This window comes from Palaemon carinicauda, chromosome 3 (genome assembly GCF_036898095.1).
Source record: "Palaemon carinicauda isolate YSFRI2023 chromosome 3, ASM3689809v2, whole genome shotgun sequence".
Classification (NCBI taxonomy): Eukaryota; Metazoa; Arthropoda; class Malacostraca; order Decapoda; family Palaemonidae; genus Palaemon; species Palaemon carinicauda.
The window spans coordinates 42922826-42985628 of NC_090727.1; the positions used below are offsets into that span (position 1 = coordinate 42922826).

The window sequence follows — 62803 nt, forward strand, 5'->3', positions numbered from 1 at the left end:
TTTTATATTACAGTATACTGATCAAGTCTTAACTATAGCAAATGTTACTGTCAGTGTTTTATTGGAAATTTTTAACAAAAAACTAGGCATAAAATTAAGTTCTACTTGAAATATCACTGAATCATTTGCTTTTTTATGTCATACTAAACTTACTAAAAGCCTCAATATTAAATCTTACTCTCGCTAATGCATTGTCCTCAATTGGAAATTTTAATTGTAATGTTTTGTTCACATTTATACAAGGCATAAGAATGTTGGAAATGCCTTGTTTTATCAGAACTATAGGTTTTATAATTTTCAGTTGTGTGCCACTTGATTCTAATTTCCTTCGACCACAATGCTTGCATATTTGCCATTCTTCTAAGCCCATGTGGGATAACATTTTTATGCTACCTGAATTTGTACTTCCGGATAATTAATAGCTATTATTTGTAAATAGCAATTGAAGGGACACAAACACAAACAATACTCTTATAAATTAGAAAATATAATCACCAAAACTTTTGTTACCAATATTAAATTACTAGTTTATTCGTAAGCAAGCATTGTGGTATACAATTATATGTTATAATGTATGTTTTGAAAATGTTGTTACCGTAAGTCAAAATAATTGATCTTAACTTTACTCAATATATTCTTGTGATCAAAAGTTGAACTGATGACCAGTTCATCAATCAGGTCAGATGATACTTGGTGGTGATCTATTTCATGCAGTTATTTCTATTCTTCATTGTTTTTCTATGATACACCGCTCTTGGTGGACTAATGCTGATTGATTGGAAAGCTACTCAACAAATCTGGGGTTTTCACTGTCTCTTTGCTCTTGTTTTTGTAAGGTTTTGTTTTTATCCTTACTTTCCATTAAGCCTTCCTATTCTGTAAATATTTGTTGGTCGTGTAATTATAACACATCATATGCACCTCGATGACATAAAGCCTACGTCAATTGTTATGCTTTTTCAGAGTTCTCTGCTTAGATGCTGCATGTCTGTGAATTAACTACGCTTCAATAGCAGTAATTTAGTTCCTCTTTGGGTGTCCTGTTTGATGTGATGCCTGCTTTTGTTGTTGAATAATCTGGAGAATTGCACATGATATCATTATTTGGTTAGATCATAATTCATACCGCATGTTAATGGACTGGTTGGAACGTATAATGGTAAACTTTGCTAAACTATCAAGCAACTGGTTATATGTGAAGGTTCTGTCCGGAAAGTTATTCTCTCAGAGGATATAAAGTCTGATACTTTAACAAAAAATTTTCTGTAGATCTTGCTGAAGGCTGACATTTTATCATTGGTATTGATGGTTTGATGAGTTGGAAATGCTAGCATTTTTAGTTATTTAAGGCTGTCTAGATTGGAAATTTATTCCTAGTCAAGTCCAGAAGCATGATGATTATAACTTTCTTAACATTTGTTTCTCTTTCCATGGTAGTTTATTGCATTTTATTTATATGGAATATATTTTTCATTCATAGATGTTATGATGATTTCATTGCTTAGTTTCCTTTAGGTTTCTGTTTTTCTGAAGGCTTCCTATTTGTCTCCTTTTTAATGAATAGTTAAAACTCTTTTGGTCTAATGGTTACTAGGAGAAATTATTGAAATGTAATTTGAATTTGAAATATTTAGAGATATCTGGAGAATTAAATGGTTTCATAAAATCAATATCAACCAATAACTAGTTCTTGAAAATGGTAATAATTTTTTGTTGCTTTCCTGGAATATATACCCTAAGGCTCCAGTATATCTATTCTTTCCTTCTGTGGATGTTTTATTAGCTGTAAAAAACTTTCAAGAAAAATTTGTAAAAGGTTATGATCTGCCCATATCAGTTCAAAATATTTTCCTTCATACTTAGGTTTTCAGGGTTTTAAAAGGCTTTTCAGGACTGTGCCTGACTTGAGAAAATTTTTAGGCCACTCTTTCTGATGGTTTTTAAAGGCCACTTGTGTTTCAAGATTTTTAGAATATTTCCTTGACTTGTTTTTTGTTAGTGGTTGATAAGGACTTGTTTAAGGAATCTCGTAGAGTTGATTCCGATATCCTGTTTGTTTGTTTCTTAGATCTGCTGAGTTACATTGGGCCATCCTTGCTTCTTTTGAGCAATTCTTGTTAACATATTTTCAGATACTTCTGTTTTAAGAATATATTTTTTGGTCCCTTTGGGGTATAAAGGGCTTTCTTTATTATTCAGGCTTTTGTGGTCCAGTTTATATTTAAAAACGTCTTGCAAAGTTTTATTTGTTTTATGAACTGTTTCTGGATAAAGATTGGTTATTGGGTAATGCCTTGATTTACCAAGCTTTTGTGATTATACTCCTTGGTCTTTTGTAGCACTCCTCAGCCATGAATTGTGGAGAAATTCAGGTTCTGTATGTATTTTTTAGCTTATTAGAAATTCTCATCAGTCTATGCAGTAATCTGGGAATCCTCTATCTATGATGTTATTTGGGGTGTTTCTTGATTCAATAAGCAATCTGGGCACTTGGTTGGATTTACCAGTTATTAGCATTCACTTGTTTACAGAATATTTTGTTGCATGCGGTTTTATTCAGGACACCACATTGTCTGTGGAGTTTTTCGGTCTTATTCCTTGGTTCTTTCAGTTATTCAGGACATTTTTTGGCCTTGGAAGTTATTCTTGATACTTTCATCTATATAGTTACTTAAGACACTTCTATAAGGTTGTTTTGTCACTCATTGGATAATGAAGTTATCTGTGACTTTCCTTGATCTATATGTTATTTGGGGCACTATATTACCTATGGAGTTATTTAAAGAAATTCTTTGTGCATGGAGTTATCTGCTACACACCATTCTCTAAGGAGCTATTTTGTCCAGTCATTGGATTGATTATTTCATGTTGCTCATTGTTTTCTTGTTTCTATTCAAGTAATTCATAGTTTCATTTTTTCAGTCACTCTTGTTTTCAAGAGTTTGAGTTTTCTTTCTAGTCTTTAGGCTCCAGAGTTATTTGGCACTGCTCTGTGAATTAAGATCTAATTAGCAAAATCTGTGAAATTGGTGAATTTCAGATTTATACACATTTTTTGTAATTTCACTTTTATATTTTGGGGGGATTTCACTTTTATATTTTGGGGGGAAATGTAAAAGAGAACTTCTGTATCAATAGTATTCAAGGTATGTTACATGCAGCACCTTAAGTTTTTCTATCTATTTTATCTACCAAACGATCACAAAACTGGCAAGTGATTTGCTTCATCTGCATTAATTTTTTAATCAGAAAATATTAAAAGCCTATTTTTCCATAAATTTCTTGTACACTATATTGCTAAGGGTAAAATGTGTACAAAAATCAATTTTTGCTTTTATGAAAAATAATGTATTCGGTTTACAATTTTTTGTTTTCTAAGGATGAAAGAAAATTAGAATCCTTTTTACGCTTCATATCTTTCCCACCATCATCCTTACATTAAGGGGTTGATTGCTGGATGCACCCACTCCAATGCATTCTATCAAAGGCATCCTTTCCCAGCAAACTTCTTTTCTTTATATCATTCTTCACCTTATCTTGCTATTTAAATCTCTCTCCCCTCAATCTTCCCCCCCTAACAGGTTCCTACCCAGTCTGCCTCACTCCCTCCACACCATCCATCCTCAACATCGCTCACACCATCTTGGTCTTGACACTCATCACTTCTGTAATCTTTGCTACGTTTGCCATTTTGATTCATAAGTTAAAGATAAAGAATAGTATGGTACAGTATCTTGTATTACTTATTCTTTGAGTTAATAATTCTTGAATATTAGTCAAATTTTGTCACAATACCCATCCTGCCTTTGACCTTTTGTATTGCTTTGCAACAGTAGCTCTCTCTCTCTCTCTCTCTCTCTCTCTCTCTCTCTCTCTCTCTCTCTCTCTCTCTCTCTCTCTCTCTCTCTCTCTCTCTCACATGAATATACCTTGAAGAATAACATGCTAAATGTTAAAGATAATGGGAGATTGTGTACACATTTTCCAAGAAGTTTGAATTACGAAGTTCTCTTTTATGTCAACCTGATCCTCACCTCCAATTTCAGATCTCACCCTCCCCATCCTTGATCCTTCCTTATCCCAAATTTGGAAATGTTATAAAAAAAAAACAGACTCTCTCCTCATATGGCTGATGAGTCTCCCACTGGCCCCCTCCTCTTTGAGCATCAGCATTTGCCATTTTATTCCTCACCATAAAATGGGCTAAACGGTCCATGAGATAGTCTATCTTAACTAGAGTAATCACTTGTTCTATTAGACTATTATTTTATTCCCCATGTAAAGAATCTGTTCATTCTTTTATTGGTGTCTTGAGAGCTGTAGCTCAATGTGTTTGCTTGAATATATTGTACTTGTCAAATGGTAACATCCTGTCTTGGTAAACATGTTGGATTTTAGTTTGCATATTGATTCAGCTGTCTTGTCAGCTCAGGTTTTATCCTGACAGCTAAAGTCATGAAAAATTATGGCTTTGCTATGCTATTATTCGCTTGCTCAAAAGCCTCAAATTCTTAAAGTTTGTAATGGTTTATTAGATTTCAGAATTTGGTATAAATGATCAATCTAAATCAAGTATTTCAGAATGTTAAAGTAGTTTCCATTGTAGGAGGCTATTATGTCAAATGTACAGGTTTTGGTACTATCATTTTCATTTCTAGAAAAGTTATATGCACTAGTATCAATGACAAAAAACATCAGATTTGGTATGAACTGTGTAATGTAAGTAGTGAAAGTATCTAATGTAAAAGGATTGTAATTCAATGTACTCCAGACATGTTTATGATCATCTTGAAGTTGATGTGTAATCAATAGTAACTCATTTCTATTTTTTCATAAAAACCACAAGTTCAGTTATAACTAAAATGTTAGCAATTAATGATAGTGTACATACTGTAAGTGTTTCAATGAATAAGGAATTTGGTAAGAGGGTCATTTTGAAGTCTTGCATTTCAGAGCTTTCTATTATGGCGAGATACCTGGGCTCTCTGAAAAGGTGCACAGCTCGGTTCATAAATTCCACTTTGTTTCTTGGCTCGTGTCATTTGTGCCCCTGACATAAAGAAGGGATAAATAACACTTTAAGCATTTTTAGATGAATTGTGTAATAAGTTTTCGAATATCTTGTTGCTGACGTGAAAGCTGTCCAGATGTGTGTGTGTATGTAAGCTGGTTTGGTATGAAGAATAGTTTTATAAATTGTTGAGAAAGAATCTTGTCAGGTTTGTGGGTTTCAAGTGCAAAATTTCCTGGATATATGGCAAAGATTTTTGTATATTCCCTTACATTCGAATATATGTAAACTGCTTTGTTTACATATATTCGAAACCAGTGTTTTAAAGATGTATTGATTTCTGGGTAGGTTTTTTGGGGAAATGCAATACTGATGTGCAGAAATATTCTTATCTTTAATCAGTATCCTTCATTGTGGAAAATTCTTAACATTGTAAGAGACCCAGTAGGTATATTACACCTGCAAAGTTGACAGTAATTTGAATATCGTATTCAGACATTTGTTAATGCACTATACATAGCAAATTCATAGTCCACTTTACTCCCTTTTAATCCCTTAATTATCTTTATGGTGTCTTCTTGGCAATGTATAGAAAATTGTAAGATATATTAATGCTGGATCGTTGACAGATTCATAACTGGCATTTTTTTTGTGTAGCCACTTTAACTTTAGTTTGTTTGCTAGATTGCCTGGCCTTTGGGGCAGTTTTTCTTTTAATTTATTAGATAACTGGTATCAATTTATATTTGAAACTAGCATAAACTTTGATGACTAGAATTTTGATGATTAAGATACCTCACACTTAAAACATGGGAAGCTATCAAAGTAATAACAAACCTTACTCATTATTTGTAATGAATATCTAATGAGAAAAGAAGGAAAATACTAATGGATGTCTAACAAAACTGATGAAATGAGAAATTTACAAATCATATTGAAAGAGGGTACAATTTAAAATGCTACAGTACAATATTAAAGGTGGATTTTTTTTTTTTGTCTTAAAGTAAAACTTTAATCTTGCCCAAAACAGTTACCACTACTGACCTTGTTAGTAATTATTTCTGTCACCACACCTTTTGAGAATAGCATTGGTTTAGTTATTTTCCCCTAAAGGATTATCAGAGCTCAGTAGGGTTAGAGTACTTTTAAGTATTAAATTGAGAATCATAAGATTAAATTAAAAATGATTGATGGAGCTACATAAGTAATGAAGATAAAATATGGGTAATTGGATACTGAATAACCTATATAAGTTAGTGTTATACATTTGTTCCACGATGCAGTGAATTAATATCTCTCTCTCTCTCTCTCTCTCTCTCTCTCTCTCTCTCTCTCTCTCTCTCTCTCTCTTTTATAACTTTAACTTTAAAGTGTACCTGCAAGGTTTTCTTCTGTTGCATGTAGTTGTTGAATTGCCTCACAGAGCCTGGTGCAGGGTTATATTCCTAAACTCAATCTAATTTTCCTTTTAAAAATGCTATTAACAAGATTCCCCGTTGCATATTTTTTTTATTCCCTACTGGTAACAAGCTCAATTGGTTTTTTTATGCCACTTTTACTCTCTCAGGATGATTATTCATTGCACATCAGTATAGCAAAAGGATGAAAAACCTGTGAGAATTTGCACATATTAAATGTTGGGACTTTGTTCTGTATTATGAAAGTGTCATGAATTCCACTTCAAGGAATGTAGGATTGCTGTGCTAGTATTGAGTGACTGGTGTGAGATTCTTATTTAAAGGTGAGGTGGTTGTTCTGCTCATTTCCCTTCAATGGATTGTGTCCAAATTTGGAAAAGGGAAGTTGATTTTTTGTCAGGGTTTCCGTAAAGAAGTCAGCCTTATTAGGATTTTAGTTATAGAGTTTTTGTATAGATTGGTACAAATTAGGATTGCATGTTTTTCATACAGAATTATGGTGGAATTTTCATAGTGAATTATGATAGGTTTTTCATACAGAATTAATGTAAGTTTTTCATATAGAATTATATAGGGTTTCTATTGTTTATGTAGCGTAGCCTCTGAACGTATTTTATTTAACTATGTGAGAAGGTGAAAAATGTCCTCTATCCATTTAGTAAGTACAACACCCAGTCCGTCAGCTCATTAGAAAGCTTCAAGCTCGAGTTTCTTCAAAATTGTTTTTATTTCCCAAGAGTGTAGAATCCTCAGGTTCAGTAAGCAAAGCATATAAAATATTTATCACATCAAGTTTTTGAAATAGCTCGTATTATAATTACAAAAATGTATTAGAGTAAAGAAACTACTTGAAATTTTAGTATATGCCTAAATATTGTCACTTTACTGAGATAACTGTTTTTAACATAAAAATTGTTTTTTTATATGAATTTGTTTACAGTATAAAAATCCTTTAAAGCGCAAGTTTTTTTCTTGATTTTAGAGCATTTATTTATTAATTTTGTGATTTGCTGAACTATCTAAGAAGGAAATTTGTCTTTCTAAGGTCCCCGAAGAATAAATGATAGATTATAATTTGTCTTATTGATCTAGAGATTTGTGTTTAATGCTTCTCTCTTTATTAGCATATATTTTCCAAACAGTAACTATTAAATTTTATAGAAGTAATAATAATAGCTGGTCCTGTTTTTTTATGAAAATTATTCTAGTTTTTCCTCTGAGATAATTTTTGTGAACTGCTGGGTGTTTCGTAATTAATATAGATAGTCATTTTTATAACTGCCTTACATAGAAAGTTATTTAGGCGCTTAGAGACTTTGGTGTTCCAAGCAATAATAAAATTATATCTATAATTTGATATTTGTTCATCTTGTGGTGGTTTCAGTAAAGAAATAACCTACTCTGCAAACGTTATTCAGGCGCTCAGACTTTCGTGTTCCATCCATTACTAAAATTATATCTCTAATTTTAATATTTGTTTTCTTGTGGTGGTTTTCAGTAAAGAATTATTGTACCCTGCAAACGTAATCCGAGTCTGTATGTTTTGTTTCTGAGCTCATTCTGGTAAATTTAAAAAGGCAATTTAAACTTAATTTCAGGCGGGGTTAATCCTAAGTCTGATGAAAAAAAAAATCCAGGAAGCATCATTATTTTAATCACCAAAAATTGCTTTACCATTACTATTTTGACCGTAACTTGTAGTTAGATATCAATTAAGACAGGACTTATATGTTTGTGATAGTATAGTGGGGATCATTAGGAGGGGATAGTGTAGTAAGAGATTGTAAGATGAGGATAGTATTGTTATTATTATCTCTATTGTATTGTTTAGAATAGTGTCAGCTTTTTACATAAGTTGATCTTGCCTTCCAATGCTGTTTTCCTTAGGTTTTGTATTTGAGAACTTTATTACACAGCTAAAGTGATTCAGGTGTCGATGTGTAAGATGAATGCGTACTTCGGTCCGATCTGACTGTCTGCTGGGGGAAGCAGCAAGGATGGTCAGGGCAGTAGTCTTGCACCTCTCTTCTCTTTTACCCGACTCAATCATGTGCATGGAATGGCCCGAGACTGGGAGGCAACTTGGCATTTGTGAATCTTGTCTGCTTTTGACCGAGCTTCAGGTGTCTGTAGTAATGGATCGTTCTGAAATTGCACAAAGGCCTGAAAACGACTCTGTTACTTCTTTTAGATTTTTTGTTTGCTTTCCATTCTAGAAGTATTAATGAATTATTTTTTGACCTAGTGTATAGTTTTGTTTCATTAAAGAATTCTTAACTTTATAATTGCTGGAATCTACTATATAGTATATAAATGTTTTGCCATTTCAACTTCCGGAGAGGTCCAAACTATTCCTGGAGTTATTGAATTACAATCCATAAATCATTCTATGTAAAATTATTAATAAAATATTGGAATAAAAGAAGGAAAAGGAAAGCATTCAAGGGCCTAGTAACATTGCTTCTTCAGGAGAAAACTGCATTTAAGTTACTGGTTACTAGGTGGGACAGGGGATGGCCTTGGTGGGCTTTCCTTTTCCCTCCTTTTTTATTAATAATTTTATCTGTGTATTAGAGAAAACACTGCTTACTTTCACAGTCATGAAAAATGTAACCTCAAATGCCGAGCTTCAAATACACCTGCAGTTTTCAAAAAAGAAAACGGGCATTGTCCAGATAACAGAAAACGGGAATTTTTGTCAGTCGGTGCATCATGTTAGATGAAGGATGACTCGACTAGAGCCATTCTTGGTCAAATCGTGAGAGTAATGCGTGACAAATGTAAGTTTTCTTTAAATGGAGAGCATTTAAAGCTTTCAGTAAATGGGGCACCATGAATTTGATGTAATGTCATTGACTGGAGTGTTTGTATTTAAATTATATAGTTAAACTGATTACACTGAAACCTGTCTCATGTTGGGCATCCAATCTTCTACAATAAAAGTCTTTAAAAAGATTTATTGTTCATATTCACATATACTGTACCTAAAATTTTATTTCGCTACCTTCAAGATTTAAGAAGAGGCTTTTGAAGTAACAACTAATAAAAATAGCAAGGCCATTATTATCATGACTAGTCAGGAAAAAAACCTAGATAGATATTTGAATCAAGAAGTAGACTTTGATCCAAAATGAATTACTGAGATATAGTTTGCTCATCTTGACTTTGTACTTCATATTCATAAAACACTAGCACTGCTCCTCTGCCTCCTCTCCCCCATGGGGGGTGGTGAACAAAATCTGTACGTGGGGAATCAATAACAGTCCACATGGACAAGTGGGCAGTCAAGAGTGGCAACTTCATGAACCTACTGGCCCATTTTTTGTGGGGAATAAGGCATTTGCTGATACTAGAAGGGGCAGGGGGCTATTTAGGGAGAATACTCTGCCTAATGAGCTTTAACATAAGAATTTTGTGTATTTTTGTCTCATTTTTATTTTTCTTCAGGTTTTTTTTATTATGTACCAGGTTAACTAAATTAAAAAGTGCAATACCTTTCATATGCATTTTATTTCAAAATCGATAAGTTACAAATGTTTAAATATGGTAAAAATATCTTGGTAAACTAAGGTAAAATATCTTTTCATGGTTATACAGTACTAGATATAAATAATTGAATCCGTTATATATTGAATATTCTCACATAAGAAAATAACTGCTTTTATCTCGCACATTGCCATATTAAACAGTGCAGAAAACTTTTCAAAATAAAATTACCTGCTACTTGCTAAGGTCCACAGCATAAGAATAACTAGTATAGACAAAAATGCTTGTTAGATACAGGAGCTAGGGTTTTGAATGAATATCTATGGCAAAAGTGACAGCACTGCTAATATCCAAGTCAATGTAGATGGCCCAACATTTAGACATCAGTCGTCAGTAATATGCACATTACAGTACTAACTTCAGTTATATCGTAGGTTCATTATAGTCAAGAGCTGTAAAGGATTTTTTTTTTCTGAAAAGTACAAGTTATTTGAATAGCTAATTAGTCACCTTTACCCATAACGGAAATGAAATGCCTAAGTTTAGCCAGGTGGTGGTTAGTTCTCAAGATACCCCCATCAGAAATGGTGAAGCCTAAGATTTTGCTAATCTCCATAATAGAATTAGATAGGTAAGACAAGGACATAAGATGTCAAAAAAGAAGAAAAGGCAGAGAATTTAAAGCAACTGTTTGTTATCAAGGATAGAGATTGATATATATTGCATTAGGATGACATTAAAAGAAATATTTTGAACTAATGAATACTGAAAATGAGAGGGGAGTTAGGAGAGGCACAAAGGGTGGAGGCACCCAGTGATGGAAATACGGAATAAAGAAGCAAAGCAGGCATTGAGTAAGATGTAAAATAGAAAAGCACTGGGCCCACCAGTTTCAAACTAAAATGGTCAAGATCCTTGATAAAGAAAAGGAACGAATGGATGGTAGATTAAGAGTAATATAAAAGAAGAAACAATGTAATTACTAAGTCTAATGGTATATATATCCATGAAGAAAGGTGATGGCATGGAATGTTAATAACTACAAGGGAATTAAACTACCAATATGGTTTAAATGTTTGAGAGAATACTAGATGTGATTGAAAGGACTGGGAAACAGCACTATGGACTCATGAGAGGGAAACAATAGGATCTTCTGTACTTTTGTAGATCTGTAGAAGGTGTATGATTGAATACAAAGAGAAGTGATGGTTTGGTGCTTGTGGTAGAGTGGAAGAGGAAAGTCCCAGACAAGTTGGTTAGAATGGTAAAGATGACATATTAAAGGACAAAATTGCTGTTGGGGAAACAAACCAAAGTTAGTGTTGGACTAAAGCAGGGGTCAACATTAAGCATATTTTTATTAGTAGTAGTTATGGATGTGTTAAGCCGTACGGAAAGTAGGGACAGGGTAGCTATGCATTAAAGCAGAGGTTCTGTTATAAAACAGGGGGAACAAGTCAGATACTGGGGATCTATTATGTCAGGAGGGAAGACTTGCAGGAGGTTGAGAATAGAATAAAAGCAGCTTGGGGAGTGGAGGGATGCATGACAAGAAAATGCCAATCAAACTAAAATTCAAGATCTATAACACATTAATATCACCAGTGTTAATATATGGATCAGAAATATTGGCTCTACGACAAAATGAGGAAGCAAAGCTTGAGAGAACAAAGATGAGTATGCTGAGGTGGATTATGGGTATATATCAGCTCAAAAGATTGGAAAACGATGAAATAAGACAAATGACGGGCATAAGATTACCAAGGTGTCAAGGGTCATGACAGATATGGTGTGGGCGCATGTTGAGGAGGGCTTTAGAGACACCGGTTAGGGGAAGAAGATTGAGAGGGGGTAATGCAGTGAATTAGATGGTGAGATAAGGTGAAGGATGATATGGAGAGAAGAGGATGCCTTTGATATTGAGCATTGGAGAGTACAACAGGCAACAAATCCCTGGATATAGGGATAATACTGGGAAGGAAGAAGGTAAGACAGTCTTACATATAAGAGGTCAGCTGAAAAATAAAACTGTAAACTATTCCTAGAAATGCCTCAGGCATGAAAAGTCTGAATTGCTACCATTAGTATCAATATTACTAGTAATGTAAGCCTGTGTAAAATTAAATCAAGCTTTTAAAGTTGATAGTTAACTAAACCAAGGCTATTCAAGAGTAAATCTCTCATAAGACTAGCCTTACCTTTGTTTTGAGAAGTTGATATCTTAAGCTTCACCATTTCTTAAGGAGGATATTGAGAAATTACCTCACCTGGCAAAAAACCTAAAGATTGCTCAAGTGAATAATATCATTTGTTATGGTTGTAGTGGTCTATTGTATTTAGCCATCAAAACATTAACTCTATATCATGGACAAATCTTTCACAACTCTGAATATAATGAACCTAATTATAATGTAAGTAGTTCATAGTGCCCATATTACTAACCACTGACATCCAAGTGCTGGGCCATCTACCTTTACTACTTAACTATATGTAGTTATACCATTAGCACTGGTATGGTGATTTTTACCATAAATCATCCTTCATGACCCTTGCTCTTGTATCTTCCAGTATTTTCGTCAACAAATTTTTCTCATGCAATTGACATTATGGCATAGCGGCTACTATTTACAAAATATTTGAAATAATTACTCTAACCAATGTACAGTTCAAGTTATACAAGCATAATATCTCAATTAAGATCAAATGATTAACATTTGTATCAAAAAATATTGTAAATGACAAAAATGTTTTATTGTATATAAAAAGTGACTGGTTTTAAGCATTTTATATGCTTTTCTGTCTGAACGGGAAAAAATCCTTAATTACCATTTTCAGTTTGCATTCTATTTATATGAAAATATTTTCTATTGGATTTGCAAAGCAATTTTACCTATGAAACCATTTTGATAGGTTCAAGATGCATTCTACTCTCTATTACAATTGAAAATTTCAACCACAAAACTACCTTCCTATATGTTAAAAAGTATTAAGGGATTTTGACGAAGGAAAAATCTATTTCTGGGGAGAGACCTGTGACGCCCGGCGAAAAAGTCCTTCTTTGTACTTTTTCTGATATAAATCTTCCAAATATACCAGAGAAAATTAAAAGCATGGAATGCAGAGGTTACAACCCTCGCGCGAGCACCTTGTTGGTGTCGTATATCTAAAAAGGGCGTTTGTAAAACATTATTCACAGGCTGTCTTCCATTTAGATAATCCCTTCATCAAAGGGGGAGGGCCGTGACAGGCCCTAGAGAATACAGTTGGGATACCCTACCGACACCTACCACTCGCGCTCACCAGGTCATCCTTCTGCAAGAACATATGGCTTGGCAAGGAAAAGGGTGGGTCCGCACAAAAATAATCGGGAAGGGTTTCGCCGGGCGTCACAGGTCTCTCCCCAGAAATAGATTTTTCCTTCGTCAAAATCCCTTTTCTGGGTCGACCTGTGACGTCCGGCGAAAAGGTACCAGAGAATGCCTTCCAAGCCCAATAAAATAATAACATAATGAGGAGAATACAATCACCATGTACGACAATACTATGATATAATAAAGTAATCGTCCCATTACCAACCAGCCAAATGACATAGGGAACGTAAGGTTAAATAATAATGACGACAAGGAACCAACTGAGTGTCGAATCGCAAAAGTCATCAAACCTTACATGTCTAAGTATATCTAAACATTAAAGGAACGGTAACTACAATAACAGTTAAACCATAGGAATTAAACATGGCAAATATCATAGGGCTAACGAACTACCAAGGAGAGCGGCGACGTGGTGTGAGTGGCGGGTAGGAGGGAGAAGAGAAGAGATGGAAGAAAGGAAGAAGAGGAGATTAATGGGGAGAGATAAGGCTCCCCTCTGCCATCGTCAGGTATTTAAGGGCCTGTAAGATCTTTAGATATTGGCGTTTGACAACCATAGGGGATTTCCAACCCGTATATTTTTTAAAATCATCAAAGTCCCTGTTCTGGAAGTCATTGTTGGAGGCATTTACTGTCCGTATATCATGAGCCTGGGGAAATGATTCCGGATTAGTATGTTTAATGAAGTAGAGGATTTGTTGCCTGATACTGTGAATGGAAATAGTACCTCCTTGTTCCCTAATAACCAAGGGGCCAGACGAGCGGGTGGCAGTTCTAGCTAAAAAGGGGCTTGAGAGTGTGACTGTACACGGAGAAAAATCCTGGGGATGAAGAATAATCTTCCGAGAGGAGCACCTATTTTGCGGATCCTCATTTTTTAGCTAGGGAAGCTTTGTCTGGAAAAGGAGTACTTCGGCTGAAGGGAGGAAATCTATGTTTTCCGGGTTTCGTGAGAGCTGCTAGTTCTGATGTTCCATCACCTGAGGCCATAGCCGTTAGAAATAAAGTCTTCCTAAGAAGAGTGATATAAGAGCAGGATTCATTGTCCGTGTCCATCGCAAGTTTGAGAACACCGTTCAGAGACCAAGAGTCCTTTTGTGGCCGAACCGAAGGTCGAAGCCTAGCACATGTTTTTGGGGTTGATGAGAAATAGGAATCAGCTAGGTTAATGTTGAACCCAACAAGGTAGATCTTCGTCAAAGCTGACTTGATGGTGGTTAAAGTGCTAACTGTTAGGCCTTTGTCAAATAGGAACCTCAAGAAAGAGATGGCTAAATGCGGGGACATACGAGTATGGTCTGCACTCTTAGGGGACCTACTAGTTGTTAACGGTCGAATCATATTGGCGAATTGTCGAGTCCCTTTTTTGTCCCATTCGATGAAGAGATCGTTTCCGGTTCAATGTTCGCATCTCTACGAGCTGCCAACTTCCTGTAGTCCACAAAGTTAGAGTTTTGGCTATCCTTGAGTAATCTGACACGGTGAGTTTGGATACTCGGGTCAGTTTGAGGAACGGGATCCGGATGGGACTGAGTTTCAACTCGAGGAGGAGAGGAAACCAACTGTTCTTGGCCAGTGAGGTGGTACTAAAGCCACTGCGCCCCGGAAGGAGCGTAGTTTGTGTAAAAGTTTTTAGAAGATTCCCTGGGGGAGATAGGGAAATCTTCTTCTAATGGTTCCAATCCCGGGGTAATGCGTCCATGGCATAAGCCCGAGGGTCCAGGGTTGGGGTCACATAACAAGGAAGTTAGTGATTCATCTGAGTTGCGAATAGATCTACCTGGAGGCCTGGAACGAGCCTGAGTATCCACCGGAATGAAATTATGTCTAGAGACCATTCTGACTCCAGTGGATCCGTCCTGGATAGTGAGTCCGCTCTCACATTCTGGCCTCCCGCTAGGTGAGGTGCTGACAGGAACCAGTTCTCTTCTGTTGCCCAGTCGAAGATAGTGACCAGGATCTGATTCAGGTTGGGTGACTTGGATCCTCCCCTGTTGACGTAGTGTACTGCGTCTGTGCTGTCTGACACTACTCTGATGTGGGTCGACCTCGGAGGAGAGTCTCTCTTCAGGGTCAAGAACACTGCCATGGCTTTGAGAACAATGATATGGGACTGTTTCATGGAGAGTGACCAAGAACCTGAAACATCTGATGTTCGGAGTAATCCCCCCCATCCACTTAGAGACGCGGCTGTATGGAATGTCACTTGTGGAGGTGGGAATTGTAGAGGAACCGATTTGGAGAGGTCCTTCGGTTCGGACCATGGGCGTAGTCTCATTTTCAAGACAGAGGGGACCTTCGAGACCATGTCTCTTATAGGTACTGTAGCTCTCTTTCTCCAAACTCGATTGATGTCTTTGAGTTTGGCTTTTATTAGATCTGTTACTGAAGTGAATTGGAAAAGTCCGAGGATACTTTCTAAGGCTCTTCAGACACCTGTTTGTGTTTGAGAAAATTTTTTTTTTTTTTTTTTTTTTTTTTTTTTTTGATCTTGGAAACTATTCCTCTTACCTTTTGGAAGGGAGAGACAACGTGTGCTTCGAAAGGTCCCACTGAATGGCTAACCATTCTAAGCGGACTGATGGTTGCAGGCGAGATTTTTTTGGAGATTGACCCGAAATCACAGGTTGTCGAGAAATTGAAATAATTCCTTCGTAGCTCTGTTGCCTTCTATGACCGGCCGGGCCCAAATGAGCCAACCGGCCAGATAAGCAATGATCTGTATCTCTTGGTTCCTGAGTTGTTCTAACACTCTCTCTCCCAGTTTCGTGAATATCCTGGGATCAATGTTGAGGCCAAAGGGCATGTCTTGAACACAAAGGCTTTCCTGCTTAGGCGGAAACCCAGATAAGAAGAGAAGTTTCGAGCTAAAGGCGCAAGATAATAGTCGTCGGTAAGATCGACAGAGGTGGTGACGGTCCTACGGGGAAGTAAGGTCCGTACCTGAGAGATAGTCAACATCCGGAACTTGTCGCAGAGAATGTAAGAGTTTAGCTTGACAAGTCCAGGTCCACTCTCAATGCCGCCAAGCCTTTTCGGAATTGTGAACAGGTGGCTTTGGAACTTCAGTGATCGATCCCGTTTGATTGCTTCTTCTTGAGTAACCCTGTGGTGTACTCTTCCAGGATGGGAGTGGATTTCTGGGAGAAGGTCACTGGTGGAGGAGGAGGACCTTGTGGCCATTTTCACCTCAAACCTTTAGAGATTATGCTATGAGCCCACAGACCGAAGGTCCAATGGTCTCAAAAGTGGTAAAGTCTACCCCCTACCGGGACCACCGCGTTGTGAGGGGGTGAATCTAGGTACTTTCCTTCTCCGAGCCCCCTTTTTTCTAGGTCCGTCTCGATGGCGAGACTGTCTTCTACTCCTGTAGCTTCCTCTCTGGTGTCCACGAGAGGAGCCTGAGGGTTCGGATCTAGGGCTGTATGCAGGTAAAACATCCCAACGGGGTTGGGCTGTGTACCTGGTGAATCAGTGAGGTAGACCACCTGATGAGGGGGATTTGGATGCATAGACGTCGAATCAGAGGGAGGCTGTGATGACGAGTGGGTAACCGACTATCGATTCCTGTCTGATAGAGGCCTCAGACAGAACGTATTTCCCACAACTAACCCGATCAGACCATCAAACGTGTAGGTCGAATTGGAAGGGCAGATCTTGGAATTATCGTACCCCCCAGACTGACAACATCCTGGTCCAGACAGATCGGGCCTGCCCTTTAGGAAATAATACTGTTATCTTCGGTACCTTGTCTAACCTAACCACCAAGGCAATCTCTTTCAATCGAACGAATCCGTTGAACGGGAATTCTAGTACCTGGGAGTAAATTCTAGGTCCCCCAGAGGGAGGACGTCTATGCCATCCAGATTTATGGTACCATCTATATATGGAACATGTAAGGCAAATCTCTATGCGTTTTTATCGAAGGAGGTTACTTCGATATGCCTGGGGCTGTAGGGGGAAACTTCTGAGTTCCTGAACGGATCCGACTCACTACCATACTTTTGAGCTCCGTCATAGCCCCTTGGTTTTCCCTAGAATGTGTTGCTTTTAGCAGTCACGGTTTATGCAGGGTAACATGAACATCAGGATCCATTAAGGGTCCTAGGTCGGTGACATAGGTAATTGCAAAGCTGAAGGCTCAAAATTCATCCCCACCTACCTGCCCGTCCATGGGGTCGTCGTCCAACCTTAGAGAGGACACTCTGAGGAGATAGGGACCTCTAGATGGAGCATTCCTTCCCAACCTTGATAACCAAGGGCGGAGAGCCTCTCTTGCAGGCCAGAGAGATTCATCATCATCCTGACGGGAACCATGTAGGCGAACCTTCTGTAAAAGAAAGGGGACATAAGTCTGGATGTTCCTTGAACTTTGGTTAGTGATCCTATTCACAGGCTGGGATCAGCTGTATAACTCATAAAAATCAATTTTAAAGAAAAATCATTTAATGTACTATCTTTTGGGGTATAGTTCGACACTTGTATTCATGAAATGTGACACTGTTGGCGCATCCGCCACAGGTTGGCCACCCCTGACTCAGACGTTCAGAACCGGGTCTAACATTATTTACTGGCTATTAGTATTCTATTGATTCATCTGTTCACTGACCAGAGTTTCAAGGAACAGTAGATAGCCTCTCATGGCATGGTTAGCCTCGACCCGGCCCTTCATTAGAAGGGGCCAACGTTTGGTTCCCAGTACTGAGTGGAAACTTATTTCTATTTGAACACTATGTTGTATGGATATTTATTCATATTTAGGCATAGTTAGAATTGAATATGCATAAATATAGGCATAATCAATTTATTTCTATTTGAACACGATGTTGTATGAATATTTATTCATATTTAGGTATAGTTAGAATTGAATATGCACAAATATAAGCACAATCAATTTATTTCTATTTGAACACTATGTTGTATGGATATTTATTCATATTTAGGCATAGTTAGAATTGAAAATGCATAAATATAGGCATAATCAATTTATTTCTATTTGAACACGATGTTGTATGGATATTTATCCATATTTATACCTAGTTAGAATTAAATATAGGCATAGTTGTTCATATATTTTTATTTGGACTTTCAAGAATAACTAATGAATATTACCAACGCAAATTCAAAGTGTCATTAAAGTAAGTACAGTTTACTTTGTATTCATGTTAAATCCTTTCCTTTACAGCAAAAACAAGAGATTGGCCACCCGTGGTCTGAGTGATCTCTGTCTGTACCGGAGCTCCGGTAACAATCCCCGGTACAAAGGTCCGTCATAGTGACAACGTGAACACCAGAGGAAAACTAATATTAACCTCAATGCTGATCGCCTGTACGATATCCGGTTAAGCCGGAGATTCGATGAAAAGGATCGTAATAACGATATTGTGATTATTCATGAAAAAGGGTTCATACCCTGATTCTGATCGTCTGATTGATCTCTGTTTGTAACGGAGAACTAGTGACAAAGGTCCGTCATCGTGAAAACGTGATCCTCAGCGGTACGATAACATTCTCTAATACTGAATGTTTGTGTTATCTCCAGTGAAGCCGGAGATTCGATGAAAAAGGGACCGTAATAATGAAACTGTGAAGTCTTCATCGGTATCACATTGTTAACTCCGGTTCTGGCCGTCTGCTTGATCTCTGTTTGTACCGGAGATCCGGTAGCAAAGGCCCGTCACCGTGATATCGTGACCGTCCCCGGTACGATAACATTAACCTCAATGAATGATTGTGTTATCTCCCGTGAAGCCGGCCGAAACGGTGTAATTATGATCAAACATGACAAAGGTTCGTGTGTAAAAGGCTTCAGCCGGAGTCCGAGTGCCGGATTTCACCGTTGCACTCCAAAAATCTGCTCCTGAACGTTAACTAGTTCTCACCCAATGAGTATCCATATAGCGGAGCATAACTCAAGGCGGAGCTAAGCATAACTCACGGAGCTAAGGGTGTCGGTATAAAACGACCCCAATTAATGACTCATACACTAACGTACCTATTAATAGTGTTAGCTATATTAACAGTAACCACATCAATAAAAACGTTTATAATATTAAACGTACTATCATCAACTCTGATACTAAGAGGAGGCCTGAATAACTCGTGATCGTATAAAAACGGAGAACGGGAAATTCACCTCTCTTACTCGAGCTAACAAAGAAAACGAGAGAAGGGATAACTCATATCTGTAGAACAGGGAACGAGCAGTCTCTGTTTTCGCTCTCAAGGTTACATAATAAAAAAACTAACATCACACAATAAAACAAGAACATTAATAAAATTGATTGCTTTTCTTAGTAATAACCAAGAACGAAGAATAACGACAACGTAACAAATAAACATGGATATAGTCTAAATCGAAGCCTCTGAGGCGAGTACAAACTAACAGACTAAATCGCTAAACTTTAATTCGCTATTCTTTAAATCGCTATTCTTCGTAGGTCCAAATTGGACTTGCAAGCACATAAATACCATAGTAAAAATTAATAACACTAAAAGGCCATAAAACGTAAGTGATATAACCTAGATGACAGAGTACCAGATGGGCAAAATTAACTAGAATATTTACCGAAGCGAACATAACACAAAATGGCTGCCGATACCTCGGCCGGACAATCGCTTCCAAAACTAAAAACCACCATATTGGAAACAGAACAAATGCCCGGTACTGTCAAAAGCTGCCAAAACAAACTATGGTACTTAACATTGGTAAGGGTGAAGTATCAACGTCAGTCATGTTGAATTAACGACAATCACTTCGAAAAACACTGGGCAAAAAACTTATCAACTTTGCAGTCAAGTCCAAAACAGAAGGATGACCTGGTGAGCGCGAGTGGTAGGTGTCGGTAGGGTATCCCAACTGTATTCTCTAGGGCCTGTCACGGCCCTCCCCCTTTGATGAAGGGATTATCTAAATGGAAGACAGCCTGTGAATAATGTTTTACAAACGCCCTTTTTAGATATACGACACCAACAAGGTGCTCGCGCGAGGGTTGTAACCTCTGCATTCCATGCTTTTAATTTTCTCTGGTATATTTGGAAGATTTATATCAGAAAAAGTACAAAGAAGGACTTTTTCGCCGGACGTCACAGGTCGACCCAGAAAAATAGTATTGGTAAGCAAAATTTACCAAATTGTTATAGGAAACGCACAAATTTTTTCATTGAACTTCCCTCTTGCCCACAACCTGATTATTTTTTCTCCTTCGAAGTAGTGGCCCCCTCCCTTTTCTATATCCATTTAAATTTAGCCTATTTAACAACCAGATTTGTCTGAGCATCACTTCACAAAATCTTAACCATTTGCTTTAAGCCTTTCAGTAAAAACCTGTAAGTTTTATAATAAAACCCCTCTTATAACCTCCACTTTAAGAAATATTACATGAACATAGATTTATTGCGTGATTATAGATTTAAAACTACTTCATTGATTCCTTCCTTCTCTGAAGACATCATGGAAAAATAACAAGTTCGTAGGTAATTTGTATTTTTCCTAACTATACAAACCTTAGCTATTTATATGGGTAATCACTTTCGGCGTAGCTGAAATGATGAGCCATTAGAATTTTAACGAGGGTTTACTACTCCACCGCTAGTTAGCGTGGGGTAGGGAGGGTAGCCTGCTACCCCACCCTCACAAACACCTGTGCTGAGCTCACTTTACTTAGAGGTAGGACTTCACGGGGGATAGGGCTGGCGGGCAAGTTAGATTAAATAGCTAAGGTTTGAATAGTTAGGAAAAATACAAATTACCTCCAAATTTGTCATTTGTTCCGTACCTGAAATACAAACCACGCTATTTAATATGGGTGATTCACCCCTTAGGAAGGGTGGCAAGTCCCAGCCAGTACTGGCTTTTGGCTTTGCCCGGGGACTCAGTATCCGAGTGTGTCAGCACTAAACAATAAGGAGTCCCTGCACCTCGCTGAAACCTTGTTGCGCAAGGGCTGCGGCCTACGTAAGCTGTGTGTGAAGGTATGAAGTGTGACTCGTCCTAGGAAGTTGACCTGTAGTCCTTTAGATGGAAACTTAGGCTAGGACTCTCCCAATACCACTTCGTCAGGGTATGGGGACATGACAGTATTAGCTTAATACTAGGAACACAAGGAAACATGGTTTACCTGCAGTGGTTCGAGGTCCGCTGTGCAGAGAACCCAGGATGCTGCTTTCCCCAAGAGAAGGGAGAATGAAGAAAAGAATAAGGGCCAGATAAACCTTTTCATTCATGCAGACTAAGACCGGGTAACAATGCCCTCAACCTTCTGCTATTTGTCCATTAAGGAGCCTGAGGTTTTAAACCAGCTGTTGTGCAGCCACCACAGGGCCGATAGAGAACGTATCGAGCCTCCTGTGGGTCACATCTTGCAGGTAGTGGGCTGTGAAGGTCGTCTGACGCTTCCACACCCCTGCTTGTAGAACCTGCGTCACTGAAAAGTTCTTCTTGAAGTCCAGGGACGTAGCTACGCCCGACATCATGTGCTCTAGGGCGACGTGACGGAGGAGGGTCAGGATTCAGGGACAGATGGATCACCCTACGAATCCATGCCGAGATAGTATTCTTGGTAACCCTCCTCTTTGTTCTCCCAGTGCTCACAAACAATGCCTGCACTTGGGGACCAACTGCAGCCGTTCTTTTGAGATATAGCCTCGGACTCCTTACTGGGCACAGTAGGAGATGGTCTGGGTTATCTGTTGCAGAACTAAGACTCAAAATCTGGAAAGAGTCAAACCGAGGGCCTGGCACTCCCGGATTCCGAGTCTTAGCAACAAACTCAGGGACGAATCTGAACATTACCTTCCCCCATCCCGTTGGATGGGCGATGTCATACGAGAGACCATGAAGTTCACCGACTTGCTTGGCCGAGGCCGAAGCTAGTAAGAACAGTCTTCCAAGTTAGGTGGCAATCTGAAGCCTGGCGTAATGGTTCGTAGGGAGGTCTCTTAAGAGACCTGAGAACTCTAAACACGTTCCATGGAGGAGGTCTCACTTCCGACTGAGGGCAGGTAATTTCATAACTTCGTATGAGTATGGCAAGTTCCAGCGAGGAAGAATGTCCACTCCTTTGAGCCTGAAGGCTAGACTTAAGGCTGAGAGATAGCCTTTCACTGCCAAGACTGAAAGGTGCATTTCTTCTCACAAATACACGAAGAACTCCGCTATTTCTGGAATAGTGGCATTGAGTGGGGAGATACCCCTTCCACAACACCAACCACAGAAAACTCCCCACTTTGCCTGGTAGACCCCTGCGGATGACCCCTCTCAGCAAGGAGATGCTGGATAGTCTCCAGGCGTGAAGTCGTAGCGAAGCTACGGCTTTGTGAAAGATGTTGGCGTGTGGTTGTTTGAGTAGCTCGTGTCATGGAGGGAGTTCTCTCGGAAGTTCCGTTAGGAGTTGCACAAGGTCTGGAAACCATTCCGCGTCATGCCATAGCGGAGCTATAAGGGTCATCAGACAGAAGGGGGGAAAGGCGTACACGTCGATGTTCTCCCACCGTCGTTGGAAGGCATCATGCCAGAGTGCCTTGGGATCCGGGACAGGGTAGCAGTACAGCGGGAGCTTGAAGTTCAGCGCTGTAGTTAACAGATCCACAGTCGGGGAACCCCACAAGTCAGGACTTTGTTGGCTACTAGATGATTCAAAGACCACTCGGTACTCACTATCTGATACGCTCTGCTCAGACTTTCGGCGAGCACATTCCTCTTGCCTGAAATGAAGCGAGCCGATAGTAGAATCGAGTGGACTTCGGTCCATCTCAGTATCTCTACTGCGAGATGGGATAGCTGCTTTGAAAAGGTACCTCCTTGCTTGTTGATGTAAGCCACTACTGTGGTGTTGTCGCTCATCACCATCACAGAGTGACCCGCCAGGTATTGTTGGAACTGTTGAAGGACCAGGAATACAGCCTTCATTTCTAGCAGATTTATATGGAGGCACTTTCTGATTCTGACCACAGGCCTGAGGTCCTGTGGTGCAGTACGTGGACACCCCACCCTTTCTTTGAAGCGTCCGAAAACAGCATCAAATCCCGGGGGAGGACGAGAAGATCCACTCCCCTTCGTAGGTTCTCGTCTCTCACCCACCACTGAAGGTCCGTCTGTTCCGCAGGACCCATCGGGATCATGACGTCCTAGAATCGTGACCCTGATTCCATCGGGACTTGAGTCACCATTGGAGAGATCTCATTCTGAGGCGATAGTTGGGAACTAGACGAGCCAAGGATGAGAGGTGACTGAGGAGACGTAACCACGATTGGGCTGGAAGCTCTTCCCATCTGAGGAAAGGACTCTCGACCCTCCTCAGCCTTGCTATCCTGTCGTCTGATGGGAAGGCTTTGTGGAGATTGGTGTCTATGATCATACCTAGATATACCAGTTTTTGAGTAGGAAGCAGAGAAGACTTCTCGAGATTTACCATGATCCCCAGATAATGGCAAAGTACCAGAAGTTTGTTTCGGTGTTGAAGAAGGGCGACTCCGAGTCTGCTAGGATCAGCCAGTCGTCAGGATAACGGAGGAGACAGATGCCGATCCTGTGTGAACACACTGGTAAAAACCTGTGGTGCTGTGGAGAGACCGAAACACAGCACCTTCAACTGGTAGATCTTGTTGTCTAGGCTGAATACTAAGTACTTCCTTGAAGACGGATGGACTGGGATCTGGAAGTACGCGTCCTTCAGGTCCAGTGTACACATGAAGTCTTGCGGTCTCACTGCAAGTCTGACCGTGTCTGCCGTCTCCAGGCTGAACGGGGTCTGCTTGACAAACCTGTTCAGAGCTGAGAGGTCGATGACTGGTCTCCAGCCTCCTGACGCCTTCTTTACAAGAAAGAGTCGACTGAAGAAGCCTGGGGACCCGTCAACGACCTCTTGAAGAGCGCCCTTCTTCAACATGGTCTCGAATTCTGCCCAAAGGGCTTGCCCCCTTGCTGATCCCATGGCAAGGGAGCTCAACGACACTGGATTCGCTGTCAGGGGAGGTAGAGATGTTGAGAACTGGAGGCAATATCCTTGACTGATTACGGAAATCGTCCAGGAATCGGCCACGAGTTGCTGCCACCTGTTTGCGCAACTTTGTAGGCATCCACTCCCCCTAGGATTCTTTCCTCCCCTGGAGGACTTTTTGCCTTTCTTGTCCTTGACAGGAAAGGGCTTAGACACCGTTGTCTTCGCTGTAGCTGCCGGTTTTGTGGTCTTGGTAGGACGTGATTGCTGGGTTGCTGGAGGTTTTTAGGGGTTTGATGTTAAAGCTCTACGTAGGAGAGTCCTGGTTGGACTTCCTCCACCTCTCAGCCGCCTGCTCCACGTCCTTAGGCTCGAACAAATTCTTCCCCAAGATGGAAGAATGTCTGAGCCTGCTGATCTCGGTACTGGGGACCTTTTGGTGGAATCTCTCAGACACCGCATCTCGACGTTTCAAGATGATATTAGCCCACAAGTATGAGACTTGGTGGGCTAGAAACTCAATTGTACGAGTGCCTGAGAGTAAAAAGGTCTCCATGGCCTTCCTAGTACTCTCTTTGGACAAGTCCTCAGATCGTAACAGGATGCCCAGAGGCCCTAGCCAGATGTCCAGCCACGAAGTTGCCTGCATGGCACACTTCGCCACCTTCTCCTGGCTAAGGATCTCCGTTACCGAGAACGAGACTTGCTGGTTGGAGTCTCTCTCTAGAGGGGCTCCCCTGGTAAGCTCTTCCAAAGAGTGGTGTAGGGGAAGAGCTAAACAAGTCTCCTGCATGATGTCAAAGTACCTCCTCTGATGGACACGAGGAGGCAGGAGAAGTTTGTTACCGGCGCTGGATCGGCTGGAGGAGGCAAGCTCGGAGAGCTGGCCTTCGACCTTGTTTCTGGCACTCTTAATCCCTTGAGACCAGGGCAAAGCCGCGCTGGCCTTTGAGGGTTTTTGAGTACCAAAGACTCGGTCCAAGACCGTTTCCTTGCCCTCACGAGGGGAAATCTCTGGATCCTATCAGCGAAGTCTCCTGTCCCCAAAGGCTCTTCTTGGGGGGGACTCGTGGACAATCTCTGAGGGCTTGGCTGGCTCCGGTCTAATCCTTGAGGATGAATTCAGTAAAGTCTTAAGTCCTTCGACTCCCTCCTGGGAGGGATGCAGGACTCCAACAGTGATGGTGGGAGGGTCTCCACCCCTACCCGAGAAGATTTCCTTGCGCGAGGTGGGGTTTCCCTCATTGGTGCGATGGGGGAACGCCTCACCTCGCGTGACACTCGAGGACAGGAAATCTTCGTCCGAAGGGAAGGGAGTGAAAGTCGGGGGGGGGGGGGGTGAGGAGGCCTTCCTCAAAGACTTCCAAGGAGTCGGCTTCACCCTTGGAGAAGTAACCACGTTAGATACTCCTCTCTTCCTCTTCAGAGGAGTAGAAGCTGCCACTGATTTGTGGCCCAGCTCAAGAGTGAACAGGCTTAAAAACCTGCATGACCGCTCTGACCAGGCACCCGAACCAGGGTTGCAATGTCAATAACTCCCTCTGGAGGGAAGGGGATCGTTCGATCCCTAGGAGTTACCAAAGGAGGGTTTGCCTGAAAAGAAGGAGAAAAGTCCCTGGACCTATCCGGAATCCTCCCTCCCTCCGGCGAGCGCACTGTTCTGTTGGGGGGACGCGACGATAATGGCCTGGCCACGCGTCGTCCTGCAGCCTCGCGCTGGGGATCGAGCTGGCGCTCGCGCGATGGGATTTGCCCTGGGTCATACATGGGAGATTGTTCGCACGCACAGGTGAATGTTGGCGCACGAGGGTGCGCGTGGGTGAGCAATGGGGCGCGTGGGTGAGCAATGGGGCGCGTGGGTGAGCAATGGGGCGCGTGGGTGAGCAATGGGGCGCGTGGGTGAGCAATGGGGCGCGTGGGTGAGCAATGGGGCGCAGGCAAGGGCGCGCGGGCAAGCGATGGCACGGGCTGGAGATGGCAGAGGGCGTGCAGGAGGCTGGATGGGCGCTCGCTCGCGAAGGCGATTGTTCGCGCACGCAGGATCTGGCCGAAGAGCCCGTGAGGGCGATAACATTGGGCGCGCGCACACAGGAGAAATATCCCTTATGCGCGGGCGCGCATGAGAGCGCACATCTGGTTGTGGAGGTGGGCGCGGAGGGCACGCGTGGGAGACTCGCGCAGGTAAAGGATGGTGAGCAGGCGGGGTCCAATGGCGCGTCTGCGATTAATGGCGCGTTGGAGAGGGCTCGCGAGCAGGGGAAGAGGTTACCTTCCCCCTTGCGCCCAGATCAGAAGATCGTGGGCGCGCAGGATATCGTTGGCGCGCAGGCGAACGCTGGCGTGCAGGCAAGCGCATCGTTGGCGCGCAGGCGAACGCTGGCGTGCAGGCAAGCGCTGGCGCGCAGGAGCGCGCTGGCACATAGGCAAGCACTGGCGCGCAGGAGAACAGGGGCGCGCATGGCGCGCATCAGGATAACGGCGCGCAGTAGCGCGCTAGCGAACAGGAGTGTGCTGGCGCGCAGGTGAGCGCTGGTGCACTATAACAGGAACTTCTGTAGGCGAGAGCTTGCGCACAGGTGATCGTTGGCGCGCAGGGGAGACGTGGCGCGTAAGGGACTTAGGCACAATTTTGTGCGAAAGCCCTTTGTGCCCCGAAGGGACAGTTGCCCGTTTTATAACGGGATGAGTTGGCGCCCACAACGTGTCAGCAGCCAGGAACGGCGACAGCAGGTCAGCAGGTCTGGCGGGTGGAAGGTCGGCGTGTCCTTTGTAAGGACGACCTTCCACCGAAGGAGATCGCGAACGATCTGCGGAGAGGTCCAGGGATGTAGCTGGTAAGAGTCAGAGAACGACGGCGAGGTTCCTCTGTGGTGGACTGCGGAGATGATGAACCGAAGAGGCGCCTCCTAACACCCTTGTAAGGTGAAGGAAGGCGGGCTTTACGCCTTATACGCCCTCTGGGGGCCGTGGGGTCAGCGGGCTGACCATCAGCGGTCCTCCGAAGAGGAGTGTGTGAGTGAACTCGCCTGAGGGGGAGAATCACCAGCAGGAGAGACCGTTGGACTTAGTTCCTCCCTCGAAGGATGTTCGGAGGGGGGAAGTAAGCCTTCTGCTACCTCAGCAACATCAGGAGCAGAGGTTTGATACAACTCATCGGAAGCCTCTGCCAATACAACGTCGACAATAGACAGAGGATCAACCTCTGCTAAATTCGGCGATTGTTTGACAGCTGCCCCCAACCTGATCATGTCAAACAAGGCTTCCTTGGAGGGCGAACCCTCAAGCCCCAAGGAAGCCCAAAGCTGCAACAAATCATTATTAGACACACTTACATTAAAAATCCTCCCCCTCGGGAGGAGGAGGAGCTGCCTCGCTATGGGAGGCAACTCCCTCTCCCAAACCCCGAGATTGGTCAACAGAACTACGGCCTACGCTACCACTCTACAGTTTCTTGGAAGAAATCGATCGAGTGGGAGCTTCAGAGGAGGTTTGGGCCACGGAAGAAGAGCCCTTGGGATTTTCTCCTTTCAAAGAAACCTTCGAAGGAGAAATATCCCGTCTGGACTTCTTCCAGCGTAAGAAAACCTCCCCCACTGGGAGGTAGACCACTCCCTACACTCACCACATACATTATTCTTATCACACCGCTGGCCCTTACAGTAAGGACACAAGGTGTGGGGGTCCGTTTCGACCGCCAACATATATGTGCCACAAGGGAAGTCAGGTAATCCAGGACACTTACGCATCGCAGAGGCCAACTTCACACACACACTGTCAAAGTAAAAGCAAACAAAAGATTAGCAATGGCTGTCAAAGAAGGCGAGGGTGACAGCAGACACGTCCGACTACCACCCGAGCCGAGAATAAAATGAGCTTAAGCACAGGTGTGTGTGTGAGGGGGGGCAGCAAGCTACCCTCCCTACCCCCGCTAACTAGCGGTGGGGTAGTAAACCCTCGTTAAAATTCTAATGGCTCGTCATTTCAGCTACGCTGAAAGTAATTACCCATATTAACTAGCGTGGTTTGTATTTCAGTTATGGTACAACTGATGCTTCCATGGAACTCAAATTACTACACCTTTCATACAAAAAATATCAATTTAATCTGTAAAATGCTTCAAACTACAACTGTTAACAACAATAACTATATAGGCTATATTCTACGCTAGATTATGAGGCAGTTGATTGCATCTTTTGTATAAAGAATATGCAAAGCTTAAAACCAAGCTTAAAACCACAAAAGTAAGCAAATCTTAAAACCATTAGTCAAGAGATTTTACTCCTTTTAACAACAAATTTTGTCATTCTAATTTTTTAAAACAAATGTCCATTCACTGGATCGAAAAAATAACAGGATCTGCTACTGCAAACAAGCATGTAAAATGTATGTGAAAAGAATAATCAAAATGATTGATATATTGGGAAAATTATTAATTTAAAAAACATTACTAAAGGATATTTGAAATTAATCTTACATGCAAGCACCTTAGGACAAAAAGTTTTCAAACAATTTAATTTGATTTTCAAAATCACATTCTTCACTGTGAATATAACCTTAATTCCAATGAGAGAGAGAGAGAGAGAGAGAGAGAGAGAGAGAGAGAGAGAGAGAGAGAGAGAGAGAGAGAGAGAGAGATAAATTATATCAACCTCCTAATCATCTAATTATTCTATTCATGACTTTACACAAGCTAAGTCAGAACACTTGGTTCTCCCTTTAACTGAAATAGTGAAAATTTTTATTGTATAAGGGAGTTTTGGAAAAAAAAAAATTCATTTAAACAGAATGTCATTATTGCAAGAGGGAATGAAATATGATTACTTTGAAACATATAGACACCTCGTAAATTAATATTTATTTTGCATCTAGTAAATTTGAAATATCAATACTTGTGTTGATTGCTAGAATACAATGAGCCATTTTCCCCCAAACCCTAAGGCAGTGTCAGAACAGAACTGGCAATATGTGGCTAATTAGACAGCCAGACTTTATTTTGTTCAATAGCTTCTTTCTTGAGCAAATCTGCTTATTCTTTCAAGAGGACATAGGCCAAGATTCAAAATTGTGTAAGAAGAATTTAATGAGTGCTATGAATTAGGTGATAGTCTCACAGATAGATTTGAAATAGTATACATACAAAGATGAAATGATACAGTTAAAATTAATTTGTTGTAGGTTATACTGTACTCACACGCAATTAACATACTTTAACACGCAAATTGTGAAAAGAATTTAAATCAATTACTAAAAAGATTATTGTTAATTTCCATTCTGTCACACATTTTGGTAACTTGTTTACAGTGCTTTACATAATTCTAAATATGAGATGATCTAGAAATACCAAGAGGAAACTGAAATTTGATTTTAACAACCAGATAATGAAAATTGAAAGCATGGACAGCAAATTTCTAAGCAAGACGTCCTAAATCATTTACATTTGCTGGTCGTAATTGGTTGTTAATGTTTACTTTCCTAATTTTTTCAAAAACATTTACAGTAATACAGAATATAAAAACGATCCATTTAACAAAACAGTCCCTGCTAATCAATTTAAAAGGTAATATTAATCCATTTTCAGTCGGTATATTTGTATTTGCAAACTAATTTTCAAGCAACTGAAAGAATGATTGTGCTTAATATCAAATAATTATTAACAAATTGCAACTTGAATTTAAACAATGAAACAATCTCATAAATGATGAGCTGGACTTAATTTTCAAGTAAAAATTTGGGCTTGATTCAAACTTTTTAATGTAAAGATGCATAAAATGAAAAACTAACAAATTAAAAGTTAATAGCTTTAACAATTAAACTCGAGGCTTCCTGAAATAATGATACTATGATAAACTTGAATTAATCAGGTAATATTGTTATTGTAAAAATCTATGTTACTTTTATACTGTAACTTAACTAGTTTTACTTTTATCTTCAGTTACTGATTGCTATAGAACTAATCAGATATAAATGGAGTGACCAATGTAACATAACACGCCAAAATCGGGTCAACTGAGTATTTTATGCCTACTGTCATTATTTACTCATAAGCGAATACTCAAGAAAGTTTGATAAACCGCTTCATTGGGCCTTGTTTGGTGCCAACTATTCTCTCCTCGTTGGAAACTTTCTGGAATTTTTCAGAAGTAAATCCCTGATTATAGATAAATCTCTGCTGATCTTCCTCGTTAGTGATTACTTGCCGTTAACTTTTCTGTTTTGACCTGGAGACTAAATTTCCTTCTCTTTCGAAGATTCTAGCCTGAAAAATAAATAAAAGATGTTAATTATACAGATGTATCAGTCTTGTTCATAATCTTACTGTGCACCTCTATAGCAGGACTATACTTTTGGTAAAAAATTCTGCATGATAAACTACCAAGAATATAAAATATTCTAATATAATATTTAGGAAAGTGGAAACAATGAAAATCTAGATATGTCCATGACATTTACAATAGCAAATATTACAACCGACAGCGTTTCTTGTGAAGTGGAAATGTTTTACCTCCAATATCCTAAGAAGGAAATACTTCACTACAATGACCTAATAACTTCCTTCTGGTAATCAACTGATTAACATCAGCTCTCTAAATTGTCAATTAATCCCAACAATTTTCTTCAAGAGATACTCATACTTGGTCAAACACTCAAAAATTTTATATAAAAACTTATGTATAAATTATGAACAAAAATAGGATTTATTGACATTGTTTAGTATACATGAGTATAATGCTATGCAAATTTTTAAATGTAGAGTTTTCACTCAAAAAAAAAAAAAAAAAAAAAAAAAAAAAAAAAAAAAAAAAGACCTGCAACTTTCCACATTTTTCAATTTTTTGCATCATTCTTGTAACAGAAATGACATGCTAAATTTCCATTAAATATTATATGGATCCTCCTTAAAGTAACTTTAGCTATCCTATCATCTTTAAGGAAAGTTTCTGGTTAACCTTCAATCAGATGAACCAGCTTCTTATAGCCAGATTCCCCATAAAAACTTATCGCTCTCTATAACACTATTGTCTTGACTGGTTCATTTACAAGCTTATTTAACATTAATGTTATTTACCTACTGGTTAGGCTGGAGGAACGTAGAGAGTAGAGGTCCCCTTTTTTGTTTTGTTCTTGTTGATGTCGGCTACCCCCCAAAATTGGGGGAAGTGCCTTTGGTATATGGATGGATGGACCTACTGAGTATACTCCATCAATGGACTAACCTATCAAACACTATTAAACTAAAAACCTGGTTTAACTGCAGTCATATCTTCAACATTACTAAGCAGAATAACAATATTATCTTTTTCCCATGATTAACCAATACCCGGTACCTTAACTCAATGAAAATATATCCAGGCTTATCCATTCATTACATAATCCTGACTTTACCCAGCATTGGCTGGACTTCTGCCTTGACTGACTTATAATTGTCTTATCAAATTAGTGATCATCAGCTAACAAATACATAATTGTTTTAACCATTATAGTGTGTTTATATAGCAATCATTAGTAAGAGTCAGTATTACACTCACAAATGTGTGTTCCTTTGTATAAATCTAAGCCTCGGGCTATATACCTTAATAAAAAGTATACATAATTGTTAACAGGCTGTGGAGACTACAACTCATTACAGTCTCTTGTCTCTTCAAAAGCTGAACTCCTCCCTACCTTGGAGATGTGAGAGTGGAGATCTAACTCATAGGAGTATAGCGCTTGAGGGCATACAGTAGTGCACGGGGATCCAGCGGGTGGAGACTTGCACCCCATGCAAAACTAAACACCAGTAATAAGTGTAAGAACTCCTATTTCAGATAACCAGGCACCTCGTATATATGCTTGCCGATATTTCTTCCCATAAAAGAGATCTATTGGCACTCTCACGGAAGCTGGTAACTTCCTGGACCTCTCAAACATCCTACTATCGTGGTATTTGTAGCATGATTCCAGCAAAAAGGAGGAAGAGGGAAGAAATTACAAAAAAAAATAATTTCATAGTCGCACAGGCCAAGGAAAACATGCTTGTGGGGAACGAGAGGAACTCTTGAGAGAGTATCCAGGTGTATGTTCTTAGCATCTCCCCAAGATCAGAAAGACTGAAAGAAAGAAAGTGGATGGGTGACCGCATTTCCCATCAAACTAATGTAAGTAAAGTGAAGCCTAAGGGTAAACCCCTTTCTGAGGATTCGTTACCGCTGTTGTCATAAGACCATACTTACGAAGGAGACAGCAAACGGTAATGGCATCCAACAAGAAGTCAGCAGAATGACCACACAGCTGTCCCACATCTAGTTATTGGATTTAACTGCAAACCAGTCTCCTTTAAAATACCTTGCACACCACAATTCAAAGAATCATCATATAAAAGAAAAAGCAAAATGTAAAGCACTTGATAAGGACGCTTGGACTGAGTATATACTCTCCGCTGATTGAAAATAACATCCGAGTTCACTGACTATCGATTAGGCAGGGCTTGCCCACCACCCAGCAGTAAAGACCATTACCTCAGTAAAGATGTAACAGCTGTATCCAGCTTTGCTGAAAGCATACTCCTATTAAAGGATGAGGATTTGAATTTGTATATCATTATTACTATTACTTGCTAAGCCACAACCCAGGTTGAAAAAGCAAGATACTATAAGCCCAGGGGCCCCAACAAGGAAAATAGCATAGTGAGGAAAGGAAACAAGGGAGTAAGAGAATTAAAATGAAATATTTGAGAACAGTAACTATTAAAAATAAATACTCCACAATTTAAGTATAAAGACTTCAACAAAATAAGAGGAAGAGAAAAAAGATAGAATAGCGTGACAGTGTGTACCCTCAAGCAAGAGGGCTCTACCCCAAGACAGCCAAAGACCATGGTATAGAGGATATGGCACTACCCAAGACTAGAGAACAATGGTTTGAATTTGGCATGTCTTTCTAGAAGAGCTGCTTGCCATAGCTAAAGTCTCTCTTCTACCCTTACCAAGAGGAAATTAGCCACTGAACAATTACAGTGCTGTAGTTAACCCCTTAGGTGAAGAAGAATTGTTTGGTAATCTTAGTGTTATCAGGTGTATGAGGAGAGGACAATATGTAAAGAATAGGCCAGACTATTTGGTGTTTGTAACCAGAGAGAAGGATCTTATGTAGTACAGTCTTACCAATCAAAGGACCAAATAACTCTCTAGCGGTATTATCTCAACGGGTAACTAGTACCCTGGCCAACCTCCTACCTATAAAGAAAAGAAAAAAATTATGCATCCACATTACTGGGCTGTGCATGATGGGTAACCATCGTTACCAGAACATGAGGAGTGGCAATGATGTAACAATTGAGAACATCAAAGGAAAATAGCCATACTGCCAAGGTAGAGTGTTCATAGTTCAGGCAAAGAACATCAACACTAGATTCCGGAAGTAATAAGTTTACCAAATAATAGCAGAGTTCTAGTAGTTAGGTGTTATTCATCATAAACATAAATTTGAAGATAATTTGTATTTTTCCTAATACAAACCTGGTGTTATTTATAGATGGATGTACTCTTTCGGCAAAGCTAAAAGGTAGACAAAAAAAAATTGTGGTGGGATGGTGGGAGGTAGCAACCCAACCCTACCCAGACACTAGGTAGTGGGTGGCCGGGACAATGTACATATATCTGTACCTGTAATATATATACACACACATACATACACGCACACACATACATACACAGACATACACAAATACACCCACTCATACATACATATAGATAGATAGATAGATAGATAGATAGAGAATTATATATATATATATATATATATATATATATATATATATATATATATATATATATATATATATATATATATATATATATATATATATATATATATATATATATATATATATATATATATATATATATATATATATATATATATATATATATATATATATATATATATATATATACATACTCAGATCGGTGGTTTAGTCACTTTTTCTACTGCAGGCAGAACTTATTGGGGAAAAACAGATGACAGGACAACTTATATAAATAACTCCAGGTTTGTATGAAGAAAAATATAAATTATCTTCAAATTTGTCATTTATTCCGACACTAACTAACGTTACGTTATTTATAAATGGATGACTCGCCCTTAGGTGGATGGATAAGTCCGACAACTGGCATAGTCATTGAGCCGTGTTTTGCCTAGTACAGTATTAGACTGAAATCGAGGGAAAATCTTGCACCGCACTTATCAAAGCAAAGTAAAAATGACAGCGGCCTGACCATAAATGGTTCCGAGATTAGACAGGAAACTTACACACAAAAAATAGACTATCAATGCTTACCTCGTGGGGAGCAATGGGGACGTGTACAAATTTATCAATATGACAAATTCGTAGATAATTTGTATTTTACCCAACTATATAAACCTTACCTATTTATTAGGGGTTATACTTTCAGCACCACCGAAAGTATAACCCCTAATAAACAGCATGGTTTGTATTCCAGTTACGGAACAAATAAACTAAACCAGTTTCACAAGGGGAATGGTTATTACCTGCAGAGGTTGAAGCCAGCTTGCAGAGGAACCCATGGTGCTGTATCCCAAAAGAGGGGAAAATAAAGAAAGGAAAAAGCCAGACATACTTTCATTCATACTACACTTAACCTGGGTAACCAATGACTTCAACTAACTTCTGCTTGTCCAAGGAGCCCGAGGTGTCTTAAACCAATTGTTGTGCAGCCACCACAGGACAGATAGAAAATGTATTAAGGCTCCTGTGGGTCACATCTTGTAGATCGTCGTTTGAAGCTTCTATACACTCAGAATAACCAGGGTAACCTCAGCCCTCAACCCTCTGCTACTTGTCCAAGGAGCTCAAGGTGTTTTAGACAACTTCTTGTGAAGACACCACAGGACCAATGGAGAACGTATCTATGTTCCTGTGGGTTACATCGTGCAGGTAGGGAGCAGTGAAGGTCGTCTGACGCTTTGACACTCCAATTTGCAATACTGTACGTTGACATCATGAGCTCTGTCCTTTTTTTTGGGGGGGGGGAGGTTGTCATGGGGGTCAGGCTAGAGGGCAAAGTCAATGATCTTGCGAATCCAGTTGGAAATTGCATTTCTCATGACCCTCCGACGCTCGATGAGAGGGAGATCAATGATTCGACGATCAGCGCGCTGGCAAATAGCACATTGGTGAGCTGCAAGCTGGAGAACGGGGTGCTGTGGCGAATGGCGAGTTGTGGGTTGATGACCAAGTGATCGAAGTGTCGACGATCAGGAGAACAGAGTCCGCTAGCAGGGCAACAGACGATTCCTCAGACACCACCAGGTTGACAACAGCCAACGGATCCACCTCCGGCGCAGACGAACACTGCAACTCTACATCTCGCTGAAGCAGCAGCAGCAGCACCTTGGAAGTCGGACCAGGCAAACCTAGTAACAGCTACACCTGTAAAAAAGGAGAGAGATAAGGATTCCCTCTGGAGGCTGGGCTGTTTCACTTGGGGAAGTAAAAAAAAAAAAAAAGGTCTCGAGGACCGAGGTTGTCAAGGGGTTAAAGGGCATGCGCTGCTACTCTATGGTCTCCGGAGGAAGCCAAAGTCTCTCGAGGACCGAGGTTGTCTAGGGGTTAAAGGGGGAGGCGTTAAAATGGCATGCGCTGCTACTTTAAGGTCTCAGGAGGAAACCGTTCAAGCAGAAGTTTTGAAAGGTCAGGAAGCAGAAGAAAAGGGTTTAGGTTTCCTTTGCTTCGAAATAACCTTTGAAGGAGAACAATCCAGTATGGGCCTCTTCTTTCGCCGTTGCCCGGACCTTTCTCACCTGAAGACAGACTACTCCTGACACTCAATACACTTGTTATTTTCATCACACCACTGACCACGAAACCAGAAATACAGTAGGGATCAGTATCCTCGGCGGACATATGAATATCGCAGGAGCGCCCCTTAGGACCAGGGCAGGTACGCATGGCCGGCAGAAGGAGCAAACACACAAACTGAAAAAAAAAAAAAAAAAAAAATGAAAAAAAAGCCATATTAATGGCAGTCCAAATGGTGAAGATGGAGAGCAGCAACAACTTTTCTCTATCTAAGCCAAAAACAAAGTGAAGTACAGTCACAGGTGTGTGAGTGAGAGGGGTAGCTACTAACCCCCCACACACCCGCTAACTAGCAGTATGGGTGGTTACCCCCCCTAAATTCTAATAGCTCGTCCTTTCAGCTTCGTCAAAAGTAACACCCCTATAAATAGCGTTAATTTGGTTTCTAGTTACAGAACAAACTTTAATTGACTAATAAAGAAGAGATATATAAAAGAAAAAAGTAAAAAGAAAAAAAAGAGAGAGAGAGAGAGAGAGAGAGAGAGAGAGAGAGAGAGAGAGAGAGAGAGAGAGAGAGAGCACTTGAAGTATGACATGACAAATTCGTAGATAATTTGTATTTTCCCTACCTATACAAACCTTATCTATTTAATAGGGGTATTACTTTCAACGTAGATTAAATGACGAGCCATTAAAATTTAACGAGGGTTAACTACCCATACTGCTAATTAGCAGGGGTAGAGGAGGGTAGCTCACTACCGGCCCCCCTCACACATCTGTGATTGAGCTCACTTTCCTTGGAGGTAAGACTGCAAGGGGGATAGGGCTGGGGAGTAAGTTTGTTTAAATAGCTAAGGTTTGTATAGTTAGGAAAAATACAAATAATCTACGAATTTGCCATTTGTTCCATAACTGGAATACAAACCGTGCTATTTAATAGGGGTTACTCACCGATTAGGTAGGGTGGAGGTCCCAGCCAATGTGGCTTTTGGCTTTACCCGAGGGCTCCTTATCTGAGTATGTCAATATTCAAAAATAAGGAGTCCCTGCCCCACTAAAACCTTGCTACACAAGGTCAGCGGCCTACACAAGCTGTGCGTTGGGGTATATAGAAGTGTGACTGTTCAGGTAAAGTTTTTCCGAGTTCTTTAGAAGGAAAAACTGTAACTAGGACTTTTCCAAGGTATGGGGACGCAGCAGTATTAGTTTTAATGCTAGGTACACAAGGGAACACTGTTTATCTGCAGTGGTTTGAGGTCAGCTGTGCAGAGAACCCAGGATGCTGCTTTCCGCAAGAGAGGGGAGAATGAAGAATAAGAGCCAGTAAAACCTTTTCATTCACGCAGACTAAAACCGGGTAACAATGCCCTCAACCTTCTGTTACTTGTCCAATAAGGAGCTTGAGATTTTAAACCAGCTGTTGCGCAGCCACCACAGGACCGATAGAGAATGTATCGAGTCTCCGGTGGGTCATTTCTTGCAGGTAGTGGGATGTGAATGTGGTCTGACGATTCCACACCCAGCTTGAAAAACCTGTGTCACCGAGAAGTTTCTCTTGAATCCCAGGGACGTAGCTACGCCCTTGACATCATGACATGAAAGAGGAAGGTCTGGATTCAATGCATGGTCTATAACCTTGTGAATCCATGCTGACATGGTGTTCTTAGTGACCCTCCTCTTGGTCCTTCCTGTGCTGACGAATAGTGCAGGCACACGGGGACGGGCTGCGGCTGTTCTCTTAAGATACAGCCTCAAATTCCTCACTGGGCATTGTGAGAGATGATCTGAGTCACTGTTACAGTAAGGAGACTAGAAATCCGGAAGGCGTCGAATCGTGGATCCGCTACTCCCAAAACTAGCAGGAACACCGTCTTCCAAGTCAGGTGGCGATCGGTTGCCTAGCGTAATGGTTCATAGGGAGGTCTCTTAAGATACCCGAGAACTCGTACCACGATCCATGGGGGAGGTTTCACTTCTGACCGAAGACAGTAAGTTCATAACTTCGTATGAGTAGGGAAAGTTCTAGCGATGAAATGTCCATTCCCTTTAGTCTAAAGCGAGGCTTAAGGCTGAGGAACTACGCTATTGCTGGAATAGTGGCATCAAGAGGAAAGAAACCCCCTTCCACGACACCAAACACTGACGACTTTCCACTTTGTCTGGTTGACTGCTGCTAATGACGTACGCAGGTATCCAGACATCCTAGTCGCAACTTGTTGCAAAAATCCTCTCTCAGAGAGATGCTGGATAGTCTCCAGGCGTGAAGTCGTAGCGAAGCTACAGCTTTGTGGAATTAGTTGGCATGTGGTTGTTTGAGTAGATTGTGTCGTGGAGGGAGTTCTCTTGGGGGCTCCGTTAGAAGGTACATAAGGTCTGGAAACCCTTCTGCGTGATGCCATAGCGGAGCTATGAGGGACATTGAAAGATTGACCGATGTTCTGGTCTTGCTGAGTACCTTCCTCATCAGACAGAAATGGGGAGAGGCGAAACGTTGATGTCGTCCCACCGTCGTTGGAATGCATCATGCCAGATAGCCTTGGGGTCTGGGACTGGGGCACGATACAGCGGGAGCCTGAAGTTCAGGGCCGTTGCAAAGAGATCCACAGTCAGAGAACCCCACAATGAAGGACTTTGTTGGCTACTAGATGATCCAAAGACCACTTGGTACTCACTATCTGAGATGCTCTGCTCAGGTTGTTGGCGAGCAAATTCCTTTTGCCCGGAATGAAGCGTGCCGATAGTGGTATCGAGTTGATTTTGGACCATCTCAGTATCTCTACTGCTAGATGGGATAGATGCTGCGAAAAAGTACTGCCTTGCTTGTTGATGAAAGCCACTACTGTGGTGCTGACGCTCATCACCACCACTGAGTGGCCCGCCAGGAACTGTTGAAGGGCCAGAAGAACGGCCTTTATCTCTAGGAGAATTATGTGGAGGTACTCTTCTGACTCTGACCAGAGGACTGAGATCGTGTGGTGCAGCACGTGCGCACCCTCCCCACCAACCTTTTTTTGAAGCGTCTGAAAACAGCATCAAATCTGGGGGGAAGACAAGAAGATCCACTCCCTTTCGTAGGTTCTCGTCTGCCACCCACCACTCGAGGTCGTCCGTCAGTTCCGCTGATCCCATGGGGATCAGGATGTCCAGGGAACCGCGAGCCTGATTCCACCGGGACTTGAGTAGCCACTGCAGGGATCTCATCCTGAGGTGACTATTGGGAACTATGACGGGTTAGTGATGAAAGGTGACCGAGGAGACATAACCACGTTTGGGCTGGAAGTTCGTATCGCCTGAGAAAAGGTCTTACGACCAGTGTACCCATGAAGTCTTGAGGTCTTACCGATACTCTGCCCGTGTCTGCCGTCTCCATGCTAAACGGAGTTTGTTTGACAAACTTGTTCCGGGGCTGAGAGGTCGATGACTGGTCTCCATCCTCCAGACGCCTTTCTTACAAGAAAGAGTCGACTGAAGGCGGCTGGGGACCCATCGAGGACCTCTTGGAGAGCGCCCTTCTTCAACAGGGTCTGGATTTCTGCTCGAAGGGCCTCCCCCCTTGCAGATTCCATGGCAAGGGAGTCTATTGATACTGGAGTCCTGGTCAGGGGAGGGAGAGATGTTATGAACGGGACACTATATCCGAGACAAATCACGGAGATTGTCCAGGAATCGGCCCCGAGTTGCTTCCACCTGTCTGAGCAACTTTGTAGGCATCCCCCTACTGGTGGAAACTGAGGGGGAGTGCCTATCCTAGCGTTTGTGGCCTCGGCTGCTCCCTTTAGAATTCTTTCCTTCCCAGGACGACTTTTTGTCTTTCCTGTCCTTGACATGAAAGGGCTTCTTAGACACTGATGTCTTCGCTGCCGGTTTCGTCGTCACGGTCTTGGTAGGACAGGACTGCAGAGGTGCTAGACATTTATAGGGCTTGGATGTCAAAGCCCTATGGAGGAGGGAGTCTCGGTGAGACTTCCTCCACCTCTCAGCAGTAAGTTCCACATCCTTAGGCTCATACAGGTGGGGGCCCCTTCTAGGGAGGAATATCTAAGCCTATTTGTCTTGACGCTGGGGACCTGTTGGTGGAACCTCTCAGACACTGCATCTCGACGTTTCAAGATTGTGTTTGCCCATAAGTTCAAAACTTAGTGGTCAAGAAACTCGATCGTGAGAGTGCCTGAGAGGAGAAAGGTCTCAATTACCTTCCTGGTACACTCCTTGGAGAAATCCTCGGATCATACCAAGTTTCCCAAGGTCCCTAACCAGATGTCCAGCCACGAAGTAGCTTGCATAGCATACTTAGTGACCTTTTCCTGGTTAAGGACTTCGGCCGCCGAGAACGAGACTGGACGGCTGGAAAGTCTCTTAAGAGAACTCCCCTGGTTAGCTCTTCCAGAGAGTGGTGAAGTGGAAGAGCTGAACTGGGCTCCTCCAGGATCTCAAAGTACCTCCTTTGCAGTACACGAGGAGGTGGGAGGAGCTTGTTCGTAGAGCCGGTACAGTTGGAGGAGGCAAACTCGGAGAGCTGTTGGATAATCTTGTCCCTGGTACTACTCCACCCTTGAGACCTGGGCAGGGCTGCACTGGTCTTTGAGGGTTTCTGGGTGCCGAAGACGCGGTCTAAGACCGTGTCTTTGCCCTCTCGAGGGGGTATCTCTGGGTCGGAAAACCCATTGAGAACCCTCAGAGTCAGAACCTGCCAGAATGCATGTTCTGACTCTTGTTGGTCTCCTGACGTTGGACTCGCAGCGAAGTCTCCTGTCCCCAACGTGCTCTTCTTGGGGTGAGTCGCGGACATTCCTCGAGTGGCTGGCTGTCTCCGTTCTAGATGTGGTGAGGCTTTGGCAGTCTTGGAGTCTTTGGACTCCTCACGACGAAGGAGTTAAGACTCTTAACGTCGGGGCCTGAATGTTGTCCCCCTACTGATCTCTGAGGGGAACTCTCCACGTGAAGGAGGTTTCCTCCAAAGTTGGGATGGAGGAGTGCCTCTACTCGCGCGGTTCCCTTGGTGAAGGATTGTCTTCATCAGACAGGAAGGGAGAGTATCCCTGGGGAGATACTGGAGGGACTAGCCTTGATGGTCTGCACGGAGTTAGCTTTACCCTCGGGGAAGTGACCGCGTCGGAAACCCCTCTTTTCCTCTTCAAAAGGGTAGAGTAAGCCATGGTTCCATGTCGTGAGTCCAGAGCTATAGGCTGCTCTGACAAGCGGTCGGACAGGACAGGCTTGAATGCCTGTGTTACAGCTCTGACTAGGGCATTGAACTAAGGCTGCTGACTGACTGATGCACTGTCAGACAGATCCCCTGCAAAGAAAAAAGGACCGAAGGTTCCCTAAGAGGAGTCACCGTAATAGGTGGGTCTGCCTTAGAAGGCAGTTAGGGGATCCTGAACCCCTCTGCCGGTGCCTGTTTTGCCTCTCCCGCAGGACGCGCTGGAATGCGTTTGCGGGGAAGGGAATGAGGCAATGGTGACCTTGCTGGGTGTAGTTCCTGCGCCCGTGCCTGTTGGTGCACGGGAGAATATTGGCGCTCGCACGCACAGTAAAATATTGGCGCGCAGGAGAGATTGGCGCGCGCCAGAGGCATGCAGGCGAGTGGTGGCACGTGTGCGCAGGTGAATGCAGATGTCCAGGAAAGTGCTGGATTGATTGAGTGTGTTGTTTTACCTGCAGAGCTGCAGTGTGTTGGCGCGCAGGAACTCGTTGACGTGCAGTCGAGTACTGGTGCGGGGGAGCCTGCTGGTGTGCTGGGGAGAATTGGCGAGCAGGAGATCATGGGCGCGTATGCGCAGGAGATCGTGGGGGTGCGGGAGAGTGCAAGTGCGCAGTAGTGCACTGACGCGAGGGCGATCCTGGGTGTGTGAGCGCAGGGTGTGCAGGTGAACGTGGGCGCAGGAGAGCGTTGGCGCGCAGGTGCATGTTGCTACTGTCTATGCGGGCGAGCAGGTGAAGGGGCGTGACAAAGTGCTGTAGAGTGCCGACGCGCAGTCTGGCGGGCTGCTCGTGAGTGCTGATGTCCTGTAGGTTGGCCAGCTGCAGGGCGATAGCTCGCAGCTGCGCACTTTGGTAGAGCCTCAAGAGGTTATAACGGTGATGGAAGGTCGGCTGGTCTGAAGGGTGGATGGTCAGGAACTGCGATGTGCCCTTGTAAGGACTAGCATCCACCGAAAGGGATCGCAAACGATCCGCAGAGAGGTCCAGGACCGAAGTCACAGGACTAGAAGCAGGAGCAATGATCGAAGGTCAGATGACTAGCGCAGAGGATCCTCTGCAGGGGAGGGCTGCGACGACGATGAACCAAAGAGGCGCCTTTTCACCGATGGTGAAGGGAGACCTCTAAGGCGAAGTGGAGGGCGAGCTTTCCAACGAAGGGGTCCTCTGAGGGCCGTTGGATCAGCAAGCTGACCGTGAGCCGCAGCAATCCTCCAAAGACGAGTCTCTACGAGTGAACTCCCCTGAGGGGGAGAAACACTTGCAGGAGAGACAGACGGACTTAGTTTCCCCCTTGAAGGATGTTCAAGAACGGGGGAAAATAAGTCGGCAGCAACCGCTGGAGAGTCCGGAGGGGCAGAGGAGTTGGTTGATACCACGTGACACCTCTGACACTACAACATCGACGAGGGTCAGAGGCTATACCTCTGATGGCGATGATGACTGCTGAACAGAAGCACCCATGCGGATGAACTACAGCAAAGCTTCCTTGGAGGGCGGACCCATAAGCCCCAAGGAAGACCAAATCTGCAAAAGAGGGGTTAGTGACAAGGCCTCATCCGGGGGGAGAGGTGGGGCCGCTTCGCTAGGGGAAGCAACACCATCTCTCGAGAACCGGGGTTGGCCGACATTAACTCTGTCTACGCTACTACTCGACAGTCTCTTGTAAAAGGCCGAACGAGCAGGAGTTTCAGAGGAGGGTTGGGAGACGGAAGAAGAGGCCTTGGGTTTTCCCCCTCCAAAGGAACCTTCGAAGGAGAAATATCCCGCTTGGACTTCTTCCTCTGTCACCCAAACCTCTCCCACTGGGAGGAAGACCACTCCCTACACTCATTACATTTATTTACGCAATTACACTGTTGACCTCTGCATACAGGACAAAGGGTGTGAGGATCAGTCTCCACCGCCGACATAAACATCCCACAAGGGAGGCCGGAGAGTCTAGGGCAGGTGCGCATGGTCGCAGAAGTCAACTTCACAAAAACACTAAGAGAAAAGAAAAAGCAAAAGTCATTAATGGCTGCCAATATACGGCAAGGATGAGGAGAGGCAATGTTCGTTCACAATCCGAGCCAAAAGCAAAGTGGGGTCAATCACAGGTGTGTGAGGAGGGGGGGGGGCACAGCAGCAAGCTACCCTCCCCTAAACCCCCTAACTAGCAGTATGGGTAGTTAACCCGTTAAATCTTAATGGCTCGTCATTTTAGCTACGCCGAAAGTAATACCCCTAGCAAATAGCGTGGTTTGTATTTCATTTACGGGACAAAAACAATTATAGGAAATTATGATACTTTAATAGTGACCCAAGTGAATGTGTGCACAGCATATTAATGTACTACTTGCCAAAACCGAGGAGCAATATCTTTACTGTATTTGTGAATTAAGTGTGCCAAAGCTGAGCAAAGACCATTTGAAGACTAAAATAAAAATTAAAGCACTATTAAATGAACCATTTATGAACATGCAGGATCACCTTTTCAATTGATGGGACGAGTATATCAATAAAGAAAAAAACATTCTCAACTTTTTTGCGGCATCATATATAGCCACAATTTACAGTATTTTGAAATCAAGTCATTAATTTTATTTTGCTATTAAATTTGAAGTTACTTAAAAGTAATTTTCTTAAATACTTAGTTCAATTATTTCTGCATACTGTATATAAAAGTATAAAACCTATTTCTGTATACCTCTAATTTCAGCCGAAGCATCTTACAGCATAAAGGTTCCTGGGGCTTCAACTTCATTTGGCCTAACAGGTTCACAGCCAAATTAACAGACTAATCACCTCTAACTGGCCTCCTCCATCTCCCACAAGAGAATGCAGGCACTTGATCCTGGCAGGGGCTTATTCCATATCAGAAGCCCCTGTTACAATGGGCTTATGCTTCAGTTAACCTCAGATGTACACATTACGATTCCTAAAAAAAAAAAAAAAAAAAGAAAAAAAAAATTTTGTTATACGTTTCTGTGCACTCAACAAAACAAGCGATAACAACAACCCAAGGTAAAAGTCCAACAGTGATGGTGAAAAATATACAGAACATATTAGAAACAGGTTCTTTAACCAAGGACAAAAGTGGCTTGACTTAAGCAGGTAGGAGGCTCATCCTCACCTACCTCTTGTTATTACCACAGCTCTTTGTTAATGATTCAATGGCTATTCCATCTTGTACCCAAGTCATTTCTTTTTTTCATAGAACAATAGGTACCATAAATATAAATGTAGGGTAAAATGATTTCCTAGTGGAACCCTCATAACTCCAGGTTAGAGTGGGACAATGTAATACTCTTTCAACATTATCTGGGTGGCTGTTATGAGTATTATATGCGTCCAATGAAAAAATAATAATGTACTTTATTTGTTAAAAGACAAAACACCAAGTGGAACTCACCTTTGGAAATATCATGTCATCTTCCTCATTTAATATAATTTACCCATTTTCATTGTTCACTTAAAAAAAAACTGTTTCCCACTTTTTTCCCTGAGTAACGTTAGCATCAGAAAGAATCCTCTATCTGAAAATAAAAACAGGTTAATTTGTAACACGAGTCTTTCAAAACTGTTGATATATGCATTCATATCAAAATAATGTTTCAGAATATTTATTTTTGCATGTAGTTTTCACACTTAACCCTGTTAGGATTCAAATAATGCACACAATGTTGGGCATGAATGTAAAGAGAGTTCTATATGAGAAAGTGATTGTACCAACTGTGATGTATGGATCGGAGTTGTGGGGAATGAAAGTGATGGAGAGACAGAAATTGAAAGTGTTTGAGATGAAGTGTCTGAGGAGTATGGCTGGTGTATCTCGAATAGATAGGGTTAGGAACGAAGTGGTGAGGGTGAGAACGGGTGTAAGAAATGAGTTAGCGGCTAGAGTGGATATGAATGTGTTGAGGTGGTTTGGCCATGTTGAGAGATTGGAAAATGGCTGTCTGCTAAAGAAAGTGATGAATGCAAGAGTTGATGGGAGAAGTACAAGAGGAAGGCCAAGGTTTGGGTGGATGGATGGTGTGAAGAAAGCTCTGGGTGATAGGAGGATAGATGTGAGAGAGGCAAGAGAGCGTGCTAGAAAAAAGGAATGAATGGCGAGCGATTGTGACGCAGTTCCGGTAGGCCCTGCTGCTTCCTCCGGTGCCTTAGATGACCGCGGAGGTAGCAGCAGTAGGGGATTCAGCAGTATGAAGCTTCATCTGTGGTGGAAAATGTGGGAGGTTGGGCTGTGGCACCCTAGCAGTACCAGCTGAACTCGGCTGAGTACCTGGTTAGGCTGGGGGAACGTAGAGAGTAGAGGTCCCCTTTTTGTTTTTGTTTTGTTTCTTTGTTGATGTCGGCTAGCTCCCAAAATTGGGGGAAGTGCCTTTGGTATATGGATGGATGGATTGCTATTCTGTACAATTTTTATTATATACTTGAAATAAGAAATGGATTAGTGCTGGCTATTTTGGCATTTTCCTCTATGATTAATGGGGCATAAATAAAAAATAGCACTGATCGACTGAATTGTGAACGGTCCATTTTTTACTTTTACAAGACCAACAATGAGTAACTGCACATGCCTTGTCCAAACTCAATTATGCTAGCTGTTCTGTTTTTAGTATGACAATCATTACCTGGCTTTTTTAACCAATTGAGAGCTCCCAAATATTCCTGCACACTGGAAGTTCCCAGATATTGTTTACTACATAAATTTTTCCCCAACCTCCACTTCTGATTCAGCATTACTACCATCACAAGAAGTCTCCAAAGTGGAAGTACAATTTATTTTGAAATTCAGTGTAATTTCATCTATATGGATAATTGATCAAGTTGAAAACGCTCTCCATTCAGTATAAAGCTATTGTTGCTTATCTGAAAGTAAAGAAACATCCACAAAATAATGACCTACATGATTGGCATGTTATCGATGTACCACTTTCCAGAACAGAAGAGCAGAGAGATTATGTTTATTTGCGAGTGAAGCATTCCACAGTGGAACATATATCACGAGGAACTTTAAATTTAGTTAATTATGACACTTTAGTGACACACAGGAACGACATATGCAGCACATCCCTCTCCCGCTTACCAGAACAGTGTCGAGAAATTATGCGTATCTGCAAGTAAAACAAGCTACAGCAAAGCAAAAGCAATCTGAGGGATGTGACAGGAATTACAGTACAGTATAGATAATTACTGTATGATACTTTAATTTCCAGTCACCTCCAAGAACCATATATTTTTCCAACTACTGTAATTATCTTGTGTATACTGTATTTATGCCTTTCTGACCACCATCATTTCTGCAAGTTACTCAGTATTTCCCCACCTAAAACAGTGGTTTCCCAATGGAATCCCCCAGAATTGTTTGTGTAAAGGTTGGTCATCCTCATTGATTGGAGTCTTCATCTCTCTAACTTCACCATTTCTTAATGATATATCACTTAGTGAACTTTAAATAGAGCTTATATACAAAACAGGTACCTTAATCAAATGTCATTATAAATAGATTGTATACCCCCTAAAACATCTTACTACACACATGACAGCCAGTGAGTAAATGAAGAGAACATTATCACATTTTTTTTTTTTTGCAACAAGCACATTCACCAAAGATATCAGCCATTAAGCAACTCCATTGGCTTTAAAAAATGCTTTTTTTTTTTTTTTTTTTCTGAAGGTCAATTAGTAAATATGTCAAAGAATAAAATAGTCCTAAACCAATATGACAATAGTTTAAGCACGATTATTCACCACTGATTTCTAAACCGGCGGAAAGATTGAGACAGCAGTTTATTTTCACGTGTTGCTTTAAATGGAAAAGGATCTTCTTATTCACTTCCTCTTTAAATACAGAACAAAATATACATAAACAGTCTGCAATATACCACTTCTTGTAAGCAACTTTTGACAAGACATTCAACTATAATAGTTACCCGGTATTTATGTTGAGAATATTTGTTAGTTGTGCCTTAGGTGAAGGTTTGACAAGTCAAACTGTATAATTTTCTACATTAAAAAAGATAGCGATGTGATATAACAGTGAAGCTCTGATAACTGCTTGAGCTCTTTTGAACAAATTGTTTTGGCACAGTTGATAATAGTTACGATATACAGTACCTTCATAATTTGATTTCATCTACAGCAGTGTATATCTTGTTGGGATATTACTATTATTATTATTACTAACCAAGCTACAACCCTAGTTAGAAAAGCAAGATGCTATAAGCCTAAGGGCTCCAACTGGTTAAAGTAGCCCAGAGAGGAAAGGAAATACAGAAATAAATAAACGATGAGAAAAAATTATGATATTTTGATTATAAAATAAATTTTTGAATATACTTACCCGGTGAATATATAATAGCTTACGTCTCCGGCGGCTCGACAGATTCCAAAAACTCGCGAGCGATCGCCGTGAAGGTTGCGGGTGTGCCCACCAGCGCCGACTATCGGCCAGATACCGCATATACTTGTAAACATCTCCAGTTCTTCTCAGTCCCCTAGGTCTCTATCGGGGAGGAAGGGAGGGCCTTTAATTTATATATTCACCGGGTAAGTATATTCAAAAATTTATTTTATAATCAAAATATTTTTAAATATTAAACTTAGCCGGTGAATATATAATAGCTGATTCACACCCATGGTGGTGGGTAGAGACCAGTATTAATACAATAAAGGCGTATATGCTCAAGAGTTTTTGACAATTATTCAAAAAACAGACTTAAGTATAGGTACCTGGTAAGGAAGCAGACTCTGATTATTACTCTGCCTCATTAGTCCGCTTTCCTCACGAAGCCCAGCCATCCTCTCAGGATGCTGAAAGACTCCCAGGAGCTGTTATATCCAGGGCAAACACCCCTATAACAGGACCTCATCAATACCCTTAATCTGGGCGCTCTCAAGAAACAACATTTGATCACCCGCCAAATCAAAAAGGATGCGAAAGACTTCCTAGTCTTCCGTACAACCCAAGACAAGATTAAAAACATTTCAAGAGAAGATTAAAAGGATATTGGGATTAAGGAAATGTAGTGGTAGAACCCTCACCCACTACTGCACTCGCTGCAACGAATGGACCCAGGGTGTAGCAGTCCTCATAAAGAGTCTGGACGTCTTTTAAGTAAAATGAAGCGAACACCGACTTGCTCCTCCAAAAGGTCGCGTCCATAATACTTCGAAGAGACCTGTTTGGCTTAAAGGCACCGAAGTCGCTATCGCTCTCACTTCGTGCGTCTTGACCTTAAGCAAACAATGATCTTTCTCATTTAAATGAGAATGTGCCTCCCGGATTAAAAGTCTAATAAAGTACGATAACGCATTTTTAGACATGGGCAATGAGGGCTTCTTAACGGAGCACCATAAGGCCTCAGAACCACCTTGTAATGGTTTAGTTCGAGCTAAGTAAAACTTAAGAGCTCTAACAGGGCACAGCACTCTTTCAACTTCGTTACCTACGATTTCTGACAGACTAGGTATTTCAAAAGATTTAGGCCAAGGACGAGAAGGCAGTTCGTTCTTGGCCAAAAAACAAGGTTGAAGCGAACATGTAGCTTATTTGTAGAGAAGCCGATGTTCTTACTAAAAGCATGGATCTCACTGACGCTTTTAGCCGAAGCCAAGCACACCAAAAAAAAGTCTTGAGGGTGAAATCCTTCAGGTAGGCTGAATGCAATGGCTCAAACCTGTCTGACATTAGGAACCTTAGGACCACGTCTAAGTTCCAAGCGGGAGTTGACATACGACGCTCCTTAGAGGTCTCGAAGGACTTAAGGAGATCTTGGAGATCCTTGTTATTTGACAGATCCAAGCCTCTATGTCTGAAAACAGACGCCAACATGCTCCTGTAGCCTTTAATAGTGGGAGCAGAGAGGGAGCGAACATTTCTCAGATGTAGGAGAAAGTCCGCAATTTGGGCTACAGAGGTACTGGAAGAGGAAATAGAGGAGGACTTGCACCAGTCTCTAAATACCTCCCATTTCGACTGATAGATCCTGATGGTAGAGGATCTTCTAGCCCTCGCGATCGCTCTAGCTGCCTCCTTCGAAAACCCTCGAGCTCAAGAGAGTCTTTCGATAGACTGAAGGCAGTTAGACGAAGCGTGGGGAGGCTTTGATAAAATCTCTTTACGTGAGGCTGTCGCAAGAGATCCATCCGTAACGGCAGACTTCTTGGAACATCTACCAGCCATAGAAGTACCTCTGTGAACCACTCTCTCGCGGGCCAGAGTGGAGCAACCAATGTCAACCTGGTCCCTTCGTAAGAGGTGAACTTCTGCAGCACCTTGTTTAGGATCTTGAAAGGTGGAAAGGCATAAACATCCAGGTGAGACCAGTCCAGCAGGAAAGCGTCTATGTGGGCTGCCTCTGGATCTGGAACTGGAAAGCAGTAAGTCGAGAGCCTCTTTGTCAGAGAAATCGCAAAAAGATCTATGGTGGGTTGACCCCATGTCATCCATAGCTTCTCGCACACAGTCTTATGCAACGTCCACTCCATGGAGATGACTTGTCCTCTTCTGCTGAGGTATTCCACCAAGACATTCATTTTTCCTTGCACAAATCTCGCCAAAAGAGAGATGTTACTTGCCTTAAATGGAGTTCCTTCTGATTCGTGGATCAAAGACCCGACCATTCCAGACTGTCCAGTGGAGCTCCCTAACCCAAAACCGAAGCATCTGAATACAACACATGGTTTGGGTTCTTGATCGCAAGAGAAAGACCTTCTCGAAGTCTGATGTTGCTGTCCCACCAAGTCAGACATGTCTAGACTGGGTTGGAGATTGGGAAAGAGATACTCTCTAAGCCCTTCTCCTTGTTCCAATGGTTTAGGTGAAATTGGAGAGGGCATAGGTTGAGTCTCCTCAGAGAGATAAACTACTCCAGCGATGAAAGAGTTCCCACGAGACTAGTTCAAACTCTTACAGAGCAACTGTTTTCCTCTTGCAAGTGAAGGACTTTTAACAGAGCTTGTTCCATTATTGTGGGAGATGAAAAGGCCCGAAAAATCAGACACTGTATCTCCATTCCCAAATAAGGAATAGTCTGGGATGGGGTACTGTAAGTTACGACTTCTCTACGTTCACTATGAGACCTAGCTCCTTGGTTAGGTCTAATATCCATTAGAGGCTCTCCAGACAGTGATATAATGACGACGCCCTGATTAGCCAGTCATCAAAATAAAATGGAGGCTCTGAATCCTCAAAAAATGTAGAAAGGTTGCTACATTTTGCAAGGGCCTTGTAAAAACAAGAGGAGCAGGAATGAGGCCGAAGTACAGTGCTCGACATTGGTACATTACTTTCCCGTCCACAAACCTCAGATGTTGTTGAAAGTTTGGATGAATCGGGATGTGGAAGTATGCATCCTGAAGGTCGAGAGAGACCATCCAGTCGCCTTCCCTTACTGCTGCCAAGACAGATTTGGTAGTCTTCATCGTGAAGTTTGTCTTGACAATGAACGCATTGAGCGCACTTACATCTTAAGTACTCCTGCAGTGAACGTGGCTGCTAGATCATTGGGAACCATCCCTGATAGCTTTGTTCCTGCAGTGAACGTGGCTGTCAGGTCATTGGAGCCATCCCTAATAGCCCTGTTCATGCATGACATAATTGTACAGCAAAACATTGACAGCTGGAGAGACCTTCTGACTTAAGGCTCCCAGGGACCAACCAACAAATAAAAACTTCAAACGCTCGAAAAAACGCCTAACAGGAGATGGTCTAGCTCTGAAGCCGACCATAAAATCTTGGAGCGTCTCATGGCCAGGCGACGGGGAGAGTCTATGAGGCTTGAGAAGTCTCCCTGGGCAGAGGCAGGAACTCCCAAGCCGAGAACTTCTCCCGCGTCATACCAGACGCTCGCTCTAGAAGCCAGTTTAAAAGGAGGGAAAGCAAAGGCTGTCTCCCCCAAACTCCTCCTGGTGATCAACCAGTCGCCTACCCAACGTAAAGCTCTCTTAGAAGAGCGAGAGAGCACTAGCTTAGATAACGACGGCTTCGAAGTAGCTAGGCCTAGCGTAAACTCTGACGAAGGCGAACGAGGAGCAGCAGTTACAAAATGGACCGGAAAAAGATCCTTAAAAATCAGCATGATTTTTTTAAAGTCCATAGAGGCCTGAGCAGCTTTAGGCTCCTCTCCGTCTGACAAAGTCCCCAAAGGAATATCAGTAGGAGGAGGATCAGCAACTTCCTCATCTGAAGGAACCTCGTCCGACAATTGTCTAGTCTCATGAAAAGGAGAGACCTGCCGCGGCGGCAATGCTTGACAGGCAATGTCAACAAGCAAAGGAGCAGCAGTAGCAGTAGAGGAAGCGACGTCAGGTCGCTGCTGAAAGGACTGAAAACCTTGTGACTGTCCAACAACAACAACAGGAGTTGATGGACACTCGACGTCACGTCGGAAATGCATTGACTGCCTAGACTGAGCAGTCAAAACAACCTTCGACTGCGGTGATTGACGCTCAACGTCAAGTCGAGGCAACTGAGCTGGTTGGCAAACGTCCTGAACGTCAACACGAGACTGCGGCAGCGGCTGAACGTCAACACGAGACTGCGGCAGCGGCTGAAAGTCAACACGAGACTGCAGCGAGGAAGTAAATGCTCGTTTGGGCGGCTGACGGCCAGAGTCTCGTTTAGCGTAACGGCGACTCGAAAGCGAAGGTTCATCGTGAACCTGCTCAACGTCATACTTCTCCATAAGGGAGGCAAGCTTAGTCTGCATGTCCTGCAGGACAACCCATTTAGGATCAACGGGAGTCGGAGGCATGAATAAAACTGATATCTACCTGAAGCACGCAATTCTCCCTTACATCAAAAGGTTATAATTGCGAAATGAGTCGTAAAATGTAAGCACATTAGTACAAAATGAAACACACATGCAAAAATCAAAAAACATATACATATATATCGAATAAAACGGAAATATATAAAGTTAAAAAGGATCAGTGACTGGGGAGGAGACTAAACACTAGTTCACTAAAGACTACGTTTTCAATCTCTCACCGTACAGTGCCTTGGGACGAGAATAAAAACTAAAAACGTTTTATCCTTTCTCCCCGTACAGAGACTTGGGACGAGAGTAAAAAACTGAATCGAGAACAACGTTACTCGCTCCCAAACTCTTTACTTGGGACGAGAATAAAGATCGGATCGTTCTCTCTTTCTCTCTCTCTCTCTCTCTCTCTTGTCACACACAAGAGAATTGCCCACTCACCCTTCGTCAATAAACAGGTTATTTGACCAAAGGAAAAAACTGAAAGGACTAAGAAATTGAAAATTAACAAGTTCCTTTAAATTAGTATTTAAAACACTTCAGTTTGAAAGAAGAATGAACAAAACGTCAAAATCGATTTACTCTTTCTGCAAAGTGAAACCGTGATTCTCTCTTTCTCTATCGTAACGATAGAGCGCAAACTGCGTAGCATAAATAAACCAAATGTTAGTTCATCTTTTTGAAAAAAAACAGCACGAAGACTATTCAAAGAATATATTTCTTAAAATATTTTCTAAAAAATATTCATTTCATAACTCTTACAGAGCAAATGATTTAAACTTAACGAAAATAAAAGTTGAATGGGCTCAACGTTGTTTAACTTCGGTTTCCAAGTTAGGACCGCCTACATCTCGGACTAGGGGAGGAATAGGTAAAAGCCGCATATAAACAAAACATAAAATTTATCTTGATGTTTAGTATAAATGGAAAGCTAATCGAAGAGGCCTAATAAAGGCGGGTGAGATATAAAATATATAGAGGAAAATCTATAATTATCAACAATAATTTATAACGTGATAAAATAATTACTAAAAGCCTTAAACACACTTCCGTACACTGAGGGAAGGGTCGGCCATCTTTACTCTATGGAAAAACCAGAGATAAAAAAGCAAGGGCAAAACACTTTTCCTCTCCTTTCAAAAGCATTTCTTTTGAAGATAGTATTGAATAATCCAACACGGCGAAAGCAATAAAACCAAAACCAAGTACTTCACCAATTCGGTAGAAAACTCGAGGTCATAAAGCGAGTGGAATCAACTTGTCGATGGAACCGACAGAGAAGAACTGGAGATGTTTACAAGTATATGCGGTATCTGGCCGATAGTCGGCGCTGGTGGGCACACCCGCAACCTTCACGGCGATCGCTTGCGAGTTTTTGGAATCTGTCGAGCCGTCGGAGACGTCAGCTATTATATATTCACCGGCTAAGTTTAATATTTAAAAATCTTAATAATGGTAACATCAAAACAGATGTCATATCAATACATAAACTATAAAATGACTTATGGTCGAGTGTTCAACACAAAAACATTTGCAGCAAGTTTGGACTTTTGAAGTTCTACTTATTCAACAACCCGATAAATTTGATTCTACCAACAGTATTTTAAATTAAATTAGGTGGGGGTGTTAGTCTGGCTAAGTAAAGCTCCCACAACCTAGGTTAGGTTAAGGTTAGTACAAATTCCTGTAATCTACATACAGTAATTGGTTAAGGTAGGGAAAGGCAGTAAATGATGTTTAAACATATGAGGTTGCCCATTTTTGCTTTGAATATGCAGCATTATGTAGTGATGTTTTGCCAGGATTGCCTTAAATCATATGTCTAGATCATAAATTTGACTGTATACAATGTTGCAGGCTGGCTTATGTAGTCATGCCAGGCTGCACCCTCCAAACGATTCAATTTACATTTTCTTAGGTCTTCCTCGGTGGGTGAGGATTTCAGGTTAGCTAGGTCAGGACCTGGTGTCTATGCTATGATGGCCCTATTGTTCTCTGCATATACACGCTGTAAATTACTTCAATTTTCATGTAGAGATTATAACAACATTTATGGAGTTCTCCCTTTCCTGATTAGTGCTCTGCATTCAACATGTTCAACCCCCTCATAAAATCCTGACTTCCCAAGGAGGATCTTCGATAATCTGGGAGTTGTGATCCACACAAGCTTTATTGGATGGTTTAGGCCTACCTAAAAGATGTCAGGATTAATTTACTTTTTTCAAAGGATCTAATACACTAAACAAAGCATCTGTAGAATAAACAAACGGGGGCAAAAAGAAGCACACAATCACTGAGGAAAAAAGAATTCCCAGATTTGTAAATATAGCACACCATATATATACTGTATGATTACCTACAAACTTTAATTGGTATTGGCAAGAAAAAAATACTACTTTTACCTACTGTACTTCTAATAATTAATAAAAGGAAAATAAGTCAATATTATTCAACAGTCTATGCTATTTCATTTAAGAGATCCAGAACTTAAAAAAGAAAGTAGAGATAGCATGTCAATGTTTTAGTACCTTATACTTGACCAAAATTTGGTCAAAATACAAAAGTCAAGTATTCCAGCAGTCACAATTTACTTATTTAATTCCAAATGAAAATAAAATTCCACTTAGAATGGGTAAAACACATTGTAGAATTCTCTAATAAAAACAACTAAAATGGGTAAAATTATAGAAAAGTACAATAAATGGTTTTTATAAAATAAGACTTCTAGTAGTGTATTTTTTGGTGTTTTCAAAATTTTCTATAATGATTTCTGGTAGAAACCTATAGTTACTAAGATATGTTGGGTCAACTACCATAGCCGAAAAGCTACGGCTTTGCAGCTAGGTATCGTCATTGGTTACGTTCCAAACACCTTATATACACTGTGCACTATTACTAGGTTTTGAGTATGGTAACTGAACTTTTTATGACGACGACTGGCAGAAAAAAGTTTAGATAATTAAATTTACGATTACAATTAGACAAATACACTATATTTTAAGGTACAGTATTTATCATGTAATTGATGACAATACCTAGCGCCACGCCATGGATTTTCAATTATGGTAATAGACCCATCAAAAAGATAATGATTCCCGCCAGAACTCTTAATAAAAAAAAACGTTCAAAAAAAACCCAAAATGCATTAAAACCAGTCTTACTTTCTACAATGCATTTATTGCATTGTTCTACTGTATAACTTTTTTTCGGTAAAATTATAGAATAGTGCAATAAAAGGTTTGCAGAAAATAAGACTTTTTTTTTAGGTATTTTGTGGTGTTTTGAACATTTGTGATAAATGATCCATAGCAGAAATTCATACTTTTTGAGTTATGGTAGATCGACTACCATATCTGAAAAGGTAAGGCGTTGCGCTAGGAAGTGTCATCAATTACTACCAAAACGCCTTAATATTTAGTGTACTAGTCTAATTATGTAGGTATTTAAATCAACTTTTATAATTTTTGTTTCCGCCTGTCATAAAAACCCAGCTATAGTAATAAAAAAATGTTACCGTAAATCAAAACCAAATAATAGTAATGAAATGTCAAAACACTGAAGCCTTTGTTTATCAGGACTTCCGGACACACACAAAAAAAAAGGGGGGGTTCATACCATTTTCTAAACAGTCGTTCATAGCAGTAATCATCGTATTACAAATATTTCCTAACTTAACCGAGCTAACGGTTTATTGCTTGCAATTAACCATTACCTCACTGCTCCTATGTTCTGGAAGGTGGCCCGTTTTGTATGCGCGTTAGCGTCGAGGGCCAGTATTTCGGCATTATCAATCATACAAACGGTAATTGTTTACAACACCATGCTCTCAATTTACTCCTAAATAATGCAATCCTGCAATTCTCATCTTCTTGCACAGTAATTAGGTGGTTATTCAAATTCTGGGAAAGCAATAATTAGCAAGATATGTTGAGGAAGGGGGAAAGGGGTTATAGAAAGAAAATAGCTCGGTTTCCTCACTAAACGACTTGGAACTGACGTGTCAACATCGTCAACCAAACAGAATTCGTGATGCCAGTGTACATACAGTAAACAGAACTGTGTGATGCCAGCGTACATTTGATGTACTGTATATTCAAAATACACTAAATTAAAAATGGATTAATTATGCAAGTTACAATAGTGACACTTTTGAGTAATCCATTTTTAATTAAGTATATTTTGAATATACAGTTTATTAAATGTACGATGGCATGATAACTTCTGTATATGTACGCTGGCATCACGAATTCTGTTTGGTTGACGATGTTGACATGTCAGTTCCAAGTTATTTAGTGAGGAAACCGAGCTATTTTCTTTCTATAACCCCTTTCCCCCTTCCTCAACATATCTTGCTAATTATTGCTTTCCCAGAATTTGAATAACCACCTAATTACTGTGCAAGAAGATGAGAACTGCAGGATTGCATTATTTTGGAGTGAATGGAGAGCATGGTGTTGTAAAAAATTACCAGACAAACTTAAAGGGGGGCAGGTAACCACTTAACAAAGGGGCGAGTTGTAGCTTTGCGCTAGAGCATCTGTTAGAACATGGATTAGCTTCCATTTGCAATGAGCAGACTAAATATATCAAAACAACTTCACCCAACGTTTCATTACAACCATGATCAATAAAATAAGAACGATGATTATATTGCATATTCGAATGTTGAAAATTAGAGGTTTAGAATATAAAACCTTGGCCCTTTTAATCTGTTCGTCCAAGTAACTTTTGGCACGACCCATCACTTTTCTGAAATACTAAGTGGAAGGAGACTCCAAAGGTGCCATGACAAAAAGGGGTAAATGTCCAGAAGGCCGCAACCGTTTTCCAAGTATTAACGACGAAAAACGGCAAAAAACCAACAGATTGGTGTTGCACATCGCATAGAACCACAAGGAAATTAATAAAAAAGAAACTAGGACTTACTCTTACACACAAAATGTAAGCATAAACCTACTTCTACAATTATGGGGGACCCCAGTGGGAAGCGGAGGTTTTGGGTGGGGGGAGGAGAAGAGTGATTTTCGGGACACGACCAAACCTAATACACCCACCTAACCTAACCTAGCGCCCTGTACCCTACCTAGGCCTACCGGGGGGGCAACCCCCTTAAAGGCAGAGTGATTTTCGGGGCCAAACGTGTAGGATGTCATAGTGGACTAGTTTGTCTGTGGATTATAGTAATTACAGGGCTCATTTGGGAGCCTTTGTAGGGTGACGGCCAGATCCCGTAGAAAACTGGAATATTCTGAAGTGTGGCCGTCGTTCTAAAAAAGATTTTGGCGGGAGAAGCTAACTTAAAAAACCCCCCTAACCTATGTTAAAAGCCGTATCCTTACCCAGGGGGGCTTCGCCCCCGGAACCCCCCCCCCCCCTTACACAACAGTTTCATTACCTATGAGTTCGACGAGAGAAGCTAACTTAAAAAACCCACCTAACCTATGCTAAAAGCCGTGTCCTTACCCATGGGGGGTGTGCCCCCCCCCCGGACCCCCCCCCCCTTACACAACATATATAAGATCCGTAGACCATTTCCAAACGTTTTTATTCTATACAAGATAACAGTCGGAGCGATAATAAGCAAATTAGGACGCTTGGCCGTAGCGCTACAAACTACCCTCATTTGAGCTAAAAACAATAACAAGAGACTAAGAAAAATTCTGGGAGGAAGACAAGAGTAGCGTGAGTTTGTTAGTCGATATTTCGACTGTTATTGAATATCACTAAATTATCTCACGCGTATACCACTATTTACATACATTCCTACACATTCTAGTAAAAATACATTGAATATCACTGATATCTTCATGCGGCCCTCTCCTAGACATTAACCCAAAAAGGAACAAAAGGGTTATTTTCTAAAATCTGTAACTTCGTTATTAGAGGTTTCCTCCAATAAGATAAGAGACTCAAAATAGTGTATTTGCAAAGATCTACTCAATTATAAGAGTTTCAAAGTCCTAACTAATATTGTACTATTTTATATTTGAACAGGAGTAACATGAGGCCCATTAAGAAGACTACTAGGAACAAAACAGGAATTTATGAAAATCTGTAACTCCGTTAATATGTGTTTCCGCCCCCAAGTATATGGGAATTAAAGGGTATTATTGTATCATTACTCTTAAATTGATGCCATTGGTAAAATGTCTGGCCACTGACTGCCCAGGCTCACAGTAGGCTAGCTAACATTGCTAACTACAAAACTATTCATTTATTATTTCAAAATAACTCAAAGAAATACTTTAAAACACCCGACCTGGTGTCTAAATTAACGGTACTAACCTTTGGAATAAAATGTGGAACGTTTAATTATGGAAAACGGTGAAAGTTTGGCAAACTTGTCCTTCATTAGCTAAAGGGAATGGCTTCGTGATAGCGAGACACATCCAGATTGCGGAACAATACATTTGGCAGGATTATTAGAAGTTGGGATTATTTCTTATTTAATCATTACTTAACCATATATTTTTCTTTTGGATATCATTATATGAATATTAAACAAATTATTTAAAGGTACACTTAATTCCAATGGTTTAGGATCGGAATATAGAAATAGGAAGAACTACTTTTCGGACTTTTCTCCCAGACCGAAGACTATCCCAGAATTTCGGATTTCATGGAAACAAATGCATGGACGCGCCCATTAAGAATGCATACATGATAAATTCATTATTCCCTTGTGTTATATATATATATATATATATATATATATATATATATATATATATATATATATATATATATATATATATATATATATATATATATATATATATATATATGTGTGTGTGTGTGTGTGTGTGTTCTTGAAATTTCAGTGAAAAATTATAGCAAATATTCTCATTCTAATTATCTTCGTCTTCAAAACAAATAAATGAAACAGAACAGGCCTCAAAACTGCTTCACGTAACTTTAATTAATGGAAATCCATTTTCTTCTAGAAAATATAAAGAGCTTTACATGATTATTTCATTTCCTACGAACTTTAGTTATCTTTGAGGTTGAACATATTGAAGATGGAAACAGTTCTTAATGTTGTAACTAATTTCCTGTATGAGAAAAGAAAAATAATCTCCAATACCGAATGAAAGATGCTCATTGCATACATTCATACATGCATACATACATACTAATAGATATTAATCATGGCATTCATTATCTAATTCCATGATGTGAATTACGTGATTAATAGTTTAATTAATATGATTGCCCATTTCATCAGTCATTGATAGCTTATTTAGATTGCAATTTTGATTCATAAAAAATTGAAATAAGCTTTTCATTGTGAATGTAATAGCAATTACACAATAGAACTTTTAATTATTGACAAAAACTGTCCTCTGTTCGGTATCAAAATTAAATCTAAATTCATACATTTCTTAGAAACAATAATTCCTAGTTTTATCTCTTCAGAAGTGCAAAAATAAAGTCTATTAAATCTTGTTTAAGATAAAAAAAAATGGCATTTCCTTGAGATTTTCAGAAAAAAAAATTATGTATACATAATACTTGTTATACCTAGGCATAAAAAATTAAATTTGGTCGTTTCAAGTTGTTGAAAAACAATATCACTGCAAATACGAGGGAGTAATGCAAGCAGCAGAAGGAATAGACACGATGGAACTTTCTCTACGAAAAATCAACTCGAATCCCTTGATGTTTTAGGCCATTTCTTCACTCGAATTTTTCTGTCAGACAGAAACTTCTCCAAATTAAGCATTTATCTTTTGCGTTTTTTTTTTCTTTTTTTTTTTTTGCACAGAAGATAACTCAGTTTTTTTTTTTTTGCGTGGAGAAGTTTTTACTTTTGAAATTGAATGGTCTTGATAAGAAATTTTTCGCAATTCTTTCTTATTTATATAGGAATTTAGCTTTTGGTAAAAGGATTATGCCCAATTTGATATTATTTATTCTGATTATGATCTTTCTAATTCAGTTTTTTATAGTCAGAAATATAGTATTTCCCTTTTATTTAACACAGACATAAGTTTGAGATGTGAGTGAATGGATTTCTAACGTTCAATTTATCTGATGGTAAAAGTAGTGCACTATGAACTTGATAGTGAAATTTTGATGATTGTTTTCATTATTGCTAAAAGCTATTATAAAGCTAACATCCGCATCATGAAATTACCAGCTAATAAAAGGCCACGCCCTTGGTTGGAAAGGGTTAAGCCAATGATGCCTCGGCTGTCCGTTGGCTTAACTCGGGTCATAGAACCACCGGCTGGCTGAAGGCCGAAGCAATTATTCGGAATCCGTGTTAATTACCTGTAGCCTATTGGAAACGTCAATGCCTGGAGATCTACTGAACTGGGGTTCTAGATCCACTTAAGCTCGATAGTTGCTTATAGTGTTTGCAAACTCATCATCCTTGGGAGCTATAGGATGAGGGGGAAGCCTGTAGGTCTACCTGCTCAAGTTATCAGCAGCTATTGTTTGGTCCTCCATGGTCCTAGCTTGGGTGGGAAGGGGTTAGGGCACTGATCATATGTATGCATGGCCAGTCGCTAGGACATTGTCACTGTCTCTTGCTTCTGTCATGCAAATCATGGTCTAGTTGTTTTCTAAACCTTGCATGTGTATATCAAATAGAAACTTTGTATCTATAATTCTATCGGAGGTAGAACACCCGGCATGAATTTTTCCTATATATGTTCTTACTTTTCTTCAGGCACATTTCAAATAACAAAAATGTGCTACATACTATATCAATGGTGATGAACGAATAGAAAATAGATTCCTATTTCTTAAATTTAAAAGGGGAGGAATTTGGTCAAGCCTTATTTCAAATATGAAATGCTTCCTTAAGATTTTTCTATACAGAAATTGGATTTACTCGAGGGGGGGGGGGTTAACTCATAGCTCTACGGATTTATGTGTAGCTAAACTTCGTGCCTCAACATCAGAGACTAAGCTCTAACAGAATTCCACACAAGAGACTTTGTTTTCTCTATGCCAACTTATAACATCATATCAAATTCTCAGCGGTAAGAGTCTCTGTTTACTTCATGAATATTTGATAGTCTTTACCTTTCTCAAAACAAATACAATGTTCTAAAAGGCTGAGTTCCGTTTAAAAATCAACAATAAATCTTCGTTTTTCTTTACTTATAAGAACACAACTAAGTTACCAACTTAGTTTCGACGTTGTTTGTGAATCGTTACAGACATCATGGCTACAAATAAATTCTCCCAGCCATAGTCTTAAGATGCAAATGAGTTGTAGGTTCTTATTTTATTTTACTTCCTGAAATTGAAATGAAGAATTCATAGCTATATGATTTTGGTAAAGACATGTAATAATACTCCAAGACATTCGATGCTTTGGTTTAGCTACAATAGAGGACCAGAGGTCACCACTGCTGCTCCTTTAGCTAATTTTGATAGAGGTTTAAGCTAGGCCTTTATATGGAACTTATGTTTGGCTTCAATTTACATAAACGTAATTATTTCTTAATTGTGTTGTTGTAAATACATGTAACATTTCAAAATATGGAACATTTTCCTAAATCAAAAATCGTTTTTTTCTTTTTTCTTTTCAAAACCTTAGTTACTTTAGTTTAACTACAACAAATCATGTTGCTGATAATAAAATTATATGTATCACCAATGACTATCTTGCTACAAATAGTTGCTGATAATTTTGAAGTCTCTTTTCTGCTCCAATTAACATAAAATTATATGGATTAGTTGGTAAGTGTGGTAGTGCAACAATATATCATTGGTGATCATTTTCATCTTTTTGTAGGCAATATTCACTAAAACAAACCTCCCCAGACTAAGACTGCCCTTATGCAGATAATATTCACACATTATTCCAAAATAAGATAGTCAGGCGTGAAGAGCAGACGTCATGCTTAAATGGTCGTGGTGGCCTGAGTGGTAACATCCCTGACTGGAAATCGCCAGACTGGGGTTCAAGTCCCACTCAAACTCGTTAGTTCCTTTGGTAACGTCCCTGGCTGGTATTCGCCAGATTAAGGTCGAGTCCCGCCGAAACTCATTAGTTCCTTTTGTCGCTGCAACCTCACCATCCTTGTGAGCTAAGGATGGGGAATTTGGGGAGCCTAAAGGTCTACCTGCTGAGTCATCAGCAGCCATTGCCTGGCCCTTCTTGGTCCTAGCTTGGGGGGGGGGCTGGGCACTGATCATATGTACAGTATATATGGTCAGTCTCTAGGGCATTGTCCTGCTTGATAGGGCAATGTCACTGCCCCTTGCCTCTGCCATTCATGAGAGGCCTTTACACCGATATGCAAGACTACACACAATAGATAGTTCTGTTACCTGCCGTGATGTAACAAGTAAAAACAATTATCGTCATTTTCTCTTTGTCTGGAGCGGTGACATTCACTTGCCAGTGAGTTTGTGAGTTTCTCCTGACCTCCAAAATTGGCTTTTACATACCTTTTTTTTTCTTTTTTATGTTTTTTTTACTTTCATAACTGATGGCTAAAGACATAACTATATGCAAAGGTGCTTATCACTTTGACTAATTGCTTTTTAGGACAGCAGCATGCCCGAAGCTTCATCATTAAACCGGATAATACTTGTAAGCATCCTTATTGGAATTATTATCATTAAAATATTAATCTTAATAGCCCTTTATTCTATATTGATTTTGATGTCACTAAAACTGAGTTTCTATGGGCAATAAACTTTTAACTAGAGTTCTAGTTACATTATACAAAATTTATAAGTCAACCGCTTTTTCGCATTTCCAGTTTGTTTCCCTTCATTATATACATTGAATTCTAAGATAGAATTAAGCTTGAATATATAAAAAATCTAAGTTTCTAAAATGACATGCGTATTTCTACT

At 40.9% G+C, this 62803-nt stretch overlaps 2 long non-coding RNA genes across 2 annotated transcripts in view; one reads left to right on the forward strand and one right to left on the reverse strand.

Moving 5' to 3' along the window:
• LOC137638257 (uncharacterized) overlaps positions 1-265 on the forward strand; it is a 346783-nt gene extending 346518 nt beyond the window's left edge. The window contains exon 3 of the long non-coding RNA XR_011043968.1: positions 1-265. This exon is cut by the window's left edge and continues 357 nt beyond it. This is a non-coding gene — a long non-coding RNA (uncharacterized lncRNA).
• Positions 266-29394: 29129 nt separating this feature from the next.
• On the reverse strand, positions 29395-58364 carry LOC137638256 (uncharacterized). Its single transcript, XR_011043967.1, has 4 exons — positions 58262-58364; positions 44620-44743; positions 43915-44145; positions 29395-30482 (listed from the first exon to the last, which is right to left on the reverse strand). It is a non-coding gene; the product is annotated as an uncharacterized lncRNA (long non-coding RNA).
• Positions 58365-62803: the final 4439 nt, after the last annotated feature.